General features: G+C 36.1%; 1 long non-coding RNA gene across 1 annotated transcript; it reads left to right on the top strand.

Moving 5' to 3' along the window:
- The first annotated feature begins 39,144 nt into the window (after positions 1-39,144).
- On the top strand, positions 39,145-50,814 carry LOC108592631 (uncharacterized). Its single transcript, XR_001912851.4, has 3 exons — positions 39,145-39,359; positions 46,102-46,282; positions 47,018-50,814. It is a non-coding gene; the product is annotated as an uncharacterized LOC108592631 (long non-coding RNA).
- Positions 50,815-72,089: the final 21,275 nt, after the last annotated feature.

The raw sequence follows: 72,089 nt of genomic DNA, 5'->3' as shown, positions 1-72,089 counted from the left end.
TCTTACTTTTCTTTTCTACAGGCAGAGGAGCCTCACCCCATGGCCACCACTCCCACAGGCCCATGAGGAGTACTTCCAGGATACCACTGATATTCCTTTAACATTAAAGGGTTCTTCAATCAGCTTGTGATACATGCTGCCTGGCCTGGGACTCACCCTTCAGAGCAGTGGTCTACCCTCTGGATCAGGGCAGGTCCAGAAATGCCATCCAAGATCCAAGGACTAGAATTGGGGATCTTAAGAGCCCACTTCATGCTCTACCTCTATGTGGCTGATCTTGTACCTAAGGTGTAAGACAATGCCCCCTTTACTTTTCCCTCTACCTTTCTCAAGGAGAAGGCAACTCTCCCCGTAGAGATAGATAAACAAACAGTCTCACCCCATAGAAAAACAGATTTAACACACAACTGGTATTGTGCTTTCTATACCCAAATTCTCTAACTCCTCATTAAAATAAATATATTAAACAGTTCATCCAAATTTTGTATTTTATTTGATGTAGTCTTGAAAACTGTAGTGGAGTTGATAGAAATTTTAACGTTAATATTTTATAAAGATTAAAATTTCAATTTGGGGAGATAGAGATGATAGACAGATTTTTCTCCCTTAAGATCAACATTTCTTGGTAGAAAAAAATACAAAGAATTTATTTGCTTTAAATTTCTTTTTTAAGAGCAATAATAAAAATGAGCAAATAAAAATTTATCATCATAAAAATATTTTTCCAATGTTACTTAGAATAGAGATAGCATAATGCTTTGAATCTATACATTTATTCCCATACATGGTTCTAGTAAGGGTTTTCTTAGTAGTAATTTAGCTTCCACTACAATTATTTATTAATTGTGTAGAGTGGCATGAAAGGTTTTATATACACATTTAATATTTTAGTTTTAATGGATATTTTTCTTGTACTCTAATTCAGTGCCACTAACATAATCATGTGTGAGAGCAAACTATAAAAGAGTCATATTAAAAATTAATATAAAAACTAATCACCCTTAGGAAAGTAGCTTCACAGAACAATCCAGTATTTCAAAGCAGGATAACTGTTCCTCTTTTAAAATAACATTGTCATAATGTTAGTTTGAGCACTGGTAAATTCTGAGGACATGGAGTTTCTCAACAAAATCCATGAACCAATTTCCAGATTTCTGTCCCAGAGGAAGAAAGGTTTACCTAGATCATCTGTTATTATCTGTGTATGTACTGAGTTGATAATCTAAAGGTTACTGTGAGAAAATGAGAGTGTAAAAATTTGTAGTATGAAACAAACAAAAACGAAAGCGTCATAATTAGTTGGATGCACATTTATTACCTTGTATTTTATTTATAATAAAAGGGACAATACATGGCTACACTCAGAGAAATATGCATCTTTATTTCCCTGAAGTACCAGGCTTCTGATCTTGGGAAAAGTGAGTGAGGATTCTACATTTACCTGTTATCCTGAACACTCAGTAAGTTCTGTTTCCTCTATATCATTTAGGTCGACTTAAAATATGATATGAATTCTTTCATTCATTCACAATCATTTTTGAATGCATACTTTTACCAAACACTGTACTTCTATATAAATATGAGGGACTCATAGTGTAATGGAAGAGACAGACACAATAAATAAATTATTACAAGACAATGTAGTATTGCAAATGTATTTATTAAGTGTTTGGGAAACATAACAAAAGAGATTAACTGATGGAGGCAGGAAAGATTTCACAAAAGAGATGACATTGAAGCTTGATCTTGCAAATGTGACAGTTTCATGCTGATTATAAACTGCAATAAATATTTGATAACTACAGCTTGAGTCCTCATTTGCAACAATGTGTGTCAAGAAAGTAAAATCCATTTTAATTTATGGTGAAAATATTATCACTTGTACACATCAGTTGAAAAGTTGATACTCACTTCCTCCAACTATTTATACTTACTATGTCTGTTGATTCCATTCCAATCAGGTTTTTGTCCCCATCACTTTGGTCAAACTGTCATTCCTAATCTCCACATTTCTAACTCCAAACATAATTCCTCAGTCCTTGTTTTACTTGACCTGTCAGCAACATTTGGTAAGATTGATAGATTACTCATGCCTCCCTGAAACATTTTCTGTACTTGGTTTCCATGAAACCTGTGTGCCTCATTTTTCTTCCATCTTTCTGGCCACTCCTTTTCAGATTCTTTTTGATAGTTGCTCCTTTTCTTTCAAATAGCTAAACGTCAGAGTGCTGTTTTGAAACTGCTTTTCTTTTCCTGTTACACTCAATCCCTAAGAGATATCATTCAACATCTCAGCTTGAAACAGCATCTGTATGCTGCTCCACATCTGTATCACAGCCCAAAATTCTGTACTGAACTTCAGACTGTTACCCCAACCTCCCATTCAGCATCCTTACTTGTAATGTTTAGAGAACATCCCACACTTAAATATCTCATGTCTGAACTCTTCATATTTCCCTCTAAACTGACTCCTCTTGTGGACTTCCCTATCTGATATGGTTTAGATACTTGCCCCTTCCAAATCTCATGTTAAAATCTGATTCCCACGGTTGGAGGTAGGGCCTGGTGAGAGGTGACTGGATCACTGGGCAGATCCCTCATGAATAGTTTAGCATCATCCCTTCATGATAAATGAGTTCTTGCTGAGTTCACCCATGAGATCTGGTTGTTTAAAAGTCTGGGGCCTCACCCCCACTCTCTTGCTCCTGCTCTTGCCATGTGACATGCCTGCTGTCCTTTCACTTTCTGCCATGATCAGAAGCTTCCTGGGGACTTGCCAGAAGGTGAGCAGGATTCCAGCACCATGTTTCCTTTATACCCTATGGAACTGTGGGCTGATTAAACTTTTTTTCTTTATAAATTACTCAGTCTCTGATATGCTTTTGTAGCCATTCAAAAACAGTGTAACACACCATCTCAGGTAAAGGATAATTCAATTATTTCAGTTGTTCTGAACAAAAACAAATTTGGACTGACTCTATCTCTGACTCTTCCCTTACTCTCAGAAGACACATCTTATCCATTACCAAACCTTGTAAACTCCAGCTGCAAATTACACCAGGAATTTGATAACTTAGAGGCACCTTCACTTTTCTTATCTGAACCACCATCATATCTTACCTGGATTTGTGTAGTAACCCCCGAACTTGTCACCTTAATTCTAGCTGAGGCTTCTTCACTTTATTTTCAACACTGGAGCTATAGCAATCTTGTCAGGTCAGATTTCCCTAACTTTTTAATATCTCTCCATGTCACTTTAAGTGGAACCAAACTTTTTGCTATTAATCACAAAGTCCTATGTGACCTATCATCTTTCTGTTATCATCTGCTACAACTCTTCATCCATATTTGAGTCCAGTCTCTCCAGCCTTCTTGCTGTTTCATACATGTGCCAGGCATGCTCCCATCTCAGGTATTTGCACTTGTTCTTTCTACTTGGAATTAACCTCATGTGTATAAGCTTGGACAGACATCTTTCTTCAGTTTATTACTAAACTTTCACATTTTCAATGAAATTTTACTTTTCTAAAATTTTTATTTCCAGCTAGTTATTTGTATGCCCCTTCTTTGTTCCGTTGTTTCTCTTTAGTAATTATAACTAACACTAAACACTATTTATCTTTTTTCCTTTCTGTCTTTTTTATTAGACTATGCTTGCTGATGGTAAGGATTTGTTTATGTTTTGTTCATTACTGTTTCTTTAATATTTAGAATCAGTGCCCGACACTTAACAAATTCTCAATCAATATTTCTTAAATTAATAACATACAACATAGAGATTCAGCAGTATAAAAATTAGCACCACTACTAAATATTTGCTCACCTGGATTGTGAGGAAGTTACTACAAAGGAAATGTGGAAATATGCATAGCTTTTGCCAAATTAGAGGCCCTTTAAACTGAAAGGAGGAGAAGAGCAATACATCAAGGCATACGACCTGGCACAATGTCCTGACTGCTTTCTTCCCAGGCCAAAATTTCAGCTGGGATGTCAAGGGGGTGGTAGATCTAAAGCTGAATCTGATGAGATGCCAACATTCTTGCCATGAAGAAATGTGTTTCCCAGTTACTCTTCTATTTGTTCTTAAAGCTTCCCCATTTTTAATAATTGTCAAACACTCATTTTTTTGCCTTTGTATTTCTAATTAGCATTATTTAGTCCACTGAGGAATTTGCTGATGTACAAATGGTCAATATTAGATGTAATATTGTAATTTTCACAACCTCATGTTCTATTTTCTTCTAGAAATTTATACAAAATGTTTCTATTGTGTCATACTTTGTTCCATTCCATTGTTTATAAATGGGGCCGCTTACAAACAAAAGAAGTTTATTTCTCACAGTTTGGGAGGTCGGGAAGTCCAAGATCAAGGTGCCAGCAAATCTGATGTGTGAGGAAGGCCGCTACCTCGTTCACAGATGATGACTTCTCACTTTCCATGCGGTGGAAGGGGTGGACAGAGCTTTCTAGGGCCTCTTTTATAAAAGAGCAAATCTCATTCATGAGGGATCCACTTTCATGATGTAATCATCTCCCAAAGCCCTACCTCCTGATATCATCACATTAAGGGCTAGGATTTCAACATATGAATTTTGGGGGGGATGCAAACATTCAAGACCACAGCACATCAAAATATAAGAAATTAATTCCCTTAGCTTTTAATGTCAACAACAATACTACCACTGAAAAACAGAATGGTTGTTTAGTGGCTGAGATGATAACACAATGCAAAATTGTAAAATTTTAAACATAATCAACAAAAATTAGCAATAAACTATGCTGGATTTCTTAATCTTTTGAAATGCTATTTTCAGTTGGATTTTAAAAAAGTGTTTGTTTTGACTATTACATATTTTAGGTATCCTACCTTACAAAACACATAATGCTGAGCTCTCAGTGGCTTATCTCTATGGAAATTTCTCATTTACACAAAAGCCAAATAGCATAGTTGAGGTGAGAGGTATTCTCCTCCATGCAAGTATTCAAGGACTCAGGCTGATGAGGCCTCTGCTATCTTTAAAACACAGCTTATATGGTCAACTTAGGCATTTTAAATCTAACTAAAGGCAAAGAAGGAGAGTAGAGAAACATGCAGGAAGTTTTTATTAGGCTAGGCCTAGATATGGCATACATCATATCTATATTCTTGCATTAGTCCATTCTCACACTGCTTTAAAGAACTACCTGAAATTGGGTAATTTATCAAGAAAAGAGGTATAATTAACAGCTCTGGAAGCTGTATAGGAAGTGTGACTGAGAGGCCTCAAGAAACTTACAATCATGGTGGAAGGTGAAGAGGAAGCAAGCATGTCTTATGATGGCAGAGCAGGGAAAAGAGAGCAAAGGGGGAAGTGCTACACACTTTTAAACAACCAGATCTTATAAGAAGTCGCTTACTATCACAGGAAGAGCAAGGAGGAAGTTCACCTCCATGATCCAATCACCCTCCATCAGACCCCACCTCCAACACCCAGAATCACAATTTAACAGGACATTTGGTCAAACCATATCAATTCAATAGGCCAGCACTCAGACTTTTGGCCAAATATTCTATTGTTAAGAAGGGCTGGAAGATGTGTATCAGAAACAGGAAAAATAGATTTTGTTAAACGTATCCAGTCTCTTCACATTCTATTTTTAGTCACCAAATATCAGTTTTCTTTTGCTGTCACATAGAGAACACATTCTTCCATTCCCTCAAAGTTCTATCAGTGACCACATCCAGATCAAAGTCCAGTATTTTCTAGTGATGTGAAAACTCTTCATTAAGTCCAAATGTGGCTCTTCATCATCTGGCAATTCCACTTCCACCCTTTACTTCCACATCACATACTCAATTTATGAAGGTAGTGAAAGATCATAATAACCACATTAACAGCTTCCATTCAGAAGAGAAAAAAAGGTGACTGTGGCAAGGATTTATAAAATCCTACAGGCAAATATTTTGAAGGGCTTCTACATATTTGGAGGAGAAAATTCCTTTATTAGACTGCATCTAATTTCTGGGAACTCTCTCTTACCCGTTGCTCTCCCTGGCCCCCTCCTTCCAGGCTATTGAAAAATCTTCCTTGATCATTATCCTCTATAGGCACACCTGAGATTGGTATGGAAGATTAGGTCTTCCTTTGCTATTGTAGAGGCTTTGAAAGCCTGATTCCTGTTTCAGTAGGAATCCACACCCTTAATCTTATCTTTGTCATAGAGCTGGGCCTCATAGTCATTGGTCCCTCAAAACCTACTTCAATTTACATTCTATTTTTGGGAATGTAGTGGCAGTTATATTTCCAACTCTTTCAGCTCCAAAATTTGTGTACTTTTAAAATTCTCTTTGGTTTCTTGAGCCAGGCCTAGACGTAGGCCTTCACCCACAACATGTGGGCCAGTGAGCTGGACATTAGTCACATGGCCATTGCCATATCCAACTTCAAGAATAATTTAGAAGTGAACCCTAGCTGCAGAACAGCAGAAAGGAAAACCAGCTTGATTAGCAGCCAACCAGTTTCTACCATAACTAGTTAAGTCTGAAGGATTATTACATTTTATAGAGTGAATTTCTGATTTTTGTTATTTTAAGGTTTCATGATAAAGAAGGTGAAGATAAGAAAGTCTGACTTCTGTGAAATATACAATGCATATGAGAATTCCGTTTCCTGAAAACTCTTGCTGTACTATTAATAGCATGACTTCCAAAGTAAAAATAGAAAGCAAATACTATAATTTTGAAAAAGTAAAAACACATTTTGCCCTTTTTAAATCATGTGTTCAGAATCACGCAATTTGAGCTTCGCTTTGTGTCTGCCTTCCTCATAACGCTCTTAAGCAGTTTTTGTTGTTATATATCCATTCCAATCTTGGTAAATGTTCAAGACCCAGGGAAGTAGAAGAGAATGTAGAGATATTCTTATAAAATTTTTTAAAATTAACTAAGAAGTCATAATATCACTAAAATCAACATTGTATCTTTAATAAAATGTTTAATCATTAGAAGAAACGTGTTATATAACAATGTAAGTTTTTCACTGAGAAAGTACAGTAACATTGAGTTAAATTATCTTTTGCATTTATATTAAATGACTAGTATAAAGAATTTTGTATTCAGAAGTTCCAGGAGCAATATTGGAATGAGAACAGAGACTGTAGGATGTTGGTGTGTATTGTATCATGTTCCAAGATAGGTTTTTCCCATGAAAACACTTCAGGTTCCAGCTCTTCATAGTATTTTAGCTGAAAGTGACGTAGGAGTTAAGAAATCACATAGGCAGGTAGTAAGGGTATGAGAGTCCTTGGTAAGGCATTTCTTTTTAATGAAAAGCAACCCCAAATTATTTTTCTTTCTAATGGAGAGCAGCCTGTAAAGTCAAGCTGCAGACATAAACAAGCAAGCTCGCAGCTTGCAGGAGTGAATGCCAGCAGGAAATCAAAACTAGACTCGTTTGGCTGGGCACAGTGGTTCACGCCTGTAATCCCAGCACTTTGGGAGGCCCAGGTGGGCAGATCACGAGGTCAGGAGTTTGAGAACAGCCTGACCAACCTGGTGAAACCCTGTCTTTATTAAAAATACAAAAATTAGCCTGGCATGGTGGCATGTGCCTGGAATCCCAGCTACTCAGGATACTGAGGCAGGAGAATCACTTGAATCTGGGAGGCAGATGTTGCAGTGAACTGAGATTGAGATGGTGCCATTGCACTCCAGCCTGGGCAACAGAGTGAGACTCTGTCTTGAACAACAAATAAACAAGCAAGCAAGCAACCAAACAAACAAAAAAGCTAGACATGTTCAAGATGGTGGCTTCAATACTGTAAGGAGCAGACAAGGTGGAGCCAATCAACTGGAAAGCCCATTTGCATAATAAGATTAGGGTGGGGAGACCAGCCTATGTAAGCCACACACTTGATGGAACCAATATGTGAGCCCTGTGTAAATCAGATACCACCTCTTCAAACTGGACTATAAAATCTGCACATTTGCCAACTGGCCCTTTCCACGCAGTGACCTCTCTCTATGAAGATAGCTGTTTCTACTTTCTCTTCTCTTCTGCCTATTGAACCTCTGCTCCTAAACCCCTTGTGTGTGTCCATGTCCTAAATTTTCCTGGTGCACGACAACAACCCCAGAGTCTATACCCCACACAATGTAGCTACTTCAAAAGGATATTTCAGGACAGAGATTTAAATGTGAATCTACTGGGAGGCTTTCTGCATACAAAGAATGCATTCTTTATGACTAAAGATAGAGCCAAGAGAAGAAACTAAATATTTTCATCCTAAATATCTCTAAAATTTGTTGATGGAGAATTCCCAGGACAAACCAACAAGGAATGAAAAATTTGTTCCTTCTCTATAAAGAAATAATGCAGAACATTACAGTTTAGCCTCCAATTGATGACCTGTGCAAAGCTAAGGCAACAGCTTTTATATGAATCACCTTGAGAATTATTACCCACAGGAGTCATGCTTTTGTCTATGGACTCCTTCTCAATGTTATCTTCTGGAATGTAAGGCAAATGACTTTGGTACAGATGTAAAAAGACAGTAGTGCTCACGGTTCTGCCCACATGGAAAGTATAGACACTTCTTCTTTCTCAATTGCTCAGTAAGTCATATTTTCTTTTGGTTATCTCTGAATAGCAAAAGACTCAGTACTTCTATCATATTATTTATAATGTCTACTGGAACTATTCTTCAACCAAGTCCCATCATCATACTACATATTGTATAAAATGTTAAAGCATTTTAATTAAGTAATTTTCCTTTTGCTGAAACAGAAAAAAAAAAAGAAGAGTTGTATTTCCCGTTGACTCACATGGACTTGGGAACTAAAGTTAGGATTTTAAAAAAATCATTAAAGCTTGGATTCTATCATTCATTTAATTTAATCTTCATTATACATTTTATTTTCACTAGTTACCACAGACAACGATTATAAATATGTAGTTCTGTCAGCTCAAGACATTTGCAATAAGCATTTTTTCACCTTGATTATGGTATAGAAAATCTGTAGAGAACTGCACAAAGGCTATACTATTCATTCCATTTTTAATTCATCCCTCCTAATTAATGGTTTCCATTAATTAGACAACAAAAACTGAAAAGGAAAAATGGAGGGTGCAGTGTTTTTCATCTAAAGGTGCAGTGCTGTAAGAGATGTTAAACAGTTGGGCCAGATTTTAATGAATTCTGAGATAGGTTTTAATTAGGGTTGGCATATGAACTGAATAGTTCTATAGTACCCTATACATGAAGGGTTCTTTTAACGACAAAACCTGAAATTATTATATGTAATTAGCGTTAGAAATGAAAAGATACGAATGGCATATCTTCAGGGCCAAAGAATACTAATTCAGACCTAATTTCTAGCAGGTTTGCAGATCACACTGGCTGTCATTTGCTAACTGTAGTGTATTATCATATTTCACAAATGTCGATTTTCGGATATCAAATAGGTAAACAAAAGGTACAAGGACAATAACTTCGTTCTTATTCGACTGGTAATTTAATCTCCAATTAATTCACTTTTTATAATTACATGGGTTTTATATTCTGTAGCTCTTCAGAATGTACCATATGTGCCAGATGACAGAATCAACCTAATCTGAAACATGGTGAAGAGTCTCAATAACCATAAGGTTTAGGTAGATTTACTAGACAACAATTTTGCAAGAGGCTCAAGAGCAACTGTGCCTATTATTAAGAAAGCTCTTGGCCTGTTACTTAGCCAACAAATACTATTTACTTTAAAGGAGATATTTGTCTAGCCTACTGAACAATGAGGTAGAAGAATTCTTATATCCCCTTTGATTTGATATCAAAGACACAGAATTAATTACTCTGAAATATTGTTCTGTCCCACACTTTGTAAAGCATTCAGAAAAAAACTAAAACTCTTTTAAAGTCTCAATATCTTCTACTAGTAATTTATTGTCAGGGAATTACTAGTAATTTATTGTCAGAGAAAATAGAAATACTGGGAAACTGATTATTAAAGAAGCACATACTTCTAATTCATATCAAAATTAATAACTTGAATATTTACATCCAAAAGTATATTGTCAAAGGATGAAAATATCTCGCAAACTTTATGATGAAATAAAAATGTGACCAGGGAGAGTTTCTACTCAATACCAAACTACAGAGTAGAGAAATACATCACTAGAAATATCATTATCAGCATCGGCATTAACAACATACAAACATTATTTTTAGATATGCTCTTTTACATGCACTTTTAGAAAGAAAGAGCTTGAAAGGATCTTGCCTTATTGAAACTAACAGTCTAACTTGGGAAAAGGTTAGGATTACTCTATATCAGGGATCAGTATACCTTTCTCTGTAAAGAGTCAGACAGTAAATATTTTAGACAATATGTTATGTTGCAGCTATTCATTTCTGCCATTGTAGCATGAGAGCAGTCATAGATAATAAATATGTGATTTGATATATTTGCATACCAAGCAAACTTTATTTATAGAAACTCGATTTTAAATTTTGTATCATTTTTCACGTCATGAGATATTTTTCCTTGGTGTTTTTTCAACCATTTAAAAATGCATAAATCATTCTTAGCCTGTGGGCTGTTGAAAAACTGGAAGTGGCCTGAATTTAGTCCATGGGACATAGCCTGTAGATGCTTGCTCTACATCATCATTTGCCCAGGATTGTCTCAGTTTCCATCTGTTGACCTGGCATAATTATTAATAGCTCCTTCTTTCAATTTCTAAGTGTTCTGATGTGAGTAATAAATTATATGATCACCTTAGTTATGGCGAAAATGTACCAAAACAGAAAGCCAACAAAGTCGTGCAACATACACAGCTTTGCAACAGAATTACATTATACTAATATTTTATTTATACAGGCCAATCAATTCATGCTATTGAATATAAGTGCTATTTGTGATCTGACTTACATAGTGTACATTTGAAGGCATAACTGAGCAAATGAGGGAAGGCATTCACTAGCTAAAGAAAGGACCTACCACTTGAGAAAACTACACAAAACAAATGATAATTAAGTTAGTCTGAGATGAGCTGAAGGGGTATCCAGGAGACTTAAAACAAATTGAATAAGCCTTCTTGTTTTACATTGTTAGAATATTATTCATGAAATATGTTCTGACACAGGTTGAGCAGTCAAGTTTAATATTTGAAAATATTATTGCAGATAAGGTGGAAATTGACATGGTCAGTTAAAGAAAACAGAAATGTTTCAGCATTAATTTTTTTTTAGGAGTTAAATGAGTTAAAAAGTGAAGTACTAGATACATAACAGATAGCTGGCCTCTTGGGACGTCACATGCATCAAAAGTATTTTCATCCCAAGTCTGCATAATCAATGCATCGCTGGTTTTACAATTATCAACACAATGTACAAGATACTTCTTCCATTCTCAGTATTCTGCAATCACATTTCCTGGTTGGACCCAAAGCACTGTGAATTTTCCAAATAAAGGTTTTCTTAGTCACTGCAGTGACCAATAATCATAACATAAGCTTTAGGCTGACAGCCACATCATCAGGAGAATGCACAATTCAACGAACAGATTTTCTTCATCCAGCTCAAATGTTATCATGTACCATGGAAGGTAAAATCACCAGTTTGTACCCTATGAAGACAAAAATAATGATACACTTCAAGGAGAAGCCTGATATGTGGTCTTGCAACCCATGGTAAAAACTCATAGTCAACATCATGAATTATCACAGTACCTCCATAATTCACTCTTGCTCTCTGTTGTTTGGACCAGTATGACTCTGTAAAATGGTTTACTATTATTAATAATGACAAGGGATTTCTACTATGGCTTTTCTCTTACATTATTTCATTTTATTTATTATTTTCTTCATCTAAACATCAGGCTCCTTTGCTACATATTACATGTGAAGCAGAGTCTGGGAATTCCAGCATAACTCAAAATCATCACATACCATGAAGACTAAATTCCAGAGCTCTGTCCAAAATGTGTTCCATTGGTTCTATGACTTTATCCTTTCTTGACTGCAAATTTGCTGTATATTTTAAGAAAACCACTCATTAATAACAAAAGAAAAAATCATCATGCTATGAGGAAAAGAAAAATGAAAACCTAGACTGACAAAACAATAAAAGAAAAATCAATCTTCATAACAAATGAGAAAGTGATATTTACAGCCTAATCAAAGAGAAGTGGAAAGAGTTGAATATAATACAGGATAACAATGCATTGCATAGCTAAGGATAATTTTTACTAAGACCATTTTCCCCTTTTCTGGAAAAATCTTTCAGTACATTCTGCTGAAGTGCCCAGATATTAGTGTCTAATCCCTACAACAAATATCTCCTTCCACTGACTTCCTGGACCCAGTACATTTGGCTCCCTGATGTGATTAATTGGCAGAGGACATGCACTTGAAAGTGTTCACACTATAACTAGACTTTAACTGAGACTAGAATCTCACTTTCTACTTGGATACAGTGCTAGGTGTTAAAAATATTTATGCCTGGCATCAGAAGGAATATAATGATTGCACTACTTAAAGTCAATTTATATAAGCAAATTTCTTTTTAGATTTGTGTTCTATAAAAAAAAAAGCTAAATTTAACATAAAAGCCAAAGTTTAATAAATTAAAATTTTCAAATACTACAATGCACATGTTTGGTTAATAAAATCTTGAAACATCTTAAGTCTCTTTGCCGAATTTTTTGGGTATTTTTATGCAAGAGTTACAGTTAACAAAATCATAGTTATTTTTCTATTTTTTGAAGCCTTCAGGCTAAAAGTTAATGCTGGCTTAAAACAAGAAACTGACTAAATCCTCTTCTTGTTTTGGAACTTCTTTAATTGGAAAAATTCATAACTTCTTTTCTTGAACATGAATTTTCCTGTCTTATAACTCTAGATTAAACACATATAATAAGTCAATTTATATATAGAACCAGTAGTTAATATTCTGGGTTGCTTTTCAAGTACAGACTATGTGCTACATCATTCACATTTATTCATCATATATTCCTCATAGTAACCCTATAAAATAAGAACTATTAGTATGTCCACTTGGCAGGTGGAGAATCTGAGGTATAAAGAGGCAAAATAATCATGAGTAACTGGTGGAACTAGATTTAAAATAAGCAGTCTGAATCCAGAGTCAGTTCTTTTTAACCACCATTCAATGCTGCCTTCTTGTATTTTATTCTTAAAATACATGTTTGCAAATCTTTAAATTTCTAGATGTTAGAGTGATTGATATAATTCACTAAAGTATACCAAAGTATGAAACCTCTATCAAATCTATGTACCAACTGTCATGTACATGTGGCTCGTTATATGTACTACATTTACAAACAGACAACAAATAAATTCATTTAGGTATAGAATCAGAATAACTTTCTCTTATCCAGAGCTGCCAGACAAATTTGAACTTGCTGCTACTTCGATCACATAACCTCTCTTGAGGAATGCATTCATTACTTTTGCACTCTACTGAGGTCATAGAATTTTAAGAGAATCACATTTTCTTCTATCTGTTGACTCGACTGCTGATATCCAGAAGCTATTGGCTGAAAGTTTGAGGAAAATGACAAGGTTACTACTCCTGCTATGCTCTCATCATATGTGACTTTTCAGGTCACCATCTATAAAGAATGCAAGCAGTAAGATATTTACAGAATATCTGGTTGCAGGAAGAATATGGTTCAGTAGATTCACCTGGTTTCTATTCTATTATCAATAACTTGAGATAAGATAACTTGTATTGTAAGCCTTATTAATGGGTTAAATCTGAAAAGGTTCTGAATCTGAAACCATAGTACAAATGTACAACCTTTGAATCTTAACCCTTATCTAATCATGACCTTTGGTAAAAGGATAGCTTTAAGGCAAGGTATTAAATGTAATTGTCATTCAAACAGTTAATTCCATTTTGTAGTCTCATCTTAATATTACATTAAAAGTCAAGTAAAAACCTTTCCCCCAGAGCCTCCAGAAAAGAAGATATCCCTGTTGACACCTTGATTTTAGCCCAGTAAGACCCATTTTGGAGATCTGGCCTCCAGAACTGTAAGAAAATGAATTTGCTTTGTTTTAAGCCATTACAGTTGTGGTGATTTGATAGAGCAGCAATAGGAAACTAACACAACATCCAATTTCATTTTATTTCAACTGTCCTCTCCCTTATATACATATATCTATATATAAAGAGAAAAGGAGGGAGGAGGAGAGTGAGGAACAAAGAAAGGGAGAAAAAGAAGCTATAGGTTTCCATAGTTGGAAATATGTTAATACAGGCCCTTATTAAGTAAAGTTTAGTTCCCACATCAACTTCTTTTCCTCTTGTCTGCTAAGTAATATGCAATCATAAGAGGGAATTTTAAAAATTAAACAGACTAAAAAATTAAAGTTAATAAATGCTTCTTTGGATTAATTAATTATATAAATATAGAACAGAGTACAAATCAGTTTGTGCCTCCCCTGGGATGTTATTAAAGAAAGAAATGTTGTTGTCATTTTCACTAGAATGAGATATAATTTTGGTTCCATCTGTTCATTCAGTTTGTAATACATAAGAACTCAGACACCATTGTGTTTCAGTAATAACTCAATGCCTTACCTGAAAATACAAATATGAGAAATTTTGATAAATTAAACCAGTATCTATCGAAATCAGGGTTTAGGAAAAATGTTCCCATGTGATAATTACAAACCAAGCTGTTACTAGCAGTAAACTTTATCTGTTTTATTTTGAGGATGATTAATAGTCCTGTTGAAATAATTTTATAGCTCTAAAATGTAGTTACCTTTTGTTAACCCAATATGAACCTTTCTCACAAATAAAAAAAATAAACTCAGAATCCTGGTTTCATTATTATGCTTCTAGAAAAATTAATCATGAGCCAATTAATAATCAACAAATAATTGTATATAGCTTAAGAGGCTATCTTACTTTTTTAATGCCTTTACTAAATTTCAGTTAACAGCAGATACCTTGAAACAGTAATGATTTTGATTCAAAATAGCAAGTTTGATTAATAAAAATATGAGATATAAAATGATAATAGTGTTAGCACAATTTGCATAGTTTAGTCTTCACATATAATACTTTTCAAATAGGACCTGTAAAAATTGTATAGCAACATTGTGCATGCCATATTCAAAAGTGGTCCATTTAGCTAGTTTGCATTTGTAAAATTTCACTGCTAAATTATCATTTTAATAAGATTGCAATCATCTTGAAAAGATAACATACAATCCAATATAGACTAAACATATTACCATAAAACATAGCCTTGAACATTCCACGGATTTATTCTCTGCAGCGTTGTTGCTTGTGGTGTCTTTTTGGCAAATACATATGGGCCACCAATGGCCACAACCAGATAACTGGAGCCTGAAAGGCCTCTTTTTCTAGAACCAAGCATTTGAAAAGGAGTTAGGTTAATAATATTGTCTTTAGCTTTTTCAGTTTTTTCTCCCAATAATTTTCTAACGACTCTACATTTACAACAATTTCCTTTAAAATGCAACAATTAAATCTTACTGTACTAAAAGTTTTTCTTCTCTAGACCTGGAGCTTTTATAGCAACTGTTCATTCTTTTATGGGAATCTTACTTGGGAGAAGATTGTTAATCTTTAAAAATACCTTAAGTATTAAAACAATGAGATACCACTACATATTTCCTAGAATAATCAAACTGTGGAGCAACAGAAACTCTCATTCATTGCTGGTGGGAATGCGAAAGGTTATGGCCGCGTTGGAAGAAAGTTTGTTAGTTTATTATGAAACTAAACATACTCTTACCATAAATCCAGGAATTGCATTCCTTGATATTTATCCAAAGGAACTGAAAAAAATAAAATATGTTCATACAGAAACCAGCATATTGCTGTTGACAACTTTATTCATAACTGCCAAAGCATAAAAACAATCAAGATGTCCTTCAATAGGTGAATGGATAAGCAAATGGTGGTATATCCAGACAGCAAAATATTATTCAGTTTACTAAATAAAATAAACTATCAAGCCATGAAAAGACATGGAAGAAACTTAAATGCATATTACTAAGGAAAAGAAGCCAATCTGAAAAGGCTTAAATATGGAATGGTTCCAACTGTATGACATTCTGGAAAAGGAAAAACCATAGAGACAGAAAAAATATCAGTGGTTGCCAGAGGTTAGTGAGGAGAAAGGAATAGGCAGAACACTGGAGAGTTTTAGAGCAGCGAAATTATTCTGTAAGATACTACACTGACGAATAGGTGTCATTATACCCTTGTTCATTCCACAGAATGTACAACACCAAGAGTGAACCCTAATATAAATATGGAGTTTGGGTTACCAGGTTGTGTCAGTGTAGGTCTATTGGAACAGTGTACCATTGTGGTGCAAGATGTTGCTTGTGGGGAAGGTTGTGAGTGTGTCAGGAGATATGGGAAACATGGGAACTCTCTGTACTTTCTGCTTAATTTTTCTGTGAACTGAAAACTTCTCTAAAAAATAAAGTTTATTACTTAAAAGAAAGTCTTAAGCAGGGCTGTGATGGTCCGTGGAGAAAATGACAGCAGCAGGCCTGACCACATGTCAGCCATGTCAAGCGTGCCCAGGGTGACCCAGGGCTCAGCTTGTGTGTAGAAGGCCCTGGTGTATTTTGCCAAATTTCCCAGAGTGGGAGTGAACACACCAAGTGACTTCCTAAAGTCACGCCACAAAAAGCATGAGATGCCTGAGTTCGTAGCCATCTCCACATTGGGTCTGAGCCCTTTCCCTACAGAGATGGTAACCATACTCTATTCTACAACCCTCCCATGAACCTGCTTCCAATTGGCTATGAGATGAATAAAGAAAACCCGGACCACTCCATGGGGCCTCATCACTGTTTTTGATCATTATTCTGCAAGTGGACAGAAAAAAAAAAGCATGTCAAATGATAACTATCCCTTTGCTTTTGACACAAAACAGCCCAAATAAATAACTTTTCTTTAAAAAAGCGCTAAAAGCTTTTAATTAACTGATTTATCTACTCATTTTGAAAATAGGTGCAGATCACTGACATTTTTCCTTTGTAAACATCCTTATTTTGGGAGACTGTACACAAACTTTGAGGGTCTTACAGATCATTTACTAAATTTTAACACTCTCCAAACACAAAATTATTAAATGCATTCTAATATAAAGGATTGTAATTTTGTCTTTATTTAGCTAGTGTTATTAATAGCATCAGGCTCTACTAAGGCATTCTTTTTTCTACTTAGACTGTAGTACCCATAATGCTGTGTCCTTATAACAAAGTCTGTTTTACTTCCTCAAGTCAACTTATATTAAAGCCAAACCTACACCATATATTACTATAAGGAATAATTTCCTACGGCAGAATGAATGTAGAACACCAATGATTAGTCTGACTTATTTTCAGTATGCCACAATGTTCTTTGAAGAAATATTTATCCAGTACATTTCCATGGCATTCAAACACTGTATTTTTAATTGTTTTGCGTCAAAGCCAAATAATTTGATAGGGTAACAAATAACAAATAACAGGATTAAGTTAGAAAAAAAAACAAAATCAATTCCCTAACTCTCAAAGTAATAATTATTAAAATATTATCAAAAGTATGCAAACTAACTGCATCACACATGTGTGCATGAGTGCACACACACACATACACAATAGTTTAAAGGAAAACTAGCATTTATAATACTGCTCAAACTGAAGGGAATAAAGAAAAGCAATTGAAAATATGGCTACCTAGATTTCCAGTGAGTAACTGAGGAAGTAAGTGAGGTATGTTGCTGAGGGCATTAACACATTTGTGGTCATTACTCACCATAATGATAATTTCAGAAACAGTATCTTAGCAGCAGACAAGAAATGATCTTAAATGAGCCTAATTTATTCCTTGACTGGATCTAACTACACAATCACGTTACTAATGGCACCAGATTTAAAAGCCCTTCCACATGCAAGTAGAATATCAAAGTAAATACTGTATTTAATCTGTAAACCAAACACATACTACTAGTTCAAATCATAGAAATTTAGGCACTGAGCTGCAGACAGAGATATAACAGAATAAACTAAATTCATTTTCACAGACTTTTTTCTTTTGCCATCAGCTTAGCTCTGTTACTATTCACTCTGAAAACAACCTCTTTAACAATAACATCAGATAATTGAGTTATAAATAGATGTAAAACAGTAGGAAGTGGTGCATCACCATATGTGGCTTTTATAAATTGTATGGGATGACTTCATTATTAGCACACAGCTTGCTCCATGATCACTGCAAATCATTTCATTGATGAGATAATAATAATGGCTTATGATACTATCCCCTTGTCCATTGTCATAACTTTCCAGTAGAGCTCAGCAGGTAGGGAAAAAATCTAACAGATTTATATCTTTCCTTTGGTGTGTGTGCATAGCAATATGCACTTATAAAAAGCTTTATAGAAGCAAGAAAATATGGTACTCCTCTTAAAAGATGTTACCGAGAGATCAGCAAACATTTGTAAAAACTGTTGGTCAGGATTACCTGAGCTAGTTTCAGTAATGTATTTTAAAACCTTGACCATTGTATGTTGTGTTCAGAAGACAAAAAAATAAAAGGCAAAACCTTCTCCATTACTGAGCACCCACTCTATGCCAGGTACTTTGCATAACTTACCTCCCTTGATTCTCACAGCAACCCTGTGAGGCAGATACTGTGAACATTAGAAAACATGGAAGTCGAGGCTCCACAATGACTAATGAGGATTGAACACATATCAGTTTAGTTCCAGACTCCACTTAGTGCTTTCTATCACTGCCCTAAAATAATCAACCTAAAATAAACAAGGAAGAAATGGTGAATTAAAAAGTTAATAACTAGCATTTTTACCATGGTATTGGCATTAGCGAAGCCAAACATCTAGTAGTTTAGTGTTGTCACTGAAAGTATGACACTTTGATGATGGGTTCTAAATAGACGGTAACAGACTTCTCAATTCCTTATGTAGTTGGCATTTAGATCAGTGCTTCTCATTCTGTTTGTGATGAAAAACTATCCCTTATGTTTGTTTTAATTTGTAATCCATTGCACACTTTATGGAATGCAATAAAAATAAAGCATTATAAAAAGGAAGTGAAAAAGGAAAGCAAAATATAAAGAAAATGAACTCAATTATTTATGACTAGATTTGACAAACAATTCCACCAATCACAAGTTTAGATATAGCAGCAAGGTCAAAGTGCTGCAAAAGTTTCTAAATACTTACGTGTGACTTCTGTTCTTATTGTGGACTCATGACAAGCCGTTCTCAGACCAACTGAGGTCAGAAGGCTTTACTGGTATGATCATATCTAGAGAACTTGATGGAGGCCATATCACTTGTTACTCCCCTTTCTAGAAGCACACCCAGGCAGTGCAAAAATGGCAGAGCTTCTCAAGTTTTGGGGCATTATGCTTGGAAACTTGTGAAATCTTACCAATTTGTAGAAATGCTCCTGATTAAAAGAAAACTGAAGAATTCAGAACTTTTGAGTATTTTATAACAACACAGCCAAATGTTTGGAATAACCAACATATTGTTTTTCATGCTTCCTCCTCTCTGGGTCATTACATGCTTTTCAGGAAAAATGTCTTTGATTGATTCAAGCAGTGGACAATGTACTCCTATGTTTTTAATTTTAAATAAAACAATTACATGATTTTTTGTCTTAAAATTAGTATTTAGAAATCAGGATTGTTGAATGTATCCTACACTCTTATAACTTTGGAATTGTCATTTGGCATCATTATGCCTTTAACAGTTTTCACTTCTAATCATCCACATAGTATTTTAACATACTTGTGCAAAAGTACTGACAATAATTGCTGTTTAGAAGTAATGTATGCTTGTTTGTCAATGCAAACACTCAGACCCCATTATAGTCATGTGCTAGCAAAGTCCATTCTGTGTGCAGTTTTCTATTGGCACTTAAAAAAAACCCTAACACAATGAAAAAGTGATATGAATAAATACCACATGAATTATAACATTATATACACTATTTGAGACCCACAGTTTTCTTTTATAAACCTGACTGCTAATTGACATGAAATTTAGATTTGCATAAAAATGATTTCATAATCATAGCATTTTATTCACCAAAACATGAAACACTTAGAAAGATAAAAGTAAAATAGCAGTCAATGTGACTTTTTAAAAAAATAAATTGTTGTTAGAGCTGATGATTATGCTGCTTTCAGGGTAATGTCCTTTTCTTTTTGGTTGTATTTCCATATATGTAGGCGAATATATCAAGAGACGAAAGTAAAATTTAAATTTCAGAACCTAAATGGAATTGCAATTGTCCAATTTCATTATCATACATTTCATTATTCCAGATCATCAGTTTTAATCCCCTGTAGTCCCAATATCAAACATCAATGAGTTTCAAGATAGATAGGGGAAAGGGAAAGAGGGTGAAATAACATCACTATTTTAACTTGCAATAATATCTGTGACCAAATATATAATAATAAAAACTTAAAATGAAATTAGTGTTCAACATGAGATGAGAATGTAGGGCTCATTGGTAGATATTACTAAAAAGTAAACACTACTGAAAAATCTGTTAGAAATTGGTATTGAAGCCAATCATGTTTTGGTATAATGTTATTTTTTATTAACTTCATCTTAAAAATCCAATTTGTATTGAACACCTTAAATAGGCTGATTAATTGTGATCAAAAGGAAAACAAAAGAACTAATTTTTTTCAGAGTTTTACTCACATCCAGGGGAGAGTGATCTTAAATTAGCAACAGATTTCTTAAAATATATAAAACAAAAACTGCTTGGTATCATAGCTAATGAGATAATAACAACTATTTTAGTAGTATTTCATCATTTGTAAAAGAAGCAGCATTCACACATTTGTTGCCATTAGCAGAATGACTTTTTAATGGATATTATAATAGCTTATATCAGATAATCAGACTGAGATTCAGTCTATCCTGCCAAATGCAAGATTAAACAACGTTTTTGTCTTACCAAATTGTTCATTCCACTTCCTTACAGAGTTGAAAAAGAAAAGCATTGCTTCTTTCCAATGACATGTTTGAGTAATACATACATTTGTCATTTTGCTGTGATCCACCAAACCTTTCTTCTGTAAGTTATACCCATAAAAATTAAATAATTTATAGTTCACTCATTACAAACTCTTATTTCTTCAAAGGTAAATATATTTATGTAAAAATATGCAAATGACACCCAAAAGTTTAAAAATAACAAAAACAAGCAAATTTTGGATTACTGGGGGGAAAATCAATTGTGGAAGCTCAGTAATGAGCCTCTTGCTATGTTTTAAAGAGTTTAAAATACAGTTTAAAGAGTTTAAAACATGTTTTAGGGTTTGAACTCTTTAAAAATAGCAAATTATATGAAAACGATTTGGATATTTTCATTAACCACATTGAAATGAGGTACTCATGATAAAATTAGGTGACAGAAAGGATAAAATCTGGATTAAATTATCAGTAGCGACAGTCTTAGGATATTGCTAACATGACTGATGAGAACTCCATGCAGTATATTTTAAGAATATAATGGGTAAAATACAGGACTTCCAAAGGAAGATGCCCATGGGTCTGGATGAGTTTGACTTTTAGATTGATTAAAGCAGAAGTCACAACTGGCAGCTGAACAGCAGAATCTGACCATTTGAATGTGTTTTATTTGGCTCACACAGTGCTGAACTGAACAAATTTTACAATGGATGATAATATTTAGAAATCAGGAGATTTCTCATACAAATGGTATTTCCAGCTTTTGGAATGAGAGGTGGTGGAATTAAAAGATCTGTCATCAGAGGTCCACATTTTCCCCTTGGCAACATTTGACTGAAGCTGGGAGCTGCTGCCTACCCCGTTCAGATAAGGTATGAATTCTCCATCTTGCCCCGGGCCCAACTTTCTATATTACATCTTACCCTAACCATCCGCACAGATTCATGTACTAACATAGACTGTGTAGACGTGTGAGTTTGTTACAAATCCTTGAGCAAGGCTCTGAACATGTATGGTCTAGAAAGACAAGGGGATCTATGAACATACTTTTCAATGATTTACAGCTTTTTACATAGTTGACAAAATGGATGGTAAGTTTTCACAGAAAGCATAAGTCTAACAAGTAAGGAATTTAGAGGGAGATGGGTTTTAAGAGAAGATAAGAAAAAAATTATAGCTTTTAGACATAAGTATTTAACAATAGAGAAGACTTTTTCAGACAGAAGTATGCATTCTTTCACTGGAGCTATTCAGGCAAAAGCTGGGTGGTCAATAGAATTTGCTACCTTAGCCTTGAAAATTAGTGATTCTGTAATTTAAAAAAAACCCTGAATTATATCTGTGTATACAAAAGTAGTAAAATTTTAGTTGTTATATGGCTGCTTTACTTGAGAATTCCTTTTACACTGATCTTGAAATTCTCTCTATCTTTCAGGTGCCATGTAGAGAGGGAAAATAGGACTTTCATAGCACAAAGATAGTTATTGCTCAGAATTTCCAATTTTTTATCTTAAACTTGTATACATAAGTATGTTTTCCATTAGTCTCCTCTTTATTTTATATTTATAACCTATAGTAAGATGCTCATGAGTAAGAAAATATTGACTAAAAAATTTGCCCCATTATTTACTTAGTGAAAAATTGGGCCTAAAAGTGGTGGCATTTTCTACAAAGGCAGTGAACTCATAAGCACTGTATAGAATTATGTTGTTTTTGGTCTAAAACTATTGTAAAAAAACCAATATTCCTCACTTGAGTGACAGAAAGTTCTCAGCACCATTATGAATATGTGCCTTTAAAAATTTGTAATAGAATTTCAGCAAGCTCTAGACTTTCATAACACTTTGCAAGTTGTTACCACTAACTACTGCAGCTTAGGCCACTGAGAAAATCACAAACACCATTGATGTTATTTACAGCTGGAGAAACTATATGAAGACTCCACCACTGCACACACCCAGAATCAAAGCTAAAGTACCCTAACTAACCAAAACCATAGATACACTTCAGGAAAGAAAAAAAAAAACTTTCCCTACAAAAGCCAATCCAAAAAACTGGAAGAACCAACTGTTACTAGGTACACATATAAATATAAGAACACAGCAAGAAAATTAAAAAACAAGCATATAGGATACCTTCAAAGGAACACAATAATTCTCCAGCAACAAATTCCAATGAAAAAGAAAGTTATGATAGCCAGAGAAAAAAATTCATAATCATGATGTTAAAGAAATTGAGTGAGATAAAAATGAACATAGATAAACAGTATAAAGAAATTAGAAGCAGAAGTCAGGAAATAAATGAGAAATTTACCAAAGAAACAGATTATCATAAAGAAGAAACAAACAAATTCTAAAATGAAAGAATTCATTGAATAAAATACAAAACACATTTGAAAGCTTCAGTAACTGACTAAATCAAGCAGATGAAAGAATTTCAGAACTTGAAGACAAGTCTTTGCAAGTAACCTAGCTACACAAAAATTTTAAAAACTAAATTAAAAAGAATGAAAAAGACCTTGAACATGTCATCACTATATGTGCCACCATAAAGCGATGACATGTTCAACTTTTTGGGTGTCTCAGAAAGCAAAAAATAAAAAAAGAAAAAATAAATGGGAGACATATTTAATTAACTAATAGCTAAAACCATCTCAGGTCTAGTAAGAAATTAAGTTACCCAGATAGATACAGGAAACTCAGAGATCCTCAAATAAGTATAATTTTAAAAGGTTTCCACAACACATTATAATTGAACTGTCAAAACTCAAAGACAACTCTAAAAACAGCAAGAGATAACAACTAGTCATTTGCAAGGGAAGCACCATCAGACTAACAGTGGATTTCTCAGGAGAAATCTTAAGGTCAGGAGAGAAGGTGAAAAATTCAAAGTGCTCAAAAACTGCTAGCCAAAATATTACACCTAACAAAGTTAACCTTCATAATGAAAAATAAATACTTTGCAGACAAACAAAAACAGAGGGAGTACATCACCATGACTTGGCCCTTTGGAAAAATGCTGAAGAGAGTTCTACTGGTGGAAGCAAAAGGATATTTACCATTATGAAAGCACACAAAAGTATACAACTTGCTAGAGCAAACACAGTCATTCTAGTATTGGCAGGACATCATTCTACCATAAAGATATATACATACATGTTCATTGCAGGATTATTTATAATATCAAAGACATGAAATCAGCCTAAATGCACATCAACAGTAGACTGAATACAAGGAATATGGTACATATACACCATGGAATATTACACAGCCATAAAAAATGAGATCATATCCTTTGCAGCAACATGAATGGAGCTGCAGTCCATTATCCTAAGTGTACTAATACAGGAACAGAAAACCAAACATTGCATATTCATACTTATAAGTGGGAACTAAATATTGAGAACAGGTGGACACAAAGAAGGGAATGTCAGATACTGGGGCCTACTTGAGGGTGGGAGGTGGGAGGAAGGAGAGGATCAAAAAACTACCTATTGGGAACTATGATTATTACCTGGGTAATAAAATAATGTGCACAACAAACCCCTATGGCACACAATGTTAACAGCACTAATCAGGGAAATGCAAATCAAAACCGCAATGAGACACAATCTTATCTGAGTAAGAATAGTTATTATTAAAAAGACAAAAACCAACAGATGTTAGTGAGCATAGAGAGAAAAGGAAAACTCTTATAACACTGTAGCTGGGAATGCAAATTAGTACAGCTATTATGGGTAACAGTATGGAAATTCATCAAAAACCTAAAAATAGCACTGCCATGTGCTCCAGTAATCCTACCACTGGTATTTATCCAAAGAAAAGGAAATCGGTATATTAAAGGAATACCTGTACTCTCAGGTGTTGCAGCACTATTCACAATAGTCAAGATATAAAATCAACTTAAGTGTCTATCAACAGATAAATAAAGGAAACGTGGTATATATACTATGTGGTATATGAATACTTTTCAGCCATAGGAAAAAGAAATCCTGACCGACGCAGTGGCTCATGCCTGTAATGCCAACACTTTGAGAGACTGAGGTGAGCGGATCATGAAGTCAGAAGATTCAGACCATCCTGGGCAACATGGTGAAATCCCTTCTCTACTAAAATACAAAATTAGCTAGGCATGGTGGCAGGCATCTGTAATCCCAGCTACTTGGGGGGCTGAAACAGGTGAATCACTTGAATCAGGGAGTCAGAGGTTGCAGTGAACCGAGATCTTGCCGCCATACCCAGCCTGGAGACAGAGCTAGACTTCGTCTAAAAAATAAATAAATAAAAGAAAGAAAAAGAAATCCTGGAGGTGAGGGACAAGTTGGCCAACTAGCCACAGCCAGGAAATGCCTCTACCACTGAGAGAAACCAAAATATCCAATAAACCAACACACTTGAAACAGATCATTGGGAAAAAAAACAACAATGACAACAGCAACAACAAAGAAACAAACAAACAAACAAAAATCACTGAAAGTCAATAGAGAGGTGATGCTGACACAAGTTGAAGAGGAAGGAAGCTGGGAAGTCTGCACAGGGTTGCCAAGCACCAGGACTGGTTCCAAGAGCTGAACAGGGCCTAAAAAAGGGGTGACCGAAGGGACTCTGGAGCCCACACTCCACTGTAGACATCTGGAATCCTAGCTACAAAAGATCCTACACTCTGATAAACATTTGAATTGGCAAAGGGAACTGCCTGGAGAGTAAGGCAGAAATCAGAGCTCAAACTTGTGTGGAGCCCAGGTTTAACCTGTGGGCAACTGCAGCATAAGCACATATTCCTAAGGCTCACCATCTTGCTCTGAGTGACTCTAGCCCCTGCTGATTGCCAGGCAGGAAGAAAGCAGGGCTGCCTGAAACCACCAGAACAGGGCATGGTCTGATCCACAGATACCATTTTCCGAGGGCCCCTCCTAAGATGCTTGCCTGGTTGCTACCACAAAAGGACGCGCACAGCACACCCTCCACTGCCTGACCTGAATGTTTTGCTGGTGGCCTGGGAACAGTGAGTCTCTCCCAGCATAGCTGGTGCTCAGCCTCAAGGAGCCAATGCACAAAGCTGCCAGCCTGGTTCCAACGCTGCAGAGTTTAAGCATACCATCCAGGTGTATTGAGCTAAGGTCTGTAGCCTAAGCCCAAGCAGACCTGAGCTCTTCTGAGAGTGAGTGGAGCCCTCCCTAAGAGTGAAGTGCAGGTTCGTGTATCTGCAGAGGAGCTGGATATTCCTCCCTCCACAAGTCTGATCTAGGATGAGTGTAGCCTATTGGCCAGCCTCAGCTTCTACTGGAGGAAAGGAACCCTTCCACATACTCCCATTTCTCCAAACCTTCCAGCCACCCTGCCTGGAGCACCTGGAACAGCCTAGTCCTCTGACCACAGAAGAGTTGGGACAAAACTAGTTGGCAGAGCCTGTTCCTGGGGCAGACACCAGAGGGAGACCCAGTTAGGAGAATGCAAACTGGATAAAGCCCACAGCTGTTTGCTGGGCAAAAACAAAAAACCAAAAAAACTCAGGATGTGGGCACCACACCAGCTGCACATCTGTGGCACTACTTCCTTGCCCAAGGGATCCTCTGCCCTTGACTCACTGAATCACCAAAACACCTGCAGATATACCCCACAACCCACTCTGACTCCACCAAGCTCAGAGTACTAATGGCTCCCTGGGAGTTGTGGGTCTTTTGTTGATATAAGCATTCCATGTGCATGGACTGGAAAAATCAGTATCATTAAAATGGCCATACTGCCCAAAGCAATTCTTATCAAATTACCAGTATCATCTTTCACAGATTTAGAAAAAGCAATTCTAAATTTCATATGGGACCAAGAAAGAGCCCAAATATCCAAAGCAATTCTAAGCAAGAAGAACAAAGCCAGAGGCATCACATTACTGGATTCAAACTGTTACTAAGCTGCAGCAACCAAAACAGCATGGTACTAGTACAAAAACAACACAAACGCCAAGGAAACAGAAGAGAAAACCCAGAAATAAAGCCATAGATCCACAACCATCTGATCGTTGAGAAAACAAAAATTAAAAATGGGGAAAGGACTCTATGTTTAATAAATGGTGCCGGGATAGCTGGCTAACCACATGCTATAGCCATAAGCAGAAGAATGAAACTGAACCCCACCCTGTAACTATATACAAAAATTAACTAAAGAAGACTTAAATGTAAGACCTCAAACTATAAAAATTCTAGAAGAAAACCTGAGAAATATCCTTCTTGACATCTGTCTTGGCAAAGATTTCATGGCTGATCCTCAAAAGCAATTGCAATAAGAAAGTTACTAAGTCAGACCTAATTAAACCAGAGAGCTTCTGCATAGCAAATAAACCATTAACAGAGCAAATAGAATGAATGGGAGAAAATATTTGCAAACTATGTATCCAACAAAGGTCTAATATCCAGAATCTATAAAAAACATAAACAATTCAACAAAAAAACAAATAATCCCATCAAAAAGTGGGCAAAGGAAGTGAACCAACATTTTTCAAAAGAAGACATACAAATGGCTAGCAAACATGAAATAATGCGCATTATCACTAATCATCAGAGAAATGCAAATCAAAACCACAGTGAGATACCATCTCATGCCATTCAGAAGCGCTATTATTAAAAAGTCAAAGAATATGTTAGTGAGGCTGTGGAATAAAGGGAATACTTTTGCACCATTGGTGGGAATTTAAATTAACCACTGTGGAAAGCAGTGTGAAAATTTTCAGGTAACTAAAAATAAAACCATAATTTGATCCAACAATCCCATTACTGAGTATATACCCAGAGAAAAAGAAATTATCTACCAAAAAGACACATGTATGTTTATTGAAACACTATTAACAATAACACAGACATGCAATAAAGCCAGGTGTCCATCAATGGTGCATTGGATAAAGAAAATGTGGTAAGTATACACCATGAATACTGCGTAGCCATAAAAAAGAATAAAATCATGTCCTTTGCAGCAGCATGGATGTAGCTGGAGACGATTATCCTAAATGAATTAACAGAAAAATGGAAAACCAAATATTGCATTTCTCACTTATAAATGGGAGCTAAGTATTGGGTATCATGGATATAAAGATGGGAGCAATTGATATTGGTGATACAAAAGGATAGAGAAAGGGAGGGAGCAGAGTTGAAAAGCTATCTATTGGCTACTATGCTCACTATCTGGGTGATGGGTTGTACCCCAAACCTCAGCATGATGCAATATAACCATGTAACAAACTTGCACATGTACTACCCCTGGAATCTAAAAGGAAAATAAAAAAGAAATTTTATCATTTGCAACAACATGGATGGTACTGGGGGTAATTATGTTAAGTGAAATAAGCCAGGCACAGAAGGACAATATCACATGTTCACATTCATATGTGGGAGCTAAAAAATTGGACTCACGGAAGTAAGGAGTAGAATGATCATCACCAGAGGCTGGTAAGTGGGGAAAGGTATGTGGGGCATGGTGAGAATGAAGAGTTTGATTAGTGGGTACAAACATATGGTTATCTAGAAGAAATAAGTTTTAATGTTTTATACCAGAGTAAGGTGACTATACTTAACAGTAATTTATTGTATATTTCAAAATAGATAGAAAAGAGGATTTTCAACACCTGGAAATATTCCAACACACAAAAACAATAAACACTTGAGGTGATGGATACTCTGAATACTCTACTTGATCATTACATATCCTATGCATGTAATGAAATATCACATGTACTCACTAAAAGTGTACAAATATGTACCAATAAATGTTTTAATGAAAAAAAGTATTTAAACTTTGGATCATAATGCAAACAAACAACTCAAGATATTTATGAGGTAAAGGTAAAGTTTTGAATAAAAATTGGATACAAGATAAAATGCATAGTTACCATTCATGGAAAATGTTTTGAGAACAGGATAGTCACATATTCTTTTTTTTGAGACAGAGTGTTGCTCTGTTGCCAGATGCTGGGCTGGAGTGCAGTGACACCATCTCGGCTCACTGCAAACTCCACCTCCTGGGTTCAAGCAGTTCTCCTGCCTCAGCCTCCCTAGTGGCTAGGACTATAGGCACATGCCACCACACCCAGCTAATTTTTGTATTTTTAAGTAGAGATTGGGTTTCACCATGTTGGCCAGGAGGGTCTCGATCTCTTGACCTTGTGATCCACCTGCCTTGGCCTCCCAAAGTGCTGGGATTACAGGTGTGAGCAACTGTGCCCGGCCGATAGTCACATATTCTTGAAGCTTCACTCCACATAATTTATTAATTACAATGGGAAAAAGATGGCTTTACAGTGAAAAATCTAGTGGACATAGACTTCACCAGATGAGCAAACATAATATCATCAATAATTGAACAAATTCACATCATGTTTCTCTTAATGTGTTGCAACCATGCAAAAAAAAAAAAAATAAAATGTTAAACAAAATCTAATCACTCAGCAATAATCAGACAACACAAATAGAGTACCATTTTGTAAAACAGTTGGCTTGGACTATTTTAAAACATGGATAACATGAAAGACAGAAGGAAGGAAGAAGGAAGAAAGGAAGGAGGAAAAGAAGAAAGGAAAGAAGGAGGAAGAATAGAAAGAGGGAGGCAGAGGGGTAAAGAAAGTCTTGGAAATTGTTCTATAATAAAGGACACTAAGTGCAAAGTATAATCCTTGATTAGCTTTTGGATTGAGAAGGAAATAAATAGCTATCGAGGACAGTGTTGAGACAATTGAGGGACACTGAATATGGCCTGTGTATTAGTCACCTGTATCATATCAATGTTAATTTTTTGAGTGTGATCATTTTATTATGATTATGTAAGATAATGCCCGGTTCTTTGGAGATACAGACTTAAGTATTCAGGCATGAAGTATGATATCTGAAACTAATTCTCATTTTTTTAAACTTAAAATCAGGGGTACATGTGCAGGTTTGTTACATAGATAAACTTGTGTTACGGGGGTTTGTTGTACAGATTATTTAATCACCCAGGTATTAAGCCTAGTACCAATTAGTTTTTCTGATCCTCTCCCTCCTCCCACCCTCCATCCTCAAGTAGACCCCGGTGTGTACTTTTCCCCTCTATGTTATATGTCCATATGTTCTTGTCATTTAGCTCTCATTTATAAGTGAGAACCTATGGAATTTGGCTTTCTGTTCCAGTGTTAGTGTGGTAAGCATAATGACCTCCAGCTCTATCCATGTCCCTGCAAAGGACATAATCTCATCCTTTTTAGTGGCTGGATAGTATTCCATGGTATATATGTACCACATTTTCTTTATCAAGTCTAACATTGATGGGCATTTAAGTTGATCCCATGTCTTTGGTATTGTGAATAGTGCTGCAATGAACATATGTGATATGTGTTCATGTGTCTTTATAATAGAACAATTTATATTTCTTTGGGTATATACCCAATAATGGGATTGCTGGGTCAAATAGTATTTTTGTTTTTAGGTTTTTGAGGAATTGCCACACTGTCTTCCATGATGGTTGAATTAATTTACACTCCCACCAATTGTGTATGACTCCCATTCCTTTTTCTCCACAACCTCACAAGCATATGTATTTTTTTTACTTGTTTCTTTTTTTTAAAAATAGCCATTATTAATAATATAGCCATTCTGACTGGTATGAGATGATATCTTATAGTTTTGATTCACATTTCTCTGATGATCAGTGATGTTGAGCTTTTCTTCATATGATTGTTGACTGCATTTATGTATTCTTTTCAAAAGTGTCCACTAATGTCCTTTGTCCACCTTTTAATGAAATTGGTATTTTTCTTGTGAATTTGTTTAAGCTCCTTACAGATCCTAGATATTACACCTTTCTCAGATGCATAGTTTGCAAAAATATTCTCCCATTGTGTAAGTTGCCTGTTTAGTCTGTTGATAGTTTAATTTGCTGTGCAGAACTCTTCAGTTTAATTAGATTCCATTTGTCAATTTTTGCTTTTGTTGCAATTGCTCTTGGCATCTTTGTCATGAAATTTCTGCCTGTGCATATGTCCTGAACAGTATTGCCTATGTTGTCTTCCATGGTTTTTATAGTTTAGGATTTTACATTTAAGTCTTTAATCCATCTTGAGTTACTTTTTGTATATGGTATAATGGAGGGGTCCAATTTCAATCTTCTACATATAAATAGTCAGTTCTCCCAGCACCATTTATTGAATAGGGAATCCTTTCTCCATTGCTTATTTTTGTCAGGGTTGTCAAAGATCAGATAGTCAAATGGTTTCAAAAATAAAATGAGCAGAAGAGAGAATGTGTCCAAGTACATGCACCTGAGCAAGAGAGAAAAAGAGAGAGAAAGGGTAAATATAGCCAAATTTTAACAAATATCAGATCTAAGTAAAGAGAAGGTATGCAGGTATTTTTGTGCTCTTTTTGTAATGTTTCTGAAGATTTGATATTTTTTCAACATCAAAGCAGTGGTGGATGAAAATAATTATTTTTATTATATAGAGTGAGATAATTGAATTGTAGCTATGCTAAAAATGAAAGTATTAATTAATGATGCCTACTGTATTAGTTTATTTTCACACTGCTATAAAGAACTGTTGGAGACTGAATAATTTATAAAGGATAGAGGTTTAATTGGCTCACAGTTCAGCATGGCTGAAGAAGCCTCAGGAAACTTACAATCATGGCAGAAGGAGAAGGGGAAGCAAGGCACCTTCTCCACAAAGCCTCTGGAAGGCAAATGAACGCAGGAGGAACTAACAAACACTTGTAAAACGATCAAATCTCCTAAGAACACACTATCACAGGAACAGCATGGGGGAACTGGCCCCATGATCCAATTACCTCCACCTGGTCTCTTCTTTGACCCTTAAGGACTATAGGGGTTATGAGGATTATAATTCAAGATAAATTTAGGTGGGGACAAAAGCCTAACCATATTACATACTGAACCATTTACAGGTGAAGTAACATAATGTCTGAATTTTTTCTTTTAAATATTTTAATTTAAAATTAAGTAGAGGAGGAGAGGAAAAGAGGTTGGTTAAAGGGCACAAAAATACAGTTAGAATGAATAAATTCTAGTACCAATAGCACAATAACCCTATAGTTACCAACAATTTATTGTATATTTCAAAATAGCTAGAAGAGAAGATTTGGAACATTCTTGACACAAAAAAAAATGGTAAATATTTGAGTGATAGATGTCTCATTTACCCTGATTTAATCATTATACATTGTAAACATGTACCCCATAAATATGTTCACTTATTGTGTATCAATTTAAAAAATGGGAGAATACATACAACAAAATTGGCAAAATTGTTGAGGCTGGGGAATAAGTATGTGGGGGTTAATTCTATTTAAAATCTAATTTTTAGAATAGCTTATTAGAATAACATTTTATTAGACTTATTTTAACTGCAGTTTCAAAAGCAGTTTGGATACAATTTTTGATATGCAAATAAAAATTTGGAGTCAAGTATTGGAAAGCACATAAAGTAACATACTTTCTGGTATTATTCAGCAATTTGCTTAAAGATAATGTATGAGAAACTTCTGGCAGACTTCCACATTCACAGGAAGAATAAAGGAGGATTTTGAAAATGTATAAGCTTGTGGGCATGCATTTTGAAAATGAAAAAGCCACACTTCTATAACTGTGAATGACATCTTTCTGCATATAAGAAATGTTCTAGTCCTAAGGTCACATTCTGTTGATGTTGGATGGTTAGAATCAAGATTATTATCAGAAGATGAACTTCATCATACTCAATAGTTTTATTTGTCTCGAGATGCACCCTTTCCGAAGTCAAACTGGGCATGTGCAATTATGTTGCATTTTTATGACAAACTGTGAAACTAATTTTTCTTTCTGTAAAAATTAATGTTTATAATATAACAAACCTCTTTACACTTAGCCAAATACAGAATGAAAATATCTGTTTCACGTAATTTCATAAGAATATTATGCAATGGAAAAGATTTTTTCTGTTTCTCAGAAATAATATATTTCAGTATATAAGAACAGGATATAACTTTCTTCTAGTCAAGTGTTAAATTATAAAATGCCATATAAATAATTTTGAATTCATTATTTCTATATATAGGTCTTGATTCTAAGCAGTCAACTTTATAAGAAATATAGCCCTTATAAGACAAAATTTTCAGTCAACTCTTTGCACACATCCCATGCAATTCTCTGTTGATATGTTCAACATTTCCTAACTATTTTGGACTTTCCTGACTTCTCTGTACACCCAGCTGAGATACAAGAGATATTTCAAATACCTGTTTTTGAAAAGGAAACAAAAATTAATAACAAAAGCAAAAGTACCCCAATGAGAAAAAAATACATATCACAACATGTAAATAAAGTTTTGGAAGATTTTGTTTCCACACTTTCAACAGTTTTAGATAAATCTTTTTAAAAATTAAATTACCTGTAAACTTCTTCATATACTAGTGATTTTTCAGATATTTCCTCAGATATTGTCTGATCACTGTTTTCAAAAGATCATTTTATATACCAATATTCAGAATGTAAGTACTACTATGTCTATCTTCAAAACAAATATGTTATAATTTTAACAGCTTTTTAAAGTAACATCTCTGCCAAAATATTCTTTCATTAGTGCATATAAATCAAGGATTTCCTGACATTAAATTATTAATGGCTTAACTCTAAAATACCTCCTTGCATTCGTTGCCTAATGCTCACAAATACTCCTATGAATAAAATATTATTTTAAATAATCATTTAAATAATTGAAAGTATCTTGTAGAATGTTCTGATCATTAAATGTTAAAATTGGTGTGTTTTGAATTTTGACATAAACATTGCTATGCTGGGAAAAAAGACAAAGCCCTGCTTCCAAGCCATCTGCTTCACAGTTCACAAATACATTTCCATTAGTAATTTTAATTGGGGGAAACTTATGTCCAAGAACATGTATCAAAACAAGAATAATTCTGGCTTCGCATTTCCTAGAATGACAAGAATGATAAGTGCATATAACATCCTAATATTTTTTTTATGTTTTTAACACTATTTTAAAATAATATAAACTTGAATATTCTGAATAATGTTGAGCATCTATCTGTATCCTTTTTATTTTATATATTAATCATCAGATTTTAAAATGTAGCTCAAAATTAAATTGTCCAGAGGGAATGCATATGCATAGTAAGGTTCCAAATATCAATTCAAATGAGGATTTGAACATTACAAGAGGGAGACCTTGGGCTTCTTGGAAGAGCCTTGGGATTTTTCTCTCTAAAAATTTCCACTTACATGAACAGAGATATTTGCTTTCAGTTTTTTCTTTTCCCTTTTGCTTTCCCAGACCAAACTCTATGGATCAAGGTTGTGGAAGGTATTTTTGCCCCCTAGTTTGGACTATTTTTAAGGAATGAGATAAGTGATAAAAACGTTTGTACATCTTCAGCTTCTCAAAACCTTCCTGAGATTTTTAAAAACTAGTACAATTCATCCATAATTCTCACAGATTCTCCAGAAGAAGCAAACTTTTACAGATCTTCAGGAATCAGAAAACAATACATATAGGATAATCCTACTATATTTAGAACTTTCACATTTAATCTACCCAATCTACAAATATTTATTTAATCTACTGTGAGCCAAGACTCTTCTAGATATTGAAATATAATTTTGTGAGCAACGCAGCCACAGTGTCTGTTCTTGTGAAGTTCAAAGTCCAGGAAGAGATTTCACCCTGAACAAATAAGTACAAGTGTGACGTGTATTTTAAAGTGAAAGTGAAGGTTACTAGGGGAGTGTACCCAACAACGAGATGAATGTAACCTTTAGCATGGGACAGGGGGTTACCTGAGGAAGTGAGACTTCAAGAAAATGCTTAGAGAATGAATAGAACTTTATCAGGGAAGAGAGGAGAGCACAAATAAAATATGAAGATTATCATTAATATTAGAAAATATACACAAAGAAACAGCTGAAGTTAAAATGATGTTTTGTCATTTATAAAACAAACAAAACCTATTTTAAAATTTTTCCTTGGACCATAACATTGTTCACTAAATCACTTATTCAGTGAAACACAACATCTAGAAAGATAAAATTCAATCATGTATTTCTAATCCCAAACTCTAACTAAAAGAGGGAAACACTAGTGGACCAATGATATTAATATATTTCTGAAACTCACAATCTATACATTTTCAGAATAATCCTCAAACAATGGCAACTATGACAACTTCTTCAAGGATGCTTAATTATGAACTTTTGTCTTATATATGTTAAGCTGAATTACTTGGCTCTCTACATCCAGAAATTAATCAAATGAAACCATTCTAGATGAAAAATTCTATATATCCTTTGAGTGGAAGAATAAACTATTTTACAGGACTACTTTGAGAATCCTTTAAAAGCTTTGGATATTCTTCTCACATAAATACACATATAGATATTTACTTAGCATTTTACATCAGAAATCCTCTTCATGAACTCTCTATTTAGGAAGGCCTATGGTAGATGATAACAAACATCAGCCAGACACGGTGGCTCATGCCTGTAATCCCTGCCCTTTGGGAGGCCAAGGCAGGTGGATCACCTGAAGTCAGGAGTTTAAGACCAGCCTGACCAACACAGCAAAACCTCGTTTCTACCAAAAATACAAAAATTAGCCAGGTGTGGTGGCATGTGCCTGTAATCCCAGCTACTCAGGGGGTTGAGACAGAAGACTCTCTAGAATCTGGGAGGTAGAGGTTGCAGTGAGCCGACATGGTGCCACTGTACTCCAGCCTGGGTGACAGAGCAAGACTCCGTCTCAAAACAACAACAACAACAAAAACACACACAAAACAGCAAAAACAAACATCAAGTGAAGGATTGAAACTAAGATATTTATCTAATCTAAAATTATTTCCATGTTATAGATAAATGTATAAACAACTTTCAAGTGATCTCCTAAATTGTTGAAAAATAATCTGATATAATTATGATTATTTTTATCATATCTGCATCTGGCCAATTTAAGAATGTTCCCAAGAAACAACTGGGATATGTTTTTCTAAGAACCATTTATGTTAATATTTTGGTGGCCCATCTAATAATAATAATTTCCAAGACTGGATAAGCCTTGGAGTCTCTGGAATCTCCATGTACTGTGGTAATATAGAATAAATACATTTAGTATATGCAAACATATTCTTTTGAACTTTAAAGAAACACATTTCAAAATAAATAGTTTGAAAATATTGCATTTATTTTAAAAACTAAATACAAAAAATAGATCAGCTACAATTTTCCAAATTTCTGGTTAACAGGAAGAAAAGCATAATATATTTCTACTGTGAAAACAACCACAAAGAAAAAAAACAAGGACGATTAACAGGGGAAATTGTTAAGAAGAAAAAAATGCAGCCACCAGTTAAACTCATCAGGCTTATTTGTGATTAGGCTGAAAATATCTAAAATGCATATTTTATATTTTTCTTCCATGAGTATCCCAAGACAATAGAAGCATATTTTGAAATCTTTTTTGTCAATTTCTTTACCATAGTAAAACCTTGCTTCAAAGACAAGAAATTTCCATTGTAACTTACATGATTTATTCTTTCCTTGTGTTGATCTCAATGTGCAATGTGTAGAACCCTAAATACACATAGCATTTACTTTTGTACAAAGTATCTGACCTTTATACCACATGAGTTTACAATTTAATTATATGATGGCACTGGCAAGACTACAAAATAAAAAACCACTCAATAGTAAAATGTACATGCAATATAATGTTGCACACTGTGAGGTATAGCCAATATTACACAGTATGACTCCTTAAGCATTTGAGAAATCATTCAACAGAATTACAGCTTTCAAAAGCAGAAATTTTTTAAGAGTGAATAAAGGTCAAAATTTCATTAAGGGGCATGCGACACCATCTGACATCATTCATTAGTATAGAATATAAATCCTTTAGTGTCAGTTCTTAGCAGTTAAAGCAAACACTTTATTTAACATAGATCAAATTAATAATAGAAAGAATTTTTGAGTTCTGCCAGATGATTTCGTTACAAACAAGCTATCTTGGTGAAAGGGGGATGGTATGAAAAAGATCTCAAATTTTTATTTATTGAAATAGGTAAGATAATCTATATTTAAAGAAATTAAAATCCATACCCACAAAAAGCCTATACAAGTTTATTGAATTCTGAATTGGAAACATATGTGGGTGTGTAGGTATATACATATGTGTGAGTGTGCGTGTGATATATATGTGTGTGAACATCATTTTTGGTAAACTTGTATAGATTTGAATATAAATAGTATATTAGATAATATAGAATTATGGTTCTTTTCTTTTTTAGAAGTGATTACTGTCTATGATCATATAAGAGATGCATGTTGAAATCTTTGGAGTGAAAGGTCATGACATATACAACTTTCAAGCAGTTTTACAAAACAAAGCATACACACACACACTAAAGGCATATATAGTAAGTCCAGAAGAAATGTATATGGGTTTTCATTGTACTATTCTTTCAAATTTTATTAAGATTTAAAATTTCTAATGATAAAATTTGGAGAAAGGTAAAGAATTCTGTGTATTCTTTTTTTTTGTATTTTATTTTATTTATTGCATTTTAGGTTTTGGGGTACATGTGAAGAACATGCAAGACTGTTGCATAGGTACACATGTGGCGGTGTGATTTGCTGCCTTCCTCCCCTTCACCTATATCTGGCAATTCTCCCCATGCTATCTCTCCCCAAATCCCCACCCCTCACTGTCCCTCCCTTATTTCCCCCCAGCAGACCCCAGTGTGTAGTGCTCCCCTCCCTGTGTCCGTGTGTTCTCATTGTTCAACACCCACCTATGAGTGAGAACACGTGGTATTTGATTTTCTGCTCTTGAGTCAGTTTGCTGAGAATGATGGTTCATCCAGGTTCATCCATGTCCTTACAAAGGACATAAACTCATCATTTTTGATGGCTGCATAACATTCCATGGTGTATATGTGCCACATTTTCCCTGTCCAGTCTATCATTGATGGGCATTTGGGTTGGTTCCAGGTCTTTGCTATTGTAAACTGTGCTGCAATGAACGTTCGTGTGCATGTGTCCTTATAGTAGAACGATTTATAATCCTTTGAATACATACCCAGTAATAGGATGGCTGGGTCAAATGGAATTTCTATTTCTAGATCTCTGAGGAATCGCTACACTGTATTCCACAATGGTTGAACTAATTCACACTCCCATCAACAGTGTAAAAGTGTTCCTATTTCTCCACATTCTCTCCAGCATCTGTTGTCTCCAGATTTTTACCCTGTTAACAGATGCTATTAATGAGAGAGAATGAAGGAAGAAACCAATCAGGCAGGCGTTAGGGTGGGTCCTCGGCTGAATTCTTTCAAACAAAAGAACAGCCTGCAGGCAGAGATAAGGGAACTTTCACAGAGAGGCTTGCCTAAGAACTGTCCCCAGCTTCGTAGATAAGAAAGGCTACAGAGAGGACCTGCCCAGTCATGCCTACAGTGAAAAATTCTATATCCTGACACGTGCAATAAGAACAAAGCAATGTGGAATAATTCAAGCTAAGGGCCCACATGCACACTAGAAGGATGGGGTGTGTAAGGCTAGTTGCCTTGCCGGGGGTCAAACGGACACATTCATCACTCTCCACACCTGATAAGTGTGTCATCATCCAAGCTCATTATCTGGCTTCCCCACATAGCTTCACCGCACCCACCTCTGCATACCATGCCCAAGCCTACACTCAGCACTAAATTATGCATCCAACCTCCAGCCCACTGTTAAAAAACCCTGCAGAGAAATTGTTTAAAGAAGCCCCACTGTACCCTGCCCAGCAACAGCCTGCCCCGTACACCCCCAGCAGGCCCACGTACCCAAGGTCCCGCCCGCCTACCAATGGCAGCTAGTTTCATGTACTTCCTACTTTAACTCCATGTACTTCCTGCTCCTCAACAGCCAATAGGCCTTCTCTTTGTTTCCCCAGTAGTCAATCAAGGCCCACTTACCCAAGGTCCCACCCATCTACCAATGGCAGCTAGTTTCAAGTACTTCCTACTTTAACTCCTTGTACTTCCTGATCCTCAACAGCCAACAGAAATGCCTTCTCTTTGTTTCCCCAGTAGCCAATCAATTGCCTGCCCTCCCCTTAAAACCCCAGGCCATGAACAGCCAGGCGTGACTTCTCTGGCCCCCCTTGGACCACTGAAGCTTGCCTGGGAGCTGAATAAATTAGCTTCTCACTTTCTTATAGTTGCCTCAGTTTCCTCATTTTACTTCAGCAATAAATTTTACATTTGGTGCCAAAACCTGGGAGGAGTTGTGAGACCCCCTCTGGAGGGGGAAACTGACTCCTCCACACAAGGCCGGACCAGGAGCTGCTCCGCCATGAGGTAAGACTTCTGTTGCCCACAACTTTTCCTGCTGCCTGCTCTGTGGACTCCCTGCTCGTAATCGCGGCTGCGTCGGGGACTCCTTCTTGTTATTTGCCATGGGCCCAGGGCCCCGGCCTTGTTCAGAGGATCTAAGCATAGTGGAGACGTCCCTACACTCTTGTCTTCTCCCTGTAAGGGGTCTTGCAGGGCCAGGAATCTGAGGGAGATGTCCCTACCTTCTTGAACGCTCTCATAATCTCCGGTGTTCAGGGGAATGGCCCAGGATGCTGAGCTGCCCTTCTGATCATCACTGCAGCAGTGGCTAAGGTTTGGGTGATAAGAATCCCTGTTCACAAGCCCGGGCTCTGCCCAGGACTAAAAAACAGACCTCTGGCTCTCAATCTCAAACTTGCCCTTTGACAGGTCAGCTCCTGCCTAGGCACTTTAGTTTCTTTCTTTCTCTCTCTCTCTCTCTCTCTCTCTCTCTCTCTCTCTCTCTCTCTCTCTCTCTCCCTCCCCCTCCCTCCCTCCCTCCCTCCCTCCCCGAGCGAGTGTGTGAGTGAGTGAGTTTATGTGTAGTCCCACAGCTTAACGACTACAGGGCTTGTATGGGCCTCTACCCGCCATTCCACAAGGACATCATAAGGCATAACGGTGATTCACCTCAGGACCAACAGTTCTGAGGTGACCAAGCCCAGGGTTTATAGGGGTACACCTTAGCCAAGATGCCCCAAAATATCCCTCCGAGGGCGTGACCGGGAAGGCATCAGACTGGTCTCCTATGTGGGGAGCACCCACCCTTTGTCCATCAATCCTGTATGTGGTCCTGTTTCTACTGTAGATTCACCAGCTCTGTTAGGCTCTTACTAGCTGATATACAGTGGTTCAAGCCTACTTCCCTTGAGGTACTGGATATTCTACAGTAGGTAACAGACCACTAGCTTCAGGGGAACTTCACTGAGTTCCTGCCTCTGCAAATAACTCTGTTCTCCTTTTTCCATCTATTCTTCTTCTACCGCTGAAACCCCACTTCCAACTTCCACTAGTTTCACTTCCTCTAACTCTACCATGTGGCAAAGAGCTCTAGCCCTGTCCCTTTTTATTTTCTTTCTCATTGTTATCATTGCAGCCTGTAAGTTCTCTCAGCCTCCCCCTCCAGGAAAGGAGCTTTTCTGCCCATGTTGGGTATAATTTATTTCCGTATCCACTTCTCGCTCTTAGGCCACTGAAGAAGATAAAATATGGGTAATCAGAACTCCTGCCCAGATCCCAAGTCACCACTAGGATGCCTAGTCCCAAATCTACCCAAACTAGGTCTTTCTATAATAAAGAAAAGGCTACTCTTCCTCTCCTCTGTGGCCTGGCCACAGTATCCTCTAGACAACCAGTCCAAGTGGCCTCCTGGAGGCCCCCTTGACTTTAACGTTCTAACAGATTTAGACAACTTCTGCCAAAGGAATAGCAAGTGAGCGGAGTTTCCCTATATTCAGGCTTTCTGGCACCTCTGTTCCCACACTGGCCTCTGCTCATCGTGCAGTACTGCCCAAGTACTCCTGGCAAAAAAACATTCCTCCACTGCCCTCGGCCCCTTTGCTGACCCCCTATTCTTTTTCTGACCCCAATCTGCCTGAAGAACTCTCCCTACCCCCCACTCGATCCACTAATCCCCCACCATAAGCGGACTCCCAACACTCTCCTCCTCTTCCAAGTTCAGACATGGACTCTCCTGTTAGTGCCCACACTTGCTCATGCAGCACTCCCAGCGACAAAAACTCCCTCCTCTGTCCTCTCCACAAGGTGGCTGGAGCAGAGGGTGTTGTCTCAGTACACGTTCCCTTCTTCCTTACTGATCTGTCCACCATTGAGAAATGCTTAGGGTCATTCTCCACCAATCCTACTGCTTACATCAAGGAATTTCGGTACCTTACTCAGGCATATGACCTAACCTGACATGACACTTATGTAATCCTGTTCTCTACCCTTACTCCTGATGAGTGTAACCACATCCTCATGGCAGCCAGGGCACACACGAATCAAATACATCTCACTGATTCTCAGATACCAGTAGGAGCAGTAGCAGTCCCTAAGGCTGATCCTAACTGGGACTATCAAACTGGCCAAAATGGCCACTGCTGCCAAGACCACATGCTACAGTGCCTCCTAGCAGGCATGCAAAACGCAGCCCAAAAAGTAGTTAATTATGATAAACTGCAGGAAATAACTCAAGGTCCTACTGAAAATCCAGCTGCCTTCCTAGACCAGCTAACTAATGCTATGGTCCTTCATACCTGAGTAGATCCAGACTCTTTAGCTGGGGCTACCCTCCTAGTGGCCCATTTTATTTCCAAGTCAGCACCAGATATTAGAAAAAACTAAAGAAGGCAGAGGAGGGCCCCCAAACTCCCACACGAGACCTGGTAAACATGGCATTTAAAGTTTTTAATAGCCGAGAGGAAAAGGCTGAGGCCGCCCACCAGGCCCAGCTACAGCAACAGGTGAGCCTCCAAGCCCAAGCTCTTGTAGCGGCTCTGAGACTGGCAACTCACCAAGCATCTGGTGTAAGGGGCCTGTCAAAGACCCCCCCGAAAGGGTCCCTCAGGACTCTCTAGACCCACCCAGACTGCTTCAAAGGTACCGCCCAGGCCCTGTTTCAAGTGGGGCCAGGAGGGGCACTGGGCCCAACAGTGCCCCTGTCCTCATCCGGCCCCAGGACCCTGTCCTACCTGCAAACGGACCAGATACTGGAAGGTAGACTGCCCGTCCTGGACTACAGGCTCACCCCCTGCACCTCCATGTGAGGGGCAGGCCAGTCCAAAGGATGCAGTCCCTTCATTTGAACTCCTCGGCCTCCTGGACGACTGATGTGGCCCAGACTCGGAGACCCCTATCACCCTTGCCGAGCCCAGGGTAACACTACAGGTAGCGGTTAAGTCCATTTCCTTCTTGGTAGATATGGAGGCTACCTATTCTGTATTGCCTTCCTACTCAGAACCTAACACACCTTCCCAGGTGTCAGTTATGGGAATTGATGGAAAGCCCTCCTGCCCCAACCAGACTCCTCCGTTAGCCTGTAACCTTGAGGGGCACCCATTCTCTCACTCCTTCCTGATCATGCCTTCGTGCCCAGTTCCCCTACTAAGACAGGACATCCTCCAAACTCTAGGGGCCACCCTCCAACTCACTGGCCCCTCACAACCCACTTCATCCCCCACCCATCTTCTAGTACTAACCCTAACTGGTAATGGACCCAGTCATAACCCTTCACCTCAACCCTCTATCCCTCCTGAAGTAGTTAGCCCCTCAGTATATAGCCCTTTTCTACTCTGTTTTGGAGTATATACACCAACTCAATATGCTCTCTCATGTAAAATACCGACATTCTAATTTTACGCAAATGGAAAGAAATATAAATATTATCTAGGTACCCCAATGTTAAAAGCAAAATTGCTCTGAATATAATCTGTCAGAAAAAATATACAATGCCCTTTTCTACTCTTTTTTGGGGTATATACACCAACTCAATATAAGATACCTCCAAGCCTGTAGTGGCCACACATCACACCCTAGTTAAAATACTTCTCAAAAACCCTACCCACTTTCCCTCAGTTTCCCATCTCAAAAAAAACACCGTCAAGGCCTAAAACCAATCATCACTTGACTTTTAACCCAGGGACTCCTTATCTCCACCAGTTCTCCTTGTAATTCTCCCATCTTACTGGATCAAAAGCCATCCAGTGACTACCACCTAGTCCAAGATCTACACCTTATCAATAAGGCAGTAGTACCCTTCTACCCACTGGTCCCCAACCCCTATACCCTATTATCCAACATTCCCTCTGCAACCACTCATTTTACAGTCCTAGACCTGAAGGACGCCTTTTTTACAATTCCCCTTCACCCAGAGTCTTACTTCCTCTTTGCCTTCACCTAGACTGATGCAGACACTAACCTGTCACAACAGTTAAGCTGGACAGTCCTGCCCCAGGGTTTTAGGGACAGCCCCCACATTTTCAGACAAGCATTAGCGACTAACCTCAGTTCTTACTCCCTTCAACCCAGTCTCCTTCTCCAGTATGTAGATGACCTGTTACTTTGCAGCCCCTCCCTCACCAAGTCACAGCAATATACCACTATCCTCCTTAATTGTCTCTAAAGCACAGCTGTCAGTCACCTCAGTAACCTATTTAGGCAATACCATCCTACAAAATGAAGCCACCTTAATTAATCATTTAAAACCCCTAAATAACACCTTGCAACCTTTCTCCTGGCTAACTTTAGTCTAATAAGGTATCAACATGTTAAATTTAGCCAAATCCACAAATTTCATCACATGCTTTTTATGTGCCTCCCTCAGCAACCCCCCATTTGCTGCAGTTCCCCTCCAGACTGGGTTCAACCTGTCACCATCACCTACAGGGCAGCCTAACCCCCCCTTAACAGACATCCCCCTGTTTAAGGTACACTTTCAAAGTCTCTCTCTCTGCTACAGGACCGTCAATAACTCCAACTGCAATATTACGGTAAAAGTAACCTCCACCTTCTATGCACCTCCAGGGCGGTATTTTTAGTGCAATGCAACTCTGACCAAAGTTATAGATACCTCTCTTCCCTTCCCTTGTGTGCCAGCCACCTTGGTCCCACAGTTAGAAGTATATGGATTAACTGAGTTCTTATCCCTGGTCACTCCATCCCCAAACCACTGGAGTAAATGAGCAGTCTTCCTCCCACTAGTGGTTGGCCTCTCCCTAGCATCTTCTCTAGCAGCAGCTGGAATAGGGAGTGGCGCCCTGGGCTACAGTGTCACCTCAGCTGCACAACTAGAGGACAAACACCAGGTGGCCATTGAGGCATCAGCCGCCTCTCTGGTGTCCCTCCAGCAACAAATCACATCACTGGCTAAGGTAACTCTCCAAAATCGACAGACCCTAGACCTGTTAACAGCAGAAAAAGGAGGTACCTGCTTGTTTCTCCAAGAACAATTTGTTACTACATTAATGAAACCGGTCTAGTGGAAGAAAATGTCAACACTCTCTATTGTCTTCAAGAAGACCTCCAAAGAAAACAAAGTGCACTAGCCTCTTCTCTTAACTGGTGGCAATCCCCTATACTTACCTGGCTAACCCCTGTCATCAGTCCCATTATCATAATTTGTCTTTTACTAATGCTAGCCCCTTTCTTTCTCAGGTTTTACAAGCTCACATAAAAGAAATTTCCAAGGTAGCCCATAAATCAAATGCTACTTCACCCCTCTGTCCATCTCACAACCGAGGCACTGGCCAACTGACCCCCCCTACTCTGCCCCTGTTCAGCAGGAAGTAGCCAGAGAAAAACGGCATCCTATGTCATCAAAAAGGTCGGAATGTAAGGCCGGTTGCCTTGCCAGGAGTCAAAGGAACACATTCATCACTCTCCGTGCCTGATAACTGCGTCATCACCGAGCTCATTATCTAGCTTCCCCACACCCGCCTCTGCATACCATGCCCAAGCCCACACTCAGCACTAAATTATGCATCCAACCTCCAGCCCACTCTTAAAAAACCCTGCAGAGAAATTTTTTTAAACAAGCCCCACCATACCCTGCCCAGAAATAGCCTGCCCTGTACACCCCTGGCAGGCCCACATACCCAAGGTCCCACCCACCTACCAATGGCAGCTAGTTTCATGTACTTCCTACTTTAACTCCATGTACTTCCTGCTCCTCAACAGCCAATAGAAATGCCTTCTCTTTGTTTCCCCAGTAGCCAATCAATTGCCTGCCCTCCCCTTAAAACCCCATGCCCTGAACAGCCAGGTGTGACTTCTCTGGCCCCCACCTTGGACCACTGAAGCTCACCTGGGAGCTGAATAAATTAGCTTCTCATGTTCTTATACTTGCCTCAGTTTCCTCATTTTACCTCAGCAATAAATCGTACAGGGTGGAGCTACCTGAAATTCGTATTTTATGCAAATGAGCTGCCCCACCCTCATTGGTTAGTTATGAAAGTCTATTTAACTGTGAAATGGCAACCTTGTTTCAGGACCCCACTCTGCAGCAGAGAGGTTTCTTTCTTTTTTTCGCTTATTAAACTTCTCCAACCTTACCATTGGTGTATCCACATTCTTGATTTCCTTTGCTGTGAGACAAAGAACTTCGGGTGGCACCCCAGACAATTAGGCCATTTCATTAGTACCAGTGTTCAAATGCTTAGAGGGTTTCTTCACAGAGCCAGTTCCACTGATTTTCACAGTAGCCTTTAGGGCAGAATGGTTCACAGCATTATGACTTAGCAGACAAGGTAGATAGAACCTATCAAACATGAAATATATGTTATATTAAATTTCATTATAGTTAAGATATAAAATATTTTAAAATGCACCGTAATTTTGTTCATTACTAATAACACATGAGTTAGTTGATACATCAGTTCTTTCTTATAATTTCAAGAATTTAAATTTAAGAGACATTAAAATATAAAAATACAAATGAGTCCTAGAATCAATGAAGTACTATTTTCTCCAGGGAAATGGGTTCTGTGATGGCTAATATTGAGTATCAACTTGATTGGATTGAAGAATGTAAAGTATTGCTCTTGGGTGTGTCTATGAGGATGTTGCCAAAGGAGATTAACATTTGAGTCAGTGGAATGGGAGAGGAAGACATCCTCAATCTGGGTGGGCATCATTTAATTAGCTGCCAGTGCAGCAAGGATAAAAGCGGACAGGGGAATATGGAATGACTAGACTGGCTTAGTCTTCAAGCCTCCATCTTTCTCCTGTGCAGGATGATTCCTGACCTTGAACATCAAACTCTAAGTTCTTCAACTTTTAGACTCTTGGACCTTCAACCACAGACAGAAGGCTGAGCTACTGGCTTTCCTACTTTTGAAGTTTTGGGACTCAGACTGGCTTCTTTGCTCCTCAGCTTGCAGAAAGCCTACTGTGGGACTTTATCATGTGATCATGTAAGTCAATAGTCCTTAATAAGCTCTTTTTTATATATACATCTCCTATTAGTTCTGTCTCTCTAGAGAACCCTGGCTAATACAGGAGCATATATATGAGAAGTACAGTTTCATCTAGATCTAGTCATTGTTTGGGTTATTTTACTTCTAAGAAAAAAAAGAGTAAGAAGATAATACATCAAGCAAAATTTCCTGCCAGTTAAATACGCATGGCTGGAGCTGCTAGTCACAGAAATAGTAAAATAAAATAGTTGAGAAAAATTGTGTGGAGAAAGGAAAATTTTCGTAGGAAAAGGAGGAAATTATAACTTCAATAATTTGACCTGGTCATGCATCTGTATCCTATGCCACTGAGTCACTTGTTCTTAGTTTTAGAATGTACATAGAGTTTCTTTTATAAATCATATAAATATTACAGGTGAGAAAAATAAAATATAGTTCTTTTATAAATCATATAAATATTATAGGTGAGAAAAATAAAACATAACACAACATAAAAATTTTACTTTAATACAGATTTCCAAGTTAATTGGAAATGAAGATATTATAGAAGGAAGGGAATGCATATTTTAGCTTTTACGGTAATACTCCTTTTATAAGAGAAAGCAAAATTTCCTAATACCAGGTCTGAATAGAACATCTTGTGTGCTGCTTTTTACATGTTGCTTATAACAAAGAATTCAAAATTTAATGGCTTAACAATACAAGGATTTATTGTTTCTTATGATTCTGCAGGTGTAACATGTACTTGAGACTACTGGAAAAGCAGTTTTACATGCGAAGCATTCAAGGAAAGTAAAATGTGCTTTTTGGTAAAAAAGATTATAATCTGCATGGAAATGCAGATTTTTTTGGCAAAAATGTTTAGAGGGTTAAAGGATTGTTTTAAGTTAGATAGGATAAAGCTAAAGGTTTGAGCAAGTTGTGGAAGATTTGTGAAAAATTAATCCCATAAAGGAAATTCTTTATGAAAACACACTGGCTAAAATTAAAGGAGTACTACTCAGTTTATTCATAAATTGAACATTAGAATAAAAGCACAACATTGTTTTCTTAGAGTATTGTTCTGCTCTTTAACAAAAAAAAACTGTAAAGGTTTTAAAAAGGTTTATGAAAATCTTACTTTATGGTCAAACAAACTAAGATTTAATAGAAATGTGTATAAAGTTTTATTAAGAATTGGATTTGCCATCAACAATACACTAAAGCAAAGGTAAAATCTGGCTTTCTGGGGGCTGTATTTGTATAAATTTATTATTGGCATGTGTTCCAAACTTGTGCCAAACTCCTGAATTCTAATGTGACTTAGTATACATTATCAGTCATCACTATAATTGTTATGTTAAATTATTGTGTTCCACAGAGGTGACAAATTTCTTTTTCAATTGTGTCTTTGATTATGGCTGCCCTAAGACTTTTTGTCATTGACAGATAACTGTTGTTTTGTTTTCATCATCTTTAAAAGGTGTTTTTATAATCAACTGTAAGACTTTAACAAGTGCTCTTACATGCAGGTTTCTGAAAACGTTGGAGACTGTGACATTAGAATAAAGGAAATATGTTTAGGATTATTATGGAGAGCTAAAATGTTCATGAATATTAAGTAAACAGGAGCTAACTGCATGGACTGAACTAATGGAAAACAGAAATAATCCTTCTATTTACAGCTTTAAAAATTGCAAAAAAGTATATTCCATTTAACAAAATTTGGAGCATATTGCTTTCTCTCTACCTGATTTCTCCAGTATTTGGAAGCTGAATATTCTTAACTTATAGCAATGTACTTATTTGCATAAGTGCAAATAAGAATTTGTTTTTATTTACAACAGGACACCTTGGAGAAACTGGTTATTTTACCAGTAGTTTGAATTACATGGTGGCCTTTCCTTTAAAAAATCAAATTTGACTTATAGCGCCAAAAAAAGCACCTTGGAAAAACTGGCCTTATGCTTTGTCTACACAGTCCCTGTACAGGGTTTCTGGCCTATGGTAAGTAAAGAATGTCACTTTCTGACAGGGCTGGGAGCCCCAAGTTGTCTTGGGACCTCAAAAGGAGAGGAATTTACTCAACTCATACAGGTATTCGATGGCACAAACCCATGGCTGGGCTAAAGGCTTTAAGTATTATTCTGAAATTCCTTACAGAATGAAATTACATCAAAGCCAATTTAAAAGGGGGCCTATATGACAAATAATTATTCTTGCTGTGCTGTATACAAACAATCAGGACAAATTTAATAAGACTAAAGCTTATTTTGCAAACAAATCAGTCCTATTATAATTGTTTTCATAAAAATGAGGACTGGAGAGAGAAAAATTGTGCTTGAATAATAGAAGGAAGGAAAGGAGGGTGGGGAGAGGAAAAGGGAGAGGGAATGGGAGAGGGTACATGTATGGCACACTTGTTATTAGATTCTAGATTTAACAGTTGTTTTAGAGTTTTTGTCTGCAGTTTAGACTAGCTCTACTTATTCCTGTGAACCAACCAGTAGTCTCTGGCTGCAGCTCAGAAGAAACAGTAGGGATGAGTTATGTAAAAAATTTTTAAAAATATATATACATATACAACTCCTCGTTTCAAATTCTTCTGTTTCAGTTTCCTGAGTAGCTGGGATTACAGGCATGTGCCACCACACCCAGCTAATTATTGTATTTTTTAAGTAGAAACAGAGTTTCACATGTTGGCCAGGAATGGTCTTGATCTCTTGACCTCATGATCCACCCACCTCAGCCTCCCACAGTGCTGGATCAATATTTTAATTCTGGGCACATACTGGAATTGGTAGCAATCCCATGCAGCCAAGACTTAGCAGGTATGACTATAGTTATTAATACCAGCTACCTGGATGTGTCGGCAGTCTCAGAACTTTTTGGAGCTGTGATCACTCCCTTATTTTGTTCTGACATTCTAAATTTAATAACCCGATATGCTTCCTCTAGCCTTCAGGCCATCAAGCTCCAGATGATCCTCAGTGAGGGATAATGTCCTCTCAATATTCAAGACTAACCCTTCTACAGATCCCTAGACTGCCCATCAGGGAGACATGATAGAGGCAAAATCCTGCCCCATCCACCTTGGAACTGGCTGGATACTGCTTTCACCAATCCACGGAGCCACTGTCCTACCCTGACAGCTAGCAAAGAGGCCAAGAACCACACAACAACCACCGCTACCCCTCTGGCAGGAGCAAGCAGTTACAGAAGACTGAGCTTCATCCATTTTCCTCAATTAATTGTAATCTTGGACTCTTAGGTGGGGGAATGTTACAGTGGGTAGCTAGTCAGGCATGAGCAGGGCAGGAGAGGGTTTCCCTCCCATACATCAAGAATGTCAGGCAGCCATCAGGTGATGGTTGGGCAGTTGTTAATTGTCTCTCTGAAATAATATTTGGTCGCTGCTGGTGCCAGGGAGAGGCAGTCTTCGAGTAGATAGAAATAACGTGACACTGGTAATCAGCACCTTCCCAGTAAGATTTCAGGTATTAGGCAAGTGGGCTCAAGCATGTGCAGTAGAGGCAAAATGGCAGGGTTTAACTGCTATATGACCATCCAGTGACATTCAACTGCTAAGGAAAGAATGCCTCAAATGAGCATGCATACAACTCCTGTAAATACACAGTCCATGCTCACCTCCCATGTGCTAGCAAGCCAATGTGCATGCAGACAGCGCATCCAATGGGAAAAATCAGGAGAGAAGGGATGCAAGACTCTGGAAGTATGCCAACATATAAAATCCCAAGTCAAAGGTCAAACAGGACACTTTATCTCTTAAGTCACCCACTTGGCCCTCTTTCAAGTAGATTTTATACTTTCATTCCTGCTCTAGAGCTTCTTAATAAATTTTCACTCCTACTCTAAATCTTGCCTGGGTCTTTCCTTCTGCCTTATGCCCCCCAGTCAAATTCTTTCTTCTGAGGAGGCAAGAATCAAGGTTGCTGAAGATCCATACAGACTTGTCAACAATAATAGAAGCATAGGTGAAACCCCTGCTTGTATCACTTTCACTAATGTCTCATTGACCAAAGCTGTGGTATGATTAAGCCTACCATTATTGTGAGGGCACTACAAATGACATAAGTATTGGCAGCCAAACTCTTTGCTTCTCCCCTATATAACAATCTACTACACATGAGAAATCTTTTTATATTCACATGGGAGTCTATGAGATTGAATCTCTATTTTTCTACATTACTCTGTGATAAAGAGAAAAAATTATATCCTCCTCCCATTTTTAACATCTCAAACAAAAGCAATTTGATAAATAAGAAATATTTCAGGTGATGAGTATTTAATTTTTAAAGGAACAATTGTCTGTCACTTTCTAATAAAGCCAGGGGAGTATGTCTAAAATCAAATGTTAAATTGGATTTTAAAAATAACAAAACCAATTACCATATGTGCATTATGAATCCTTTTTTCAGACACATAACATTATATGGTATCTTTCTTTCTGAGGAATAGTTTCTACCCAAAAAGAAGGCCCAAATTTAAATAGTCAGGTTGTTCATCAGAACTTCAAATAATAATAAAAATACACATAAAAATAAAAAGGGAACTAAGTTTAGTGATTGGTTACTTCACTGAAGAAATAAACCTCTGCATAAATTATAAATGAGCTTAAATACATTGGTAAACTTATAAAAACATTAACTATAATTCAACAAAAAGTTTATATGAAGAAACAAACCAAGACAAGTTGCTGAGTACTTTATTTGACTTTTGTCTGAGGTCATTTGATGAACCAGGTGGACTTGTTTTGATTTTTAAGAGATTGAGGACAATATCTAAAGTCTGTGGGTTTAACTATGTTTAGGAGTCTGATAGGAGACATACCCTTAAAAGAGGCAACTAAGGATTACATTTTTACAAAGGTGAATGTAAAACAAACTAACTCCACCTTATGAATACTACAAGGAAAGTTCTTGTCATAATTTTGATATTGAAATTGATTTGATTTGATATTAAAGGGGAAAATATCTTTCTCAAGAATTTTTGACACCAAGTTACTTTCTTAAAATGGCTTTGCAATGAGAATGTATACTGCATGGGTGGTGCCAAGAAACATTAAATAAATAATTTAATTTAGTAGCCTAAGCTACTGCCTCAGGTTCCTGGAATAAGTAAAATCTAATAATCTAAAAAAATCCATTTTCCTTCTATAACTCAAATAATTTTCAGATAAACTTCTAAAAAGTAAAATGTATCAGTCAACCATGAAAGAAAAACAAGGTATGAGTGAGAGGTTAACTGGCTCTGTGGCTTACTGACTAGCATGCTTTCTGAAATGTATTGCTACCTGCTGGCAAGCTTGTGCTTTGAGTTGTGCTGATTTTTCTGCATTTACAAATCTTACCAAGTCTCTCTTTAGACTTCATCAACGTAAGCTGGAAGTTTTCAATAATTAGTGTGTAGAGACAGTGCTGTGGGAATGGAGCTCTCCTTTTATAAGTGGTGTTGGGAGTGTGTCCCAGAATAGATTTACTATCTGTGTGTCTCAGATTGTAGTATGTGTCTTGATTCCAGCACAAGCCACGATTGACACTAGAGTCAGGAAAATCTCTCAACTATTGACAGGTGGGTGTGTGTCTTACCATGCATTGGCCCTACTCTATAGAATGTTCTGAGGAAAGACTGATAGCTTGTGAAATATGTAGGCCCATTGGAGATAGCTCATATAGGGGAAGAGAAGTCACAATGTGACATGCTGAGGTCACATTAATGAAACAAATGACTTATTAAGAATTTACAAAATACCAACAGTGGCAGTGTCCATTTTTCTAAAATATTTCATACTGGTCATAGCTGCTGTGACCCAACAAGCAATAAATTATAATTAAATTAAGTCTTTGGCCTTTAACTATTGGTTTGATATAATGAAACCCTATGGCTCTTACTCCAATATAACAAGTTATCAAGCTCTATATAAATTGAAACACGATCTTCAAGGATTAAAACCCATTATACAAGACATTTAAAGAAGAGTTGGTTATCCCTACTGCTTCTCAGTTAACAGCCCAATTTGGCCTGCTTCTAAACCTGAAAAAATAAATGGCACCTTATAGTGGATTGTTATAATGCTAATGCTCCAGTCATACCAATTAAGGCACACATACCTACTATTATTAAAATTACCAAATTCATCCAACCAGCAACTGATGAATATTTTGAATCTTTTGTAGTTGTAGATTTGTCTATTACATTCTATTTAGTGTTTATTTCAATAGGCTCTTGGATGTGGTTTGCTTTTACTTTTGAAGTGACACAAAAGAAGGTGCTTACCTAGCTATCTATGGGCTACATCAACATTCTTGTGATCATACACAATCTTTGTAGGTAAGATCTTAACTGTATCCAACTTTACTCAGGAGCACAGGTATAACATCACACTTATGACATCCTGCTCCATGGAGATGCATTTGATATATTTATTCAGGACACACAAATATTGACAAAGGAGTTCATAGAAAGAGGTTGATCATTGTTTCACTCATAGTACAACGGCCCACCACTTCGTCACATTTCTGAAAAATTGTTAGATAAGCTGAGGGCTGCTCTATCCCTGATACTGTCAAGAAACAGCTACTAGTCTTCTCAGCAACCATGATATTAAAACAAGCAAAAGTTCTTTTAGCCTTTGGTTTTGGAGACAGTATATTCTTTATTTAGAAATTTTACTTAAGCTCATATATGCTGTCACTCACAAATCAGCATACTTTGAATGGAACCTCCAATAACAAAAGTCCCCAGCATCTGTCCAAATTGCAATAGAAGATTAGTGCTCTCCAACCAGACTCCTTCACTCTAGCAGCTTTAGCAACCTCCTCTTATTTTTCTTGGGGTCTTGTATATATCAATAATGACTATATAATGCCCATAGGCTATTAGTGCAAGCAATTGCCTTCCTTGACTCAACATTATAGGCCATTAGGGTAACACTGCTAGCTGGAATTGTTAGCTCTCTTAGATAAAGAGATGTCACAGGACCCAAGCTTATGGCCTTTCATACCCAGCTGCTGCCCATTACACCTTGGGTCAAGGTAGCAGCACTCCATGAGCTCAGCATGGCCACTGAAGTCCCCTTGCTGTCAAGTTAAACCTAGGTATTTTGGATTTTCCCAACTGTAGGAGTTGGAAGGGGCTGTCTTGCCCTCATTTTCCTGCCAAATGACACAGTTATGGGGGAGGTTGCACTTTTCTATATCCCTTAGCTTCATGGGGGAGCCCCTTGGTATCAACTGTGTGAGCAGTAAAAGGAGTTCATGTAAGAGGGATGGAAACACCACTATTATGTGTGATGCTGCTCACTGGAGGGCTGTTTAAAGTGCTTTGCATCCTTCAACTGCATGTTCCTGGTCAAGGATCAAAACCAAGGGTCAGCAAAACTGACTAAACTTTACTCAGCCACTTAACACTAGATATCCTGGCTAACAATCAGCCTCATATACACATTTTTACAGCAAGAATTTCTTAACCAAGATTCCCCTGTAAGGTTATAGTACAGTACAGTACAAGCCATCACTAAGATACTCCGTCTCCTAGGAATTCTAGACATTATTAATAGTGACCAAGACTTCTCAAAATATACAGTGTCAGACTCTTCAACAAGGTACTCAGTATCATTTTGGATTCATTGGGACTACCCACTTCAACAAAGGCCCAAAGTGCAAGAGTCTTGGTGACAGAAGTATTTCAAAAAGAGGCTGAGAGCACCTTCACTACTTTAATGCTTATTGTCCAGCTTAAGGCTCTACTCTCTAAATTCTGGTGCAGTACTCTTCAGTCACCCCAGGTGTGGCTTCAGCGGACCCCAATACAGCATGAGCAGCAGTGATTTCCCCTCTGAAAGGCACATGTGGTAAACCCTGGCAGCATCCTTTGGTGTGCAAAATGCACAAGGACATGGCCACCTCCACCCCAGGTTTCAAAAGATACAGCCATGTGGAACTTTGAAAGTGTAATCCAGGAAGAAGGATTCCTTCAGGGCTAGATCACTGCAGAGAACCTCCACTAGGGCAATGCCTAGTGGAACAAAGCAGGCAGGGCATCCCGGCAACCTCAGACTAGTAGAACCACTGGCTTGCAATTCCAACCTGGTAAAACCACTGGGACTGCCTACAACCTGTGAGAGCACTGGCACTTACTGGGCCCTGAAAAGCCATAGTAATGGGGCCATCCAAAACAGTGGGAGCTTGGCTGCCCAGGGCCTTTGGTAAACAAACCCTGCTCAACAGAGCTGCAGAGGCAAGACCTCTGTGCTAGTGGGCCTGGAGGGAAGATTCTCAAGTCTATGATTATTCTCTTTTTTTATTTTTTTAGAAAGAAAGAAAGAGAAAGAGAAAGGAGAGAGAGAACAGGAGTCTTGCTCTGTTGCCTAGGCTGGAATGCAATCTAAAAATAGGTATTAAAAACCTCTTTTATGCCGATAATTGTGCTTAACAGTGGAGACAGGAAAAAATAAGGGAAGAAAATAACAAACAAACAGCCAACCAATATTTCATTTAAGGCTGTGAAATGCAGTGCAAATGCTGAAGAATGATTTACTTCCAATTATGTGATCACTTTCAAAATAGGTGTAATGTGATACTGAGAAAAATGTATATTTTGTGGACCTGGGGTGAAGAGTTCTATAAATATTCACTGAGTTTACTTGTTCCAGGTCTGAGTTCAAGTCATAGATGTCCATGTTAATTTTCTATCTCGTTGATCCGTTGAAAAATATTAACAATATGGTGTCAAAGTCTCCCGCTATCATTGTGCGGGAGTCCAAGTCTCTGTATAAGTCATTAAGAACTTGTATCTGGGTGCTCCTATATTGGGTGCACATATTTATGATCATTGACTCCTGTTGTTGCATTGATCCTTTTACCATTATGTAATGTCCTTCTTTGTTTCGTTTAGTCTTTGTTACTATTAAAGTCTATTTTGTCAGAGACAAAAGTTACAACTCCTGTTTTTTTTTTTTTCTCTCTCTATTTGATTGGTAAGTCTTCCAACAGTGCTTTGTTTTGAGTCTTTGTATGGCAATGATTATTCTCAAGGCTTAAGGTTTCTGACTTACTTGGGACCTGTTATCCCTTTTTTCTTTCCTATTTCTCCTTTTTGTAAGGAGAATCTCTGTTCTATGCCTGTGCCACTTACTATTTTATTTTGGAAGCATGTAACTTCTTTCACTTCACAGGGTCACAGCTGAAGAACAATTTGCCTAAGGATAAATCCCACCTTGAGTCTTACTCATATCTAATTTAGATGAGACTTTAGACTTAGGCTTTGAAGTTGATGCTAGAACAAGTTAATATTTTGGGGGCTATTGGGATAAAATAAGTGTATTTTGCATGTGAGAAGAATGTGAATTTTTGGAGGTCAGGAGTGAAATGCTGATATATCTGTATTCTCAAACAATTAATATGTTGAAATGTCATCACAAATGCATAGTGTCAGGAGGTGGACCTTTGGGAAATGATTAGGTCTTGAGGGTGGAGCCTTTATAAGGAAGATTAGCACTCTTATAAAGAGGCCTCAGAGAGCTATCTTGCCCCTTTTAACATGTGAGGAGGACAAAGTGAAAGACACTGTTTTTTAAACCAGGAAATAGGCCCTCACCAGACACCAGGTCAACTGGGATCTTTCACCTTCATCTTTGACTTCACAGTCTCCAGAACAGGGAGAATAAATTTCTGTTGTGTATAAGCTACCTGGTTTATGGTATTTTGTTATAGCAGCCTGAATGGACTAAGACAGAAATGCTGCAGAAGAAAACTGAATAAATACACAAAAACATATTCAAGCATACTAATAATAAGATAAATGCAAATTATCTTAAATGAATTAATACTTTATACCCAAGATTATCCCAGACAAGCAAAAGCTGAGGGATTTCATCAACATCAGTCCTGTCCTACAAGAAATGCTTAATGGTGTACTTTGATCAGAAAGAAAAGAACTTTAATGAGCAATAAGAAATCATCTGAAGGTACAAAACTCACTGGTAATAGTAAGTTCACAGAAAAGCACATAATATTATAATACTGTAACTGTGGTGTATAAACTATTCTTAAGTAAGAAAGACTAGATGATGAAACAATAAAAAAACTACAATTTTTAAAGACATAGACAGTACAATAAGATATAAACAGAAACAACAAAAATGTAAAAAGCTGAAGGACAAAGTTATAGAGTTTTCGTTTTGCTTATTTGTTTTTGCAAACAGTGTACGTTGTTATCAGCTTAATATAATAGGTTATGAGATAGTATTTGCAAGCCTCATGGTAATCCCAAATAAAAAAGGAATCCAAGGAATACACAAAACATAAAAAGCAATAAATTAAATCATACCACCAGAGAGAATCACCTTCACTAAAAGGAAGACAAGAAGGAAAAGAAGATCACAAAACAATCATAAAACAACAAAATGAGAAAAGTAAATGTTAGCAATAATAACATTTAATGAAAAGACATAAAGTAGCTGAATGGGTAAAGAAAAACAGGACCCAATGATCTTTGCCTACAAGAAATATACATCACCCATAAAGACACACATAGATTAAAAATAAAAGGACTGAAAAAGCTATCCCATCCCAATAGAAAATGAAAAAGAGCATAAATAATTATACTTAGACAAAATAGATTTCAAGACAAAAACTATCAGAAGAGAGAAAGAAGGTCATTATATAATAATAAAGTAGTCAATTCAGCAAGAGAACACAACAATTATAAATTCATATGCACCCAATATGGAGCACCCAGATATATAAAGAAAATATTATTAGAGCTAAAATGAGAGATGGACCCCAATAAAATAATAGCTGGAGATTTCAACACCCCACTTTCTACACTGGCCAGATCTTTGACAGAAAAAAAAAGTGGATGTAATCAACACTATAGACCAAATGAACTCAATAAATATTTAGAGAACATTTTATCTAAGGGTTACAGAATATGCATTTTTTTTTCCTTAGCATATACATTGTTCTCAAGGATAGACCACATGTTAGGTAATAGAGGAAATCTTAAAACATTCAAAGAAGATGAAATAGTGTCAAGCATCTTCTCTGATCACAATGAAATAAAACTAGAAATTAATAACAAAAGGAATTTGAGAACTATAGAAGCACATGTAAACTAAACAATATCCTCTTGAATAACCAGTAGTTCAATGAAGAAATTAAAAAGACAATTGAAAAATTCCTTGAAACAAATGATAATAGAAACAAAACATGCTAAAACCTATGGGTTACAGCAAAAGCAGTACTAAAAGGAACGTTTTGAGCTATAAGTGACTACATCAAAAAAGAAGAAAAATTTCAAATAAAATACCCAGCAATGCATCATAAAGAACTAGAAAAGCAGAGCAAACCAAACCCAAAATTAATACAAAAAAAGAAATAATAAAGATCAGAGCAGAAATAAATGAATTTGAAATGAAGAAAATAATACCAAAGATCAATGAAACAAAAAATTTTTTAAAAATATTAACAAAATTGACAAACCTTCAGCCAGACTAATGAAGACAAAAAGAGAGAAGACCCCACTAAATAAAATGAAAAATGAAAAAGAAGACATTACAACTGATACTGCAGAAATTCAAAGGATCATTAGTGGCTACTATGAGCTATTATATACCAACAAATTGGAAAAATCTAGAAGCAATGAATAAATTCCTAGATACATACAAACTACCAAGAGTGAACTACGAAGAATTTTAAATACTGAACAGATCAATAACAAGTAATGAGGTCAATGTTGTAATAAAAAATCTCTCAGCAAAGAAAAGCGTGGGACAACATAGCTTCCCTGAACTCCATCATACATTTAAAGAGGGACTAATACCAATCCTAGTCAAACTATTTTGAAGTATAGAAGAGGAGGGAATACCTGCAAGCTCATTCTACAAGGCCAGTATTACTCTAATATGAAAACCAAAAAAAAACACATCAAAATTAGAAAAACATAGGCCAATATCACTGATGAATAACAATATGAAAGTTTTTATGAAAATACTAGCAAACCCAATTCAACAACCCAACTCAAAACAAAGATTATTCATCATGACAAAGTGAGATTTATCCCAGGGTGGCAAGGGTGGTTCAACACACACAAACCAATGTGGTACATTATATTGACAGAATGAAAGACAAAAACCATATGATGATTTTAACTGATGCTGAAAATGCATTTGATAAAATTCATCATTGGTGGGATGAGTAGTGAGGGCATGGAGGGGAGGTGGGGATGATTAATGGGTCCAAAAAACAAAGGACCCATTAATCATTTATTTCTTTTATTAAATAAAACCTAGTATTTGGTGGCATAATCAGGTGACTATAGTCAATAATAATTTAATTGCACATTTTAAAATAACTAAAAGAATGTAATTGGATTGTTTGTAATGCAAAAGATAAATGCTTGAGGTGATGGATACCCCATTTGCCATAGCATCATTATTATGTACTGTCTGCCTATATCAAAATATCTCATCTAACCCCTAAATATATACACTTACTAAATACATACCCATAAAAATTAAAAAAAAACATAAAGATAAAAATTGATAAAATGCTTTATACTGGCATATTAACAAATATTAATAGGTACAACTGCTTTGGAAAATACTTTAGTATCATTTTATGAAGTTGATATTAGATATCCTAAACAAACAGGCACATAATCCCTTGGGCAACTGTTCAAGACTATACATAGCAACACGGTTTGTAGTAACAGAAAATTGTAAACAAAAATGTATTTGTCATTAAAAGAATAATAAGTAAATAAATGTTGGTATATTTATATTCTGGAAGACTATACAGCAGTGAAAATGAGTAAATTATTGGTAAGTGAAAAAATACAGATACATCTTAGAACATAAGGTTTAACAGAGAAAAAGCCAGTTGTAAACAAATTTAGAAAGTGTGATTAAGTTATAAGACGAAAGCCTTGCAAAAGTAAACATCATTCTATAAAATAAAGGAACATGAATATACAGTAAAACTAAAGGAAAGGAGGAAAACTACAATGACCGATTTTTGGATGGCGGTAGAAGGAAGAGATTAGGATTTGGGAGGACATAAAGGAGATCGCCAAATCAAAGGCAATATTCTGTTCTTAAAGCTTTGAGATGGGTACTCATGTATTGTCTTTTGTACATATATTTTAGGAATATTATTTTGTAGACTATGCATTTGATTTAGGTAATTAAAAATTCAGATTATTAAAATAAAAATTTATTATAATCAATTGTTGGGAATTTTTAAGCTTTAATAAAATAGCATATTTTGTTTTAAAAGAACATGAAAATAGAAGAAAGAAAAGGGCGAAAAACAACAATTGCCTTTGTGAGTACTGACCCCTAGCTAGCCAAGTAATTATGACCAGCAAACACTACCATTTCAATCACTAGGAGTTATTATTTCATAGATATGTGTCTTTGAACAAACTTGACTTAATTAGTAGTCATTACTATTTCAAGTAATTGCATTTGTTGACAACAATAATGCCTTAATGAGCTTAAAAAAACATATACTTTGTCCAACCAGAATGTGCCAAGACGTTTAAGGAATAAAGGAATCCAATGAATGCACATATATTAAGCATTTTCCTGTGTATTTAGGCATTAGGCCTTCAAACAGCGATAACTGCAACATGGGAGGTTTTCTAGTTTTGTTTATCATACATTCTCAAGCAAATAAAGATAATACATAACATCTATAGCTAATTATTTTTAATTTTGATAGCATAAAAATAAATCATAATAAATTGATATTTGCTTTACATCTATGTGCGTAATTTTATAACAGAGACATTTTCAAAAGATAGTTTCTTATTTACTCGTATGTTTTAAAAATGAGTGTGATTAGGGAAGAAAACATCCCCCAAAGTTTCTAAAGACAAAATATCATTAGAGAGATCATCACTGAAGCCAGTGAATAATGCCTGTTATAGAAAAACAGAAAATTCATAGTTTGTTTCCATATATGAACAGAAATATTAAAGGTAAAAAAATGTAGCACTAGGATAACCAAATACAACAAAACAATGAATGCATGACCTATGCACCATGGAAAAATCAACTTAATTATGGTTGCAATAGTTCCTCTTTTTAAATGCAGTCCAGCTTTAATTAAAATCTTCGCATTCGATCAGATGGAGTTGCAGATGAGATTACTTGAAACTATCTATTGTTCTTATTCATTTTAATGTACTGCATTTCAGCAGTATGGAGACATACAAAAGAAAGGCATTTCACTAACTCTTCAAAGGAGTCTGTTATGATTCTAAATTTAATTAAATTAGATTAGTTGCACATCATTTATATTACTAAAAAAACTCCAGCAATTTCTAAGAGATTTCTTCCCTCTGTTGTTCTGTTCTTACCCCCATCCATCATGCCCAAATTCAAAATTACAAAATCTATGTTGAACCTCTATTATTCCTTTTAATAAACAGCAGAGCATTTCTTATAAAATAGTCCTATTACTTTTCTTTTAGGTCTCCAGCAAATATAAATAGGACTCAATCAACAAAGAATCTCATATCCAAATGAACACAATGAACAACTAACTTAAAAAAAAAACCCATTTGAAGTAATGAATTGCACTTATGAATAATCCCTCATCTCTCTACAGGTTCTGTGTTTTTTAAAACAAAAACATATACTTTGTTCATTTCTCTTTCTTGCTTCCTGTGAATACAGTTGAATAAAATAGATCTTGAAATAATACACTATAACTCACTTATTGTTATGACTAAAATTAATCCAGCTACCTCAGAAGCAATTTAAATATCATCTTCCAGCACCAGGCTAACACTATCCCAGGAATTCAACACGAATCTCTATGTACATGCATGCTGAAAAATACAACAATGACAGTACTTTTTTGTGGTTTTTAAGCTGATAAATTATAGAACAATTTGTTATGCAGCACTACGTGAAAAACACTAATTTTGGTGCTTGAGTAGGAGAAGGAAGCTGGGAAACTCTGAGGAGAGTATTATTTCAGTGAAATGTGAATTGCCTTGAAGAGAGCATTTGTGGAAGCATGATGGCTGTAAGAAGTTTAAAGTGCAGACTGAAAAAAATGTAAGAAATTTTACTGGAAATTAGAGGATAAAGGTTCACTATGCAGTAGCAGACAGTTTAGCAATGCTGATGCCTATGCTAACATAGGAAGCAGACAATGTATCTAATGAGCTAGGCGATCTCGTTAAAAAGATTTCAAGTTAGAATGCTGAAAGTACCTGGTTTCTTCATGCTGCTGATAGTAAAATGTGAGAAGGAAGAGATTAGAACTGTCTAACAAAAAGGATCCAAGACCTAATGTTTTAAAATTTTACAGTCTCTTCAGATGACAAATCGCACTACAACTAAGAAAACAGCTTCTGAACCATGGGATCAAATCCTGGCCACTCTCAGAAAAGTTTAAAGATGTAGCAGAAGGTGCTACTGTAAAATTCTGTTAATGCCTCAAAAAGACCTAAGATTTGTAGCCAAGAATCACTTAGTTAAGCAATAGAGATTCTATGAAGCTTAAGGATCATTACCCTTGGCAGTCTCAGTAGAAGCCCAAGGTAGAAAAAGCTCATCTCAAATCAATTTTTGGGTGTAGCTGTTGAGTAGTGATGGGAACTTAAGTAAGATTCAAGGGTTGTCTACAAAAATTTTTAAAGAATAATATTAGGTAAAAAATGAGGATCCAGTTTCATTCTCCTATGTGTGGCTACCCAATTATCCCAGCACCATTTGTTGAAAAGGGTGTCCTTTCCCCATTTGATGATTTTGTTTGCTTTGTTGAAGATCAGTTGCCTGTATTTGGGTTTATTTCTGGGTTTTCTATTCTGTTCCATTGGTCTTATGTGCCTATTTTTATACCAGTACCATGCTGTTTTGTTGACTATGTCCTTATAGTATAGTTTGAAATCAGATGGTGTGGTACCTCCAGATTTATTCTTTTTGCATAGTCTTGCTTTGGCTATTTGGGCTCTTATTGGTTCCATATGAATTTTAGAATTTTGTTTTTCTAATTCTGTGAAGAATTATTATGGTGGTATTTTGATGGGGATGCCATTGAATTTGTAGATTGCTTTTGGAAGTATGGTCATTTTCACAATATTGATTCTATCCATCCATGAGCATGGGATGTGTTCCCATTTGTTTATGTCATCTATGATTTCCATTTTTTCCCCAGTTTTTAAATTTTACTATATTTTAAGTTCTGGGACACTTGTGCAGAATGTGCAGGTTTGTTACATACATATACACATGCCATGGTGATTTGCTACACCCATCAACCCATCATCTACATTAAGTATTTCTCCTAATGCTATCCCTCCCCTGGTCTCCCACACCCAACAGGCCCAGTGTGTGATGTTCCCCTCCCTGCGCTCATGTGTTCTCATTGTTCAACTCCCACTTATGAGCGAGAACATGCAGTGTTTGGTTTTCTGTTCCTGTGTTAGTGTGCTGAGAGTGGTGGTTTCCAGCTTCATCCATGTCCCTGCAAAGGACGTGAATTCATCCCTTTTTAATGGCTGCATAGTATTCCATCATGTATGTGTGCCACATTTTCCTTGTCCAGTCTATCATTGATGGGCATTTGGGCTGGTTCCAAGTCTTTGCTATTGTGAATAGTGCTGCAATAAATATATGTGTGCATATGTCTTTACAGTAGAATGATTTATAATCTTTTGGGTATATACCCAATAATAGGATTGCTGGGTCAAATGGTATTTCTGCTTCTAGATCCTTGAGGGATTGATACACTGTATTCCACAATGATTGAACTATTTACACTCCCATCAACAGTATAAAAGTGTTCCTATTTCTCCACATCCTCTCCAGCATCTGTTGTTTCCTGACTTTTTCATGATTCCTACTCTAACTGGCATGAGATGGTACCTCATTGTGTTTTGATTTGAATTTCTCTAATGACCAGTGATGATGAGCTTTTTTTCTTATGTTTGTTGGCTGCATAAATGTCTTGTTTTGAGAAATGTTTGTTCATATCCTTTGCACTTTATTTGATGGGGCCATTTTTCTTGTAAATTTGTTTTCAGCAGTGTTTTTTAGTTTTCCTTGTATAGGTCATTTGCCTCCTTGGATAGGTATATTCCTAAGTATTTTATTCTTTGTGCAGCTATTATAAAAGGGGTTGAGTTCTTTATTTGATTCTCAGCTTGATTGCTGTTGGAGTAGAGAAGAGCTACTGATTTGTGTACATTAAGCTTATATTCAGAAACTCTGCTGAATTATTTTATCAGTTCTAGGAGCTTTCTGAAGGCGTCTTTAGGGTTTTCAAGGTAAATGATTATATCCTCAGCAAACAGTGAGAATCTGACTTCTTCTTTGCCAATTTGGATGCCCCCTTTATTTCTGTCTCTTGTCTGATTGCTCTGGCTAGGACTTCCAGTACTATGTTGAAGAGGAGTAGTGAGAGTGGGCATCTATGTCTTGTTCCAGTTTTCAGAGGGAATGCTTTCAACTTTCCTCATTCAGTATTATGTTGGTTGTGGGTTTGTCAGATGGCTTTTATTACGTTGAGGTATGTCCCTATTATGCCAATTTTACTGAGAGTTTTAATCATAAAGAGATGCTGGAATTTGTCAAATGCTTTTTCCGCATCTATTGAGATAATCATGTGATTTTTGTTTATGTGGTGTGTCACATTCATTGACTCGTGTATGTTAATCCATCTCTGCATCCCTGGTATGAAATCCACTTGATCATGGTGGATTAGCTTTTTGATATGTTGTTAGATTCAGTTAGCTAGTATTTTGTTAAGGATTTTAGCACCTATGTTTATCAAGGATATTGGTCTGTAGTTTTCTCTTTTGGTTATGTCCTCTCCTGGTTTTGATATTAGGGTGTTGCTGGCTTCATTGAATGAATTAGGGAGGGTTCCTTATTTCTCTATCTTGTGGAATAGTGTTTAAAGGATTGGTACCAATTCTTCTCTGAATGTATGGTAGAATTCTGCTTTAAATCCATTTGGACCTGGACATTTTTTTGTTGGCAATTTTTTTATTACCATTTCAATTCCACTGCTTGTTATTGGTCTGTTTAGGGTATCTAATTCTTCCTCATTTAAGCTAGGAGGGTTATATTTTTCCAAGAATTTATCGATTCCTTCTAGGTTTTCTAGTTTATATGTGTAAAGGTGTTTATAGTAGCCTCAGATGATCTTTCGTATTTCAGTGGTGTCAGCTGTAATATCTTCTGTTTCATTTCTTAATGAGGTTACTTGGATTTTCTCTCTTCTTCATTAGTCTTGCTAGTGGTCTATCAATTTTACTTATTTTTTCAAAAAATCAGCTTTTTGTTTCATTTATCTTTTGTACTTTTGTTTGATTGTTTTTTTTTAAAGTTCATTTAGTTCTGCTCTGATCTTGATTTTTCCTTTCTTCTGCTCAGTTTGGGTTTGGTTTGCTATTTCTCTAGTTCCTTTAGGTGTGACCTTTTAATGTCAATTTGTGCTCTTTCAGTCTTTTGTTTAGGGCTTTGAACTTTTCTGTTAGCACTGCCTTTGCTATACACCAGAGGTTTTGATAGGTTGTGTCATTATTGTGGTTCAGTTCAAAGAATTTATTTTTTTATTTCCTATTATTAAAAATAATGGCTGATTTTTATTTTTCCCTCATTTTGATGCTTATTTGGTATTAGAGTACATTAAATTTCATTTGCAGTTCATTCTAGGAGTACATTATGGGTTTTGTTTTCATTTTTTCTTTTTTTATTGTATTTTAAACTCTGGGGTACATGTGCACATCCTGCAGGATTGTTGCATTGGTATATACATGCCATGATGGTTTGCTGTCTCCATCCCCATGTAGCCTACATCAAGAATTTTTCCCAGTGTTATCCCTCCCCAACCTCCCTGCCCCCTGCTGTCCCTCCCCTCCCCTGCCTCCTGGTCCCCCCACCTACCTCTGTAAGTGATATTCCCCTCCCTGTGCCAATGTGTTCTCATTGTTCATCACCCATCCATGAGTGAAAACGTGGCATTTGGTTTTCTGTTCTTGTGTCACTTTGCTGAGAATGATGGTTTCCAGATTCATCCATGTCCCTACAAAGGACACAAACTCATCCTTTTTTATGGCTGCATAGTATTCCATGGTGTATATGTGACACATTTTTTTTGTTCAGTCTATTATTGATGAGCATTTGGGTTGGTTCCAAGTCTTTGCTATTGTAAACAGTGCCACAATGAACATGCATGTGCATGTGTCTTTATAACAGAAAGATTTATAATCCTTTGGGTATATACCCAATAATAGAATTGCTGGGTGAAATGGTATTTCTATTTCTAGAACCTTGAGGAATCACCACACTGTCTTCCACAATGGTTTAATTAATTTACACTCCTGCCAACAGTGTAAAATTTTCTCCACATCCTCTCCAGCAACTGTTGTCTCCAGATTTTTTAATGATTGCCATTCTAACTGGTGTGAGACAGTATCTCAGTGGGGTTTTGATTTGTATTTCTCTAACGACTAGTGATGATGAGCATTTTTTCATATGTTTGCTGGCCTCATAAATGTTCTCTTTTGAAAAGTGTCTGTTCATTTACTTCACCCACTTTTGAATGAGTTTGTTTATTTTTTTCTGGTAAATCTGCTTTGGTTCTTTGTAGATTCTGGATATTAGCCCTTTGTCAGATGGGTAGCTTGCAAAAATTTTTTCCCATTCTGTTGATTGTCAGTTTACTCTAGTGATTGTTTCTCTTGCTGTGCAGAAACTCTTGAGTTTAATTAGGTCCGATTTGTCTATTTTGGCTTTTGTTGCCATTGCGTTTGGTGTTTTAGTCATGAAGTCCTTGCTCATGCCTATATCCTTAATGGCATTGCCTAGGTTTTCTCCTAGAGTTTTTATGGTGTTAAGTCTTATGTTTAAATCTTTGATCCATCTAGAGTTAATTTTAGTGTAAGGTGTAAAGAAGGGATCCAGTTTCAGCTTTCTGCTCATGGCTAGCCAGTTTTCCAAACACCATTTATTAAACATGGAATCCTTTCCCCATGGCTTGTTGTTCTCTTGGCCAACATGGTGAAATCTTGTCTCTACTAAAAATACAAAAATGAGGCCAGGCGTGATAACTCACACCTGTAATCCCAGCACTTTGGGAGGCTGAAGCAGGTGGATAACCTGAGCCCAGGAGTTCCAGATCAGCCTGGCCAACATGGTGAAACCCTGTCTCTACTAAAAAAAAAAAAAAAAAAAAAAAAAAAAAATTAGCCAGGCGTGGTGATAATCTGTAATTCCAGCTACTTGGGAGTCTGGGTCAGGGAGAATTGCTGGAACCTGGGAGGCTGATGTTGCAGTGAGCCAAAATCATGCCACTGCACTCCAGCCTGGGCAACACAGTGAGACTCAGTCTCTAAAGAAAAAATTAGCAGGGTGTGGTGGCACTTGCCTGTAATCCCAGCTACTCAGGAGGCTGAGTCATAAGAATCACTTGAATCCAGGATGCAGAGGTTGCACTGAGCTGAGATCACACCACTGCATTCCAGCCTGAGTGACAGAGCAAGACTCTGTCTCAAAAACATAAAAGAGAAAAATAAAAAGTAAAACAAGACTTAAAAAAAAATCCAGCGTTGCTGCAATTCATTACCTAAAATGTCAATTTTCAATCCAAAATTATAAGACATGAAAAGAAACAGAAAAATGTTCCCATTCTCAGAAATAAAAACAAAAATCCATCAATAAAAATGGTCAGAGTGTACTCTATACTGTATTTCAGAAATAAAAATTTTAAATGTTATTATATGTTAAGAGAATTAATAAAAACTATGTTTAAGGAATTAAAGGAAAATATGGTAACAATGACTTTACACAGCACAAATCTCAAGAGAGAAATATAAATTATTTGTAATAGAAATACAGTTCTTGAAAAGTATATAATAGAAAGTTAAAAAAAAATGATTAGGTGGGCCCAACAGCAGATTTGAGATGACAGAAGAAGATATTCATGACCATAAAAAGAAATAACAGTAATTGTATTATATGAAGAATGAAGAGAAAAAAGATGGAAGAAAAAATGAATATCAGAAAACTTCCCAAATTTGATTAAAAACATTAATATACAGATCTGAGAAGCTTAACAAACCTCAAGAAAAATAAACACAAAGAGATCTACACCTAGATTCATCATAGTCAAACTACCCAAAGATGAAGACAGTCAAAAGTAGAAAGAGGAAAGCAACTCCTATACAGGGAAACAACATGTCTAAGGGTGCACTCCTCCTTGGAGTCACTTGAAAATGGAATGCAGTGGGCTGATAGAGTGCTGAAAGAAAGAAAAAAAACGCCTATCAAGAATTATATAACCAGCAAAACTATTAATAGAAAATGAAACTAAAATAATGCCATTCCCAGCTGAACAAATTTGTGAGAATTTCTTGCTGGCAAACCTAATCTAACCAAATGAATGAATGAATGAATGAATGAAATCCTTCAGGCTGAAAGGAAGTTGCAACAGTTGGTAAATTAAATCTGAAAGAAATAAAAAGCAGGGAAATATGCAAGCAAATATAAGGCTGAAAGGAAGGAGGGAGGGAGACAGGAGAGGAAATAGAGAGAAAATTTAAATTTCTTTTTGATTCTCTAAGTTTTTCAGAGAGAATTCTTTTTAATTTTCTCTTTGGAATTTTAATCTTATTCACAGCAACAGGAAAACTGAACATGGTTGATTCATTTTGATAGCAGTGCCTTTTGCAGACTGTCTGTTGGTTGCTGCATCCTCGACTCCTGAAGCTGCCATGAACGCTGCCTCAGCATTTCCTTTGATTGTGTGAGCTGCCATGTCCATCCAATAAATCCCTGCTGTGCTTATGTTAAGTCCAAAAACTTATGTTGTCGTAATTAAAGGCAGTTACATATTTATTTCTTGAGAAATAACAGTGGTTATTTATTCATTCATTTATTAGATTTATTAAGCAACCACTGTGACAATTTCTCAAATTATATTAGTGAGAACAATAGACATGTTAGTGTTCTTTCGAGTTAACAATTACTTATGTGATCTGAAATTAAACAAAAAATATTTATTTTTTAATTAAAAACATGATAAACTCTACAAAGGAGAAGATATTATGAGATTTTAAAACAGGACACTCAATATGAATGGTCAAAAAACACTTTTCTGACATTTCAGTTGAGACTGGAGGATACTTAGCCATAGCCAGAATCGTTTCCAGTGTTATGTGATTATAGAATACTTAACTAAAGAGGCTATTAATTGATTATATCTTCACATCATTCCCAAACCCCAGAAACACTTTGTGAAGAACCGTGGCACTTTTTTTTCATCTATTCTCTACTCATGAAATAAATTTAAAAAAATATTTATATAAAGTTGATATCTCCCCAATCTCTAAAGTTAGACTTAGAACATATTTACATTGTAGAAACACTCAATATTATTGATCTCTGGATAGTAGCCTCACTGAAAACTCTCTTCATAAATGTTTTCTCCCTCTATATCTTTTAATTATCAGGGAAAAAATTACATGACTGCAGATATTCAACATGCCATCCATTTGAAAAGAAACTGCATGCATGAAAGCCACAAAAGAAGGTCAAATGAATAGCCTGAGAGTCATATTGCCAACATTCTCTACTACTTGAATATTTAGGCCATTATTTTTAATTGCATCTCTAGATACAAAAAAGGTCAACATGCCATATTTTCAAAGTGATGCTGAACACTTAAAAGGATGTACTGTGTGAACTATGAAAAATTTAACAAGTCTAAACTTCAAGCTACATATAGCTTTTTACAAAACGTGTAGTATTTTAGTAACAAATAATATAACATTTGCTAACTAGCAAAATATTACTGATTTCCAAATCTATGTATAATAAAGATGGACTCTATTATAAATTATTTGTAAAATGCTCCTTAGAGAGATATAGAATATAAAATATATCAAACAGTGTATTTACCATGAAAGAAAATATGTATTTGTAAAGTTTTATAGCTGCAAAAATTGACAACTGTTCAATATATTCACATCTCTGATTTAAAAAAAAATTGTCTTTCACAAACAAAAAAATGTAATTCTGCTGAATTAAAATGTCACTCTCTAAAAATCACTAATGGCTGGGTGTGATGGTTCACAACTGTAATTCCAGCACTTAGGGAGGCTGAGTGAGGCGGGTGGATCACTTGAGGTCAGGAGTTCAGGACCAGCCTGGCCAACATGGCAAAACCTTGTCTGTACCAAAAAAAAAAAAAAAAAAAAAAAAAAAAAAAAAAATTAGCAGGAGGCAGCAGAATCACTTGAAGCAGGGAGGTGGAGGTTGCAGTGAGCTGAGATCACACCATTGCATTCCTGCCTCAGTGATAAGAGCAAAACTCCATCTCAAAAAAAAAATAAAAATACCACCATTAAGCAATTGTGCAATTAGATTTCCAGTCACATTTTTCAATCATGACCACAGGTAAATCTAGTGTAAATATAAGGCCAGTTCTCAAACTTTGATGTAAATATCAAAACTTCTGCTTAACATTATGGAGGTCCTGAGCTATGTAGAAAGATAAGAAATAATATTTGTTTTTATTTATATTTATGTAATATATAATATATAATATTAATATATTTGTTATAATTTACTATTGTAAGAAAAATAATTTTTTAAAAAACCAAGACAGCCTTTATTTGTAGAAGTGTTCATTGCATATATATAAAATTCAAGAAAATCTATAGACAATAATTAGAGTTAACAAAATGTTTGAAAAAGTTATTAGATCTAAAATTAATTTAAAATACAGAATGTCTTTTTTAAAGATATTATTTCAATAACAACATTCATAAAGTATTTAAGAATAAGTATACATACGACCTTAAGAAAGAGTATTATGACATTTTATTGAAAACATTAAAGGAGGAATAATATTTGGAGAGTTACATCATGTTTATATGCTCAATGGCTCAATATCATGAAAACTCTAAAACATATATATACGAGCAAAGGAACAGACTATGCAAAGGTATTCCTGAAGAAAATAAATAAGGTGGTGAGATTTATCTTACCATAGATATTAAGATAAAGAATAGTAATTAAAACTGCAATTTTTTTGCAGCAAAACTTTATGTTTACAATATATATTTTCTCTCACAATAAATATACTCTTTACTTTGATGTATTTTATGTTACATAGCTCTTTAAGATACAAAACATTTTACAATTTACAATACAGTCCACCTTTATTATAGCCGCTGGAAGTAATACATAGATTTGGAATCAGTAATATTTTGCTAGTTTGCAAATGTTATATTTTTGCTACTAAAAATACCACGTTTTATAAAAAGCTAACACAGACATTAACAAATAGTAATGGAACGAAATAAACACTATCACAGAAGAACAAAATATATAATGAATTTTAATGTATGACGAAAGTGGCATTGCAAATCAGTGGGCAGTAGAATGGCAAATTAGTAATTGATCTGGGGTTATCCAAATGAAAAAATAATTTAATTACCATGCCTATAATACACAAAAATCCTCTGTATGGTTTTGTAAAGAGTCAACTTGGCAAAGCTGAACTATGTTTTCCAGAATTTTCTTTTCTGTAAGTTTCTAGTGGTTTATATGACCACCAAAGAAACTTGCTTGTGATTTGAAAGGAAGACGAGAACAGTGACTATATATACTCTCTGAAATTCAATTTAAGTCAGGCCTTCTTGTGGCTCATGCAAGTTTTTTGCAATCTACTGGCCAATCCTTTTGGCAAAGGAAGCAGCTGAGTCCATAAATCCTCCACCTCCCATGGGATATTTTAAATCACCTTTTTCACAATCTGGGTCAGGTGCTCTTGCAGTTCTGTAACAAAAGTGATAGCCAGCATGTCCTATAGATCATCCTCAGCTTCAAGGTTGGTGGCTTGGAGATGAGAAAAGGCCAATGCTGACCCAATAAGAAAGGAAAGCAGATTGCAGCTTGTTCTTCACAGTTTCGCTTTTGGTCAGCTCTCCCCATTTCACATCTGTCCTTTTCCTACTGCCTGACCTGTGACTTTAGGCTAAGTATCAGATGCAGAAGAAAACAGAACCAAGAATATTTTACCAGATTCTACAGTGATAAAAGATCAAGATCCTAAATAAATCCCTTATTCTACATCATTCCTGGTGGTTCGACTTCTCTGATTATACTGACTAATGCATCACCTTAATGTTTTATAGGCAAAACAATAAAAGTTTTAAAGGGTAATATAGGGATTATTTTTGTGACTTCAATAGAGAAACTTTTTTTAAACAAGACACAAAGCCATAGAAAATGGTTATTGACAAGTTCAATAATATTATCTTAAAACTTTTGTAAGTGAAAAGATATAATTTTAAAATAAGAAGGCAATTTCTAGACTTAGGAAAAGATATTTGCAACACATAAAACAGAAAAAGATCATTATTCAGAATATTAAAAAGCCTTCCTACAAATCAACTGAATGAAAAAATGAGAAAAGGATATGAATAAGAAATTTACCAAGGTTATTTTTTTCAAATGGCCAATAAGCCTATTAAAGGATGATTGACCTCAGTAAACCATGAGAAAAATGTCAATTAAAAGCACAATAAAATACCTTTCACACCTATTGTTTAGCAAAACGTAAGAACTCTGACAATATTATGTGTTGGCAAAAAATAAAGGGCAACACTAATATACTGTTCATAGGAATATAAACTCATGCACCTACCTTGAAGAAAAATTTGATGGTAACTAGTAAATTTAAAGGTGTAAAAACCCTAGCCCAGCAAACCATCCCTAGGTATAGACCATAAATAAACTCACATTTGTGTAACCAAACAGATATATATTTTT

Source organism: Callithrix jacchus, chromosome 7, assembly GCF_049354715.1.
Source record: "Callithrix jacchus isolate 240 chromosome 7, calJac240_pri, whole genome shotgun sequence".
Taxonomy (NCBI): Eukaryota; Metazoa; Chordata; class Mammalia; order Primates; family Cebidae; genus Callithrix; species Callithrix jacchus.
The sequence above is the reverse complement of the archived record's forward strand: the minus strand, read 5'-3'. Positions and strand labels throughout refer to the sequence as shown.